Source organism: Mesoplodon densirostris, chromosome X, assembly GCF_025265405.1.
Source record: "Mesoplodon densirostris isolate mMesDen1 chromosome X, mMesDen1 primary haplotype, whole genome shotgun sequence".
In the NCBI taxonomy this organism is placed as follows: domain Eukaryota; kingdom Metazoa; phylum Chordata; class Mammalia; order Artiodactyla; family Ziphiidae; genus Mesoplodon; species Mesoplodon densirostris.
The window spans coordinates 33,206,002-33,278,090 of record NC_082681.1 but is presented as its reverse complement, the minus strand read 5'-3'; the positions used below and the strand labels follow the sequence as shown (position 1 = coordinate 33,278,090).

The following is a 72,089-nucleotide window of genomic DNA, read 5'->3' as shown; positions in this document are numbered from 1 at the left end:
CCCCAACTATTAAAAAAAATGAGTAAGCTATGAAAATTAATCATCTGAGTATAAGTGGCTGGAGACAGTTCAACTAGTTTGGAAGGAGCATCATTTGCATGCAATTATGTACTAATTACCTTACCTATTCATTAGCAAAGGTCAAGGTTAACCTCTACTTAGTTATATCCTGTTAGGCATTACTTAAGTTTACTGTTTTACTTGAAGATAACTTATTCTTAAACAGTCTATGAATTGGACTTTTTACTATTGTAGGGGGCCTTCATCTACTAATTATTCAGAAACAGTGAGACCAACTACCTTCGGGGTTCTTCAACTGATTTGTGGGGCAAAGGCCTGTGAATCAAAACAGTTATTCAGGCCATTTTGGCAGACAAGTAATTTGATAATGATAGTGATATATCTTCACCATTCAGGGCTGAGCCCCGCCTCTCAGTCCTCTCTAATCCAGGGCTTCTCAAACTGGCATTGTAGACATTTGGGGCTGGATAATTGTCTGGGGGTTGGGGAAATCTGTCCCGTGCATTATAGGATGTTTAGCAGCATCCGTGCTTTCTATCTACTAGATGTCAGTAGCACCTCCCTTCCCCACCCGGCCCTCACGTAACAATCAAAATTGTCTCCAGACTTTGGCAAATGTTCCTGGGGGGGCAAAATCATCCAGTTGAAAATCAATGTTTTCAGCCCAGAGTCTTGCTAAATGGTTTGCACTTCTAATGCTTTCACCTCCGCTCCCCACTCACTTAAAATAGACAATGGAGAGTCATCTGTAGTCTTGACCCTGGACTACTGCTGCCTGCACACAGGTGAAAGGGCTACATAAAACCAAGGCACAGTTGCAAGACTGAGGCTCAGAACAAACCCCCAATCAGCCTCCTGCAATGGAGGAGGGTTCCCAGGCCTCTCTCTGTCACCGGCCCCTTGGCCTTTGAGGGATTTTCAGAGGTGACCAGTGCTTAACTCCCTTTACCCTACAGCTGTAGGAGGGAGCCCTTGCCACCCAGCTAAGTGCTAAGTACTGGGCACCTACTATGTGTTGGCCCTGGGTTAAGGAGAGGGCTAAGGTGACAACGAACAGACAATCCCAATAGTTTGACCAGGGATCTGAGAGAGGAAAACCCAAGGCGACTGTGGGATCCCCAAGAAGGGTGCCTGGCTCAGGGAAGGGGCCCCAGAGAAGGTGATATTTATTGCTGTCATGAAAAAAGAATGGGAATTAGCCAGACAAAGGCTAGGCTAGGCTGGGCTGGGCTAAGCTAAGGCCAGAGGGGGGTCTAGAGCAGATGGTTGAGATAGCATGGTGTGTGTGTGGAGGTTAGTAGTTACCCCAGGTTGTTGAATATTTCCCCAGCTTCAGGAGGGAAGAAATAAAAGATGAGGGCAGAGTGGTAGGCAGGAGCCTGCTCACAAAGGGCCTTGTGTGCCAAGCTAGGAAGGGCATTCTTTATCCTGAAGGGCTGTAGGTCTTGAAACACCCCAAGAAACACCTGGGGGACTTGTTAAAATGCAGATGGCCTGCTCCTGCTGCCAAAGGTGCTGATTCACTTGGTCTGAACTTGAGGCCCAGGCATCTATATTTTCTTCTTTAGACTGTTAGCATGGTGGATTACATTGGTTGCTTTTCAAATTAGAATCTGCCTTACATTACATTATCAGATAACTCCACTTGGTTGTGGCATATTCTTCTTTTTCTACGTTGCTGAATTCTATTTACTAATATGTTGCTGAAAATTGTTGCATCTGTATTCATGAGGAATACTGGTCTGTAGTTTGATTGATTGATTTTTGGACCATCTTTATCTGGTTTTGTTATCAGGCCAATGCTGGCCTCATAAAATGAGTTGAGAAGTGTTCCTTTCTCTTCTGTTTTCTGAAAGAAATTAGGTAGAACTGGTGTTATTTCTCCTTTAAATGTTTGGTAGAATTCACCAAGGAAGCCATCTGGGACTGGGCTATTCTTGGTGGAATGTTTTAAATTAGTAATTTAATTTCTTTAATAATTATAGAACTATTCAGGCTATTTAATTCTTCTTGGGTGAGTTTGAGTGGTTTGTGATTTTCAAGGAACTGGAACATTTCATCTGAATTGTCAAATTTATGATAGAATTGTTGGAGGTATTCCCTTATTATTCCTATGATGTCTGCAGTGTCTGTATTGGTATCCCGTTTCATTCCTGATATTAGTAATTTGTCTTATTTCTTTTTCTTTGTCAGTCTTACTAGACGTCTGTCATTTTCATTGATCTTTTCAAAGAATCTGCTTTTGTTGTCATTGCTTTTTCTCTGTTGTTTTTTTGTTTGTTTTCAATTTCATTTTTTATTTCCTTATTTCGCTTGCTTTGGGTTATTTTGCTCTTCTTTTTGTAGTTTCTTGAGGAGGAAGATTAGATCATTGATTTTGAGACCTTTCTTCTTTTCTTATATAAGAATGTGATGTAAGTTTCCCTCTCCGCACTGCTTTAGCTGCATCCTACAATTTTTGATATGTTGTACTTTCATTTTCATTCAGTTAAAAGTATTTTCTGATTTTCCTTGAATCTTATTCTCTGACCCATGGATTACTCAGAAATCTGTTGTTTAGTTTCCAAGTATTTAGAAATTTTCCTCTTATCTTTCTGTTACTGATTTCTAGTTTGATTCCATTGTCATCAGGGAACTTACTCTATATGATTTAAATTCTTTTATATTTACTGAGGTTTATTTATAACACAAGATACAACCCATCATGGTGCATGTTCTATGTACACTAGAAAAAAATGTGTATTTGTGGGAGTGGGTGGAATGTTCTATATATGTCAACTAGATCAAGTTGGTTGATGATGCTGAATTCTTCTATACCCTTGCTGATTTTGTCTCAGGCATCAACATTTTAAACCAGATTTGGGGAAATGAAATGCAGCCCTCACTTAAGACTCACTGCTCTGGGGACTGAGTAGAGGATGTTGAAAATCTGATTTAAGGGCACCAGGAAAAGAACTCCCTGACCCCAAGTCTCTCCCACACAAGTGCAGAATGTAATGGTTTCACTGACCTAAAACTCCATGTTCCCTGGGAGGAAGCACTTGAGATTAGATACATTTAGCTGATTAAGTCTTTTCCACCCACAGAGCAGGATGTAGAGATTGTTTGGCCCCTAAGAGAGTATTGACTGGGGGAAGGGAGCACAAGCAGGGGAAGCATTACACTGGAGTTTCTATTATAATTGTTTCTGTTACAGCTTTACCTAAGGCCTGCCCCTGGCTCTGTGGGCCTGGAGGAGCCTGGTGGGAAGACCCTCAGAATGCTGGCAGCTCCTATAGTGCAGGTGGGAATGAAGGAAACCTAGATGTTCCTCAACTGGCCTGGCCTGGCCTGGGCCTCCACCCCAGGATGGTCCTGCCCAGCCCAATGCCCATGCTCATCTGAGCACAGTTCCCTGGGGTGCAGGTAGCCTGGAAAGTCAAAGCCAAAGGATCAAGGATAGCACCTTCCTTCCTTTCTTCCCTGGGGCAGCACAAGTAAGGGCCACGATTTCCTCCTAGCATGTACTGTTTGCTTGTTCCAGCCCCAAGGAGCACACTGCCCTCTACTCCTCTCTGAGCATGGGCCCCACAAGCCCCTAGCCCCACACCCCAACTGCAGCTTTCCCTGGGATCAGCAAGGTGGGGGCAACAGTGTGAGAAATTGTGAGGGGGTGCATGGAGAACCCCAACTTTTAGCCAGATCTCTCCACTCCTCTTCTCCCTTCCTCCTCCCAAAGTATGGCTGGAACAAAGATATGGGCTCCCAAGGAGCCAGGTACAGGAAGGGGAGGTGGAGACCAGAAGAGAAAGCAATCAAAGGTAGTGGTTCTTAACCATCAATGGGTCCCAGAGTCTTTTGAAAATTTGATAAAATAGTTTTGGACTTTCTTCCCAGAAAAAAAAAAATGCCCCTGGGATGGACCCACAGTTATGCCTTCAGTTTTGGGGTGTTTGCAACTAGCTAAGGAGTAATCCTTGGTCCCCACTCTAAGATCTTCTGGATTAGAGGAAGTGGCACCTGTATGTCCCTCTTCCCCTTCAAGGGGCAGAAAGCTTCCTTTCTCTCTGACCCCCAAGGCATTCTCCTCTCCACCTTCTTGAATAGCCAAGATGTTATATCCAATGACAAAAGACAATAGGCAGAGTCTTAAGGGACTCCAAATAGCTAAAACAATCTTGAAAAAGAAAAACAAAACTGGAAGACATATTTCCTGATTTCAAAACGTATTAAAAAGTTACAGTAGGGCTGCCCTGGTGGCGCAGTGGTTGAGGGTCCACCTGCCGATGCAGGGGACACGGGTTCGTGCCCCGGTCCGGGAAGATCCCACATGCCATGGAGCGGCTGGGCCCGTGAGCCATGGCCGCTGAGCCTGCGCATCCGGAGCCTGTGCTCTGCAACAGGAGAGGCCACAACAGTGAGAGGCCTGCGTACCACAAACAAACACAAAAAAGTTACAGTAATTAAAACAGTGTGGTATTTGCATAAACACTAATGGAATAAAATAGAGAGTTCAAAAATAAACGCTTGCATATAGGGTTTTTGACAAGGGTGCCAAAACCATTCAATGGGGGAAAGGACAATCTTTTCAACTAATCGTGCTGAATAGTGCTGGGAAACTGGGTATCCACCTGCAAAAGAATGAAGTTGGACCCTTACCTAGCACCATATACAAAAATTAACTCAAAACAGATCAAGGACCTAAATGTAAGACCTAAAACAATAAGACTCTTAGAAGAAAGCATAAGACAAAAGTTTCATCACATTGGATTTGGCAATGATTTCTTGGATATGATGCCAAAGGCACAGATAATAAAAGAAAAAAAAAAGACAAACTGGGTTTCATGAAATTTTAAAAATTTTGTGCATCAAAAGACACTATCAATAGAGTAAAAAGGAAACCCACAGAATGGGAGGAAATATTTGCAAATCATATATCTGATAAGGGGTTAATATCCAGAATATATAGAGAACTCCTAAAACTCAACAAAAAGAAACCCAGTTCAAAAATGGGCAGAAGATCTAAACAGACATTTTTCCAAAGAAGACATACAGGTGGCCAGCAGGCACATGAAAAGATGCTCAACATCACTAATCATCAGGGAAACGCAAACCAGAACCACAATGAGATAGCACCTTACACCTGTCAGAATGGCTATTGTCAAAAACAAAACAAAACAAAACAAGAAACACAGAAAGCAGTTTTGGTGAGGATGTGGAGAAATTGGATCCCTTGTGCACTGTTGGTGGGAATGTAAAATGGTACAGCCACTATGGAAAACAGTACGATATTTCCTCAAAAAATTAAAAATAAGAACTACCATATGATCCAGCAATTCTACTTTTGGTATATACCCAAAATAATTGAAAGCAGAATCTTGAAGAGTTACTTGTATACCCATGTTCATAGCAGCATTATTCACAATAGCTAAAATGTGGAAACAACCCATATATCCATTGATGGATGAAGGGATAAGAAAATTGTGGTATATACATATGATGGAATATCTTTCAAACTTTTTTTAAAAAAAGGAAATTCTGCAAGGTGCTACAACATGGATAAACCTTGAGAACATTATACTAAGTGAAATAAGCCAATCATAAAAAGATAAATACTGTATGATTCCACTTATATGAGGTACTTAGAGTAGTCAAATTCATAAAGAAAGAAAATAGAATGGTGGTTGTCAGGGACTTGGGGAAGGGGAGAATTGGGAGTTATTGCTTAATGGATATAGAGTTTCAGTTTTACAAGATGAAAGGAGTTCTGGGGATAAATGGTGGTGATGGTTGCACAACAGTGTGAATGTATTTAATATCACTGAACTATGCACTTAAAAATGGTCAAGATGGTCAATTTTATGTTGTGCATTTTACCACAATGTTTTTAAAGACAGTAGGCAGACAGGAAGGCCATAGCTAGCTATTCACCTAGCATTTGATCATGAAAGAACGATTCTCTCTCTCTTAGTTTCATGTCCTTCAGCCCACTTTTGATCCCGTTGACTTGTACTTCCAGTCCTTAGCCATTTGGGTTTTAGCCATTTGAGTTGTTTCCAGGATGCAAAATCCATTGATTTCCTAGGTATCACTATGTCTGGAGACAGATGATGATGCCTAGGATATCTTCCATGATTTCAGATTTGTGCAAAGTAAGATATAAGGAGTAAGTTACAAGGGTGAAAGGTTGCTACACACTTGAAGTTGGTCGCAGTACCAAAGGAACTTAGAAAACGTACTATATAGGGCTTGAGGGATGAGGGGAGGGAAAAAAAGGGTTTTGTGGGGGCTCTGAATCCCTGTTAAAGTAACTTCTATTTACCCCACAGGGGCAATGTAATAACCCCAAGATCAAAATGCATCATGCATCATTTTACGATGTCACTTACTTTAACTCTTTAACTGATGCATCTCAGGCTTTCTCAAACCAAGAACATCCTTTGTTTTATCAGGCAAGAGGAACAAAAAAATTGACGTGGCTCTCCTACTCCACCTCACCTCTAAGCCCAGTGAGCATTTTCTCGGGGAACATTCCAAGGATTGTGGCTAAGTGAGAACAAAGGCCTGGTCTGCATTTCTCTCTTCCCTTTGCCATGTTCAGATCATTCAGTAGCTATTATCCTAGACATGAGGCTCCTGCTCAGACCCAGACAAATACAAGTAGTTGTAGCCAAGGAGCTCTATCTCCTGGGGCTTGGAGGTACCTCTGAAGGCGACAAAAGAATCCATCTGCCTGAAGATTCATTGGGTATCTCATCAGATTCCTGCCTGTGTATGTATATTTCCACCACATGCTGACTTCTGTGCTCTAGTGGCCCTGAAGGATAAACAAAGACTGTGGTCAAGTTGGGGGAAGTAGTTGGATACTGTGATGCCCTGGAATGTTTGGGACATATACCTCGCACCTTAGGATACTGGCCTCAGACCCTGGAGCCAGATAAGGGCTCCGTTTCACAGAGTGCAGTAAATGAAACCATTTCAGGACAAGAGCTGAAATACCACCCTGTATCTCACTCAGCGATGCAGTTTTTCTTTTTAAAAACTTTACATTTTCATTTGCTTTTGAAATTGTGAGGGTATTTCTATGGTTGAAAACTCAAAAGGTACAAAAGAGCATCCAGGGCGAAGCCTCTCTCCCACATCTGTCCCACTCAGGGTCCCTCCCCTGAGGCAAGCACTAGGACCAGTTTCTTCTATGTCCTTCCACTGACACTTCGCTTCATTCTTTATTACCTCCTCTCCAAGTTCAGACTGGGAATTTTTTTTCAGCATTTCTAGTTTGTTCCTGCGAACACGGAAGGGCTTCCTCTTCACTCGCAATCAGAGGTCACAAAACAAGTCTTTCCTTTGCAAAGCACCGCTCTGCATGGCTTGCTATTGCTTGGACTGCATTTTAAGCACTTCGATTCTCTTCCACAAGAACTAATGCTTTGTACCCTGCTCTAGGCCCTGTGAAGGACCCCAAGATGAGTAAAGCCTTTGTCCTGACCCTAGGGAACTTCTTTGTTAGTTGGGGACACAAGACTACCCATCCAAAATAAATGGCTAGAGCAGATGGGGTGCACTGGGGATTCGTGGGACTGGTATCTGGAAAGCCTCGAATGCTAGGAAGAGAAGTTTGACCACAGTATTGTTGGTCTTTAGTAACTTGGTGATTAAATGTCTTTGGAGTCAGAAAAGATCTAGGCTCGAATGCCAGGTTTGGTGCTTGATCAATTCTCTTAACCTCTCAGAGGCCCAGTTTCTTTCTCTGTAATATAAGGATAATCATTTACTACCATGGGCTTGTTCAGAGGATTAGATGAGATGGTGAAGATGCAGCACTTGGCAGGCAATGGATACTCAAAAAGTGGATTGATTGTACTTATTTGTAGGAGTATCTACATGAAACTTGGGCCCACAAGGACTGTGTGTATATGTATGAGTGTGTGTGTGTGTGTGTGTGTGTGTGTGTGTGTGTGTGTGTAAGAAGCACTGACAGTTAAGTTCATGAGCTCTAAGGGGTGTGAGCAGGGACAGGGCAGCAGAAGAGACCAGATGGGTGCCTTGCCTCCATGTGGAAGCTGATGCTGAATCCACAGGGTTGAGCTTTCCAGTTGACCACTAGGGCAGGAAATGGGGTGGAGGATCTTTAACAGATTATGAGCATAATCATGACATGGTAAAATTAATGTTCAACGGTGGTCATTTAAGAGGAGTGTGGAGGCTGGTGTGGAAAAAGGCAGGACTAGAGGCAGAGAGTCCAGTAAAGACTGTCATCAAGGTGACAGATTCTGAGGCCTGGTGCCTTGGTGGGTATAGAGGAAAGGGATGAGTTAAGGGTGACCTAAGGGCTTCCAGCCAGGGGACCTGTGATACTGCCTTTAAGAGAAGAAGGAAGGGGGCCCAGTCTGGAGGGGAAAAATAGGGTGGTACGTGCCAGTTGTGTCCTTGGGACAGCACGACACCAAATTGAAGCAAAACCTTCTACAGAAGTAGGTACCTTGAGACTGATTCCTGTAAATGAAAGGAATACAACTGGAAAGGTTGCTGAGCCTTAGGGGATGCTGAGATAGGGCAGATCATACTGGGCCAGTTCCGCAGTTTTCTGATCCTCCAATGTATTCAGCAGAAGAAATCTGCCTAAAAGGAGAGAGGGAGAAGCAGAACATGTGTCATTAAATGGTGATTTGATATTAGGGGCTGTCTGGATTGCCATGGTGACGAAGATGAGGAACATGATGCTTTTACCATCAATCATATTTTAGGTTTGCGTTCCTTTGTGCTGCCTGGTAACAAAGGTTCTGAGCAGCTTTGTTTGCCTCATAGTCTGAACTAGGTGAGGGATAGACCTGGGGCTGCATCCTGACAGTTTGTGAAGAAGGATTTGGAAGGGCTCAGCTACACCACACTGCCCGGTGAGCACTGGCCTGGGGGCAGCCCCATGGTTCCATCATCCCTGGTCTCTCTGGATTGGGAAAGAGAGAGATGCTCTCCATGATACCAACTTTTCAAGTCCTCATTACTCTAGGTACATTCCTAACTCCCCTGTTGTGATGGGCTGAGTGGCATCTTCTCTTGGGCTTGTTGCCTAGAGGATGATGTGTATAAAAGTGCTCAGAGGCACATTACAGGGACATGACATGAGACCAGAAAGGGCACATATTCCATTTGATGGAATTGTCTGATTCCATTTGTATGAAAGGTCCAGAATAGGCAAATCCATCGAGACGGAAAGTAGATTAGTGGTTGCCAGGGGCTGGGGGAGGAGGGAATAGAGAGTGACTGCCCATGGGTACAGGATTTCCTTTTAGAGTGATAAAATGTTCTGGAATTAGATAGTGGTGATGGTTGAACAACTCTGAATATACTAAAAACCACTGAATTATATACTTTAAAGGAAGGAACATTACGAGAGGTGAATTATTTCTCAATCAAGCTGTTATTTCAAAGAAATCATTTTAACCCTGGTGGTCCAGTGGTTAAGACTCCATGCTCCCAATGCAGGGGACCCTGGTTCGATCCCTGGTCAGGGAACTAAGATCCCACGTGCCACAATGAAGATCTGGCGAGCTGCAACTAAGACCCAGGGCAGCCAAAAAAAAAAGACCAGATAGACGTCTGTATTCACGTCACATACGAAGCCCATAAATATGTATACACACTGAGGGGTAACTGGATTTTCACTGTCAAATGGCTCTTAAGAGTTGGTATACTATATTAATATTTAGCCATTGCTTTTATGTTTTCTAAATGCTCCTTTGCTAAAACTAAGAAACCCTAGGGATGGGATAAAGGTGGGTGGGTGGAGGACTGTTTTCTCTGATGATGAGGCTACTGGGAAAAAAAAAGGTTTAAACGAAACCTACCAAAACAAAACCAAAGCCCAAGGAACCCCATGAAAGTGATTAGTGTGTACATTTCAAGTAACCTAAGGTTTCATTGGCCTTGGCAATATTGCAGAGGAATCTTTCCATAAGGATGAACTGTGCTCACCCCATCTCCCCGGGATTCTAGGCATGAACATGGTTTTCCTCAACAACTGGCTGACATTTCATTCACCTCCCCATTTTGAATGTGCTATTAAGGGTGTTTTCAATGCCCTGTCAGCATACATCCTCATCCACACTGCAATGAATATTTGCCCTCCGAGCTATATGAAATTCAGCTCAGCCAATGTTTATTGAGTGCCTGCCAAGTGCAAGGCACCTAGAAGAACAAGATGGCTCCTCAGGCTATCTTCTTCCCCTGGCTGCACAATCTCTCTCCAGAGCAGTGTTTACTGGATGCCAAAATACTGCAGTGAAAAGGGAGAGGCATGATGACCACGTGCCAAAATCAGGCTTCATTCCTGTCCCAGGCTAGCTCTGCTGCTGGGTCCGGCTGAGAGTCCTTAAACAACTCTGTGGGACAATTCATAGTCATGCTTGACCACTGTCATGACGTGGTGGTTTTAATTTGTACCCAGGAGACGTGCCTGGCCAGTCATTTGGACACTGCTGTCAACTCTGGCATCTGCCTCAAGAACTTATAAAACCAATGCAAGGCTGTATTTACAAAGCTCCCAGGCCCTTGGCATGGCTTTGCCACAAACTCAATGTGTGACCTTCACTAAATCACACCACTCTACCCCTCTGGTGCATTTCCTTTGTAAAATGAGGGAGAAGAGTGTGAGTATTTGTTATCTATGGGTCTTTCTCTTTTTAAAATTAATTAATTAATTAATTCATATTTATTTTTGGCTGCCTTGGGTCTTCGTTGCTGTGCACGGGCTTTCTCTAGTTGCGGCGAGTGAGGGCTACTCTTTGTTTCGGTGCGCGGGCTTCTCATTGCTGTGGCTTCTCTTGTTAGGGAGCACGGGCTCTAGGTGCACGGGTTTCAGTAGTTGTGGCACGTGGGCTCAGTAGCTGTGGCTCGTGGGCTCCGGAGTGCAGGCTCAGTAGTTGTGGCGCACGGGCTTAGTGCTCCACGGCATGTGGGATCTTCCCAGACCAGGGGTTGAACCCGTGTCCCCTGCATTGGCAGGTGGGTTCTTAACCACTGCGCCACTAGGGAAGTCCCCTTTACGTGTTTTTCTAACGTGGCCATCTTATGGTTTATAGACCCATAGCCAATGAGGTGTATCAACCTACAAGGGCAGCCAGGAGGGGGTTAACGCTGAGACCAGGCTTGGGAGTCAGTGGGATACTTCCCAGAGACCAAGAGAAAAGGGGCAGGAGGCAACAAACAAGTTGTGACAGATTCAGTTACAGGTTGATTTCCACAGAGAAATGAGCTGATGATGTGGGGCAGAAGGCGGTATTTCTGCTTGCCCTGGATTAAGAAGCAAGCCAAGGGAAATGGTGCTTGTTTGGGTGACTGGTTAGAAACTTTTCTTAAGTTCATAATGGTCAAAATAACCCCAGGGGGGTTGACCTTAGATGTTGCCTGTGTTTAGGAGTGTCGGGAACATAAAGACTCCTTTGCCCCCATCAAATACCTCTTTTCCCAGCTTACTGTTACAAAACCAGAACAAAGCAAGATGAAAAACCCACACACAATCAACAAATCTCCAGATGATAGTAACATACATGGGGGAGGGGCTTACAGTGTGCCAGGCTCTTTGCTAAGAACTTTATTTCCATCCAATATCTCATTTAATCCTCCCACCGACTCTGTGAGGTAGGGGCTATTGCCACAGTAATAGCAGATGAGGAAATTGAGGCACCTAGTCTGTGTTCAGCACTCTTCCAGGGACTCTGGGGGGATAGCGGATAGTAGATTCCCAAAAAATCTGGAATGGTTCTGTGAACAAAAATTGTGTCGGTTGTTTAGGATAAAATCACTGAAATGATCTGCAAGAACTGAAGGAGAGCATGGATAGTTTGCGACTGGTAAGATTTCATTTTCTAGCTTGAGGATAAATTTTCGATGTTTAGACTAGACTGTCCCAGATAAAAAGAGAACCATAACTCATCTCTTGGAATTTATGTAGGAGACTGAATGTGCCTTCAGCTGTTTTATCGTGCATCCTGCAATGACCATCTTTCACTCTCTGGAAAGCAGAGGGGTAGCATGTGACCTCCTGTCTCCGTGCATCTGCAATGCCTGGCTTTGCCTCCAAAATGAAGAAATGGACACCTTCCCTGGGAAAAGAGAATATGTATTTCCAAACATGGAAGGAAGAAGACAGGACGGCACCCGCCCCCGGCTTCCTGGCCCCCCTGCCCCGGCCCTAGCCCTGACCCCTGAGCGGGGTCAAGAGCGGACTCCCCGTGCTTCAAACACTCCGTGTTCTTTCCATGTCTGTGCCTTTTTGAACAGGCTGTTGTCGAGGCCTCTCACTCTCTTCCCCTTCTCCACAGACAAGTTTGAAATTCAGCTAAGATCCCGCTCAAATACTGTCGCTGCATCTTGTAAACCCCATCACCCGTGCCCCCACATACTTCAGCAGACTGGATTTCCCTCCCGTCCCCCTGTGCACCAAGGAGAGGATGGGGCTATGGCAAGATACGGTCAATGCATGCAGCGCGGACTCCCCAGCTGGACCCATCTCTTCAACTGTGCACTTTCCCCAAACACACACACACACACACACACACACACACACACATCTTACAGAGTTCAGTATTGTGTTTACGTGGGTGAGCTCAGGATTCAGACGGCCTGAGTTTGAGTCCCAGCTTTGTCACTAACTAAGTGAATGACCTTCGGAAAATAACTGACCCACTCTGTGACTCAGTCACCTCATCTCTACAATGGGAATAATAACAGTACTTCTCTCACAGAGTCATTTTAAGGATCAAATGTGAGGATATATAGAAAGTGCACAGAGAGCACAGTGCCTGGCATATAGTAATTGCTCAGTCAGTGGTACTTGGTATTATTATTACACAGGGCTTGGCACTTAAAAGGATGCCAGATACATATCTGAGTGAGTGGTTCACTCAGTAAATCTTTCGGGGTTTAAATTAGGGATGGGTCAGGGTCAGCTGGGCTACTCAAGGAAGCTGCTTCCCCTGACCTCATTAATCTCTCACTGCACCCTGTTCTTTTCCTTCAGTGTACACATCACAGTTTGTAATTATACATATATTTGTATATTTGTTTGGTGCCAGTCTTTTCCAAGAAACTAAGCTCCATGAGGCCAGGGCCCATATGTGTTTTCACCACCATTATATCTCCTGTACCTGGAACAGTACCGGTAAGATGGCAGGTGCTCAAGAAATAGTCTTTGGATTAATGGATAAATGAAAGAAGAATTCAGGAGCAATGTGGGATGTAGGTGGCCCCGGAAGATGTTTAAGAATTGAGTAGGTGGAGAGAATGGACTTGAGGATATGGGGAGGGGGAAGGGTAAGCTATGACCAAGTGAGAGAGTGGCATGGACATATATACACTACCAAACGTAAAATAGATAGCTAGTGGGAAGCAGCCGCATAGCACAGGGAGATCAGCTGGGTGCTTTGTGACCACCTGGAGGGGTGGGATAGGGAGGGTGGGAGGGAGGGAGACACAAGAGGGAAGAGATATGGGAACATATGTATATGTATAGCTGATTCACTTTGTTATAAAGCAGAAAGGAACACACCATTGTAAAGCAATTATACTCCGATAAAGATGCAAAAAAAAACCTATCTAAGGAGACAAAAGACCTGTATGCAGAAAACTATAAGACACGGATGAAAGGAATTAAAGATGATACAAACAAACAAAAAAAAAAGAATTGAGTGGGTGGGCAAGAAGGCTTCCAAATGGAAGGAAATCCTGAGAAACCTGAGCCTGTATGAGGCACTTGGGGGGAATACAGCCAGTAGCTCCATTTGGCTGGAAGAGCAAGAGACTGTTCCCATAGCTCAGGTCATATACGGGGTAGCAAGATAGGAGATTAGTGGGAGGAGGTAGGGAATGGCATTGAATGCCTGGCCGCTTAGGGATTCATTCTGTTGGCTAAGGCTTTGGCCTCTATCAACATGCAAATATTCCTGGGAATAGTATGTATTATCAGCCAAGTACAATTGAGTATAAGTTCATTTACTTACTCTTTGCATTACAGAAAACTTTGCTTAGAGGGGAACGTGATGATACCAAGAGGCCACTGGAAAGAGAAAATAGTGCCCCTGAGATGATCCAAAAGCACATGAAGAGGGAGGTGAAGATGAAATTTATCCATCTCCAGTGTTGCCTTGGTCCAGAACCTGAACCTCAAATTGTACATAAATTATTTCATTGAAAAATGACTCTTCTTTATAAAAGGTATTGATGGGGAGTAGGAGTGGCCTCTGTGATAAGAGGAAGCTTTTGATCACTGATTCAATCTCTTTACTTGTTATAGGTCTGTTCAACTTTTCTGTTTTTTCTTGAGTCAGTTTTGGTAATATGTGTGTTTCTGAGAGTTTGTCCATTTCATCTAGATTGTCTAATTTATTATTGTACATTTTCCTATGTCATTAAAAGTCCTTTGTAAGTATCATTTTTGATAGCTGCATAGTATTCTATTGTATGGCTGTCCCATGTTTTATTTAACCATTCTCCTAATGGTTCTCCTCAGGTTATTCAGAGCTGAAATGAATGTCTTTGTACAAAATCTCTGTCTGCATTACTACTTCCTTAAGATAAATCCCTAGACAAGGAGTTTCTGGGACAAAAGCCTGAACTTTTCTTAAGGTTTTTAATGCATCTTGCCAAATTGCCATCCCCAAAGGTCAGACCAATTTGTTGTTCTCATCAGTGCATGCAAGTGCTTTATCATGTTAGGGGTTATGATTTTTAAAACATCTTTGCCGATTTGATGGGTGAGAAATGCCATCTTATTTTTAGCTGTTATTTTAAAATTTCAAGTGGGGTCAAAATTTGTTAATATTTCATTACACGTTTGTATTTCTTCATATACGATTCATCTATTCAGTTCTTTATCCATTTGTTTGTCTTTGTTCTTTTAGTGTCTTTCTTATTGATTTGTATTGTCTCTTTATCAATTATCTTCAGTATTTATTGCAAGAATTTTCAGGAGGTTTTTGCCTTTAAATTTGTATATGCTGTTTCTTGGTGTCCAGAGGCTTAATTTTTAGGTAGGCACACCAATCAATTTCTTCCTTCATGTGCTCTTCTATCCTATGTATGCCTAAAAATACCTCCCCACCCAGGAATCAGATGGGTAATCTCATTTCCTCCCTCTTAAAAATTTATCTTTTATACATGCAGAATTTATTTCAGTGTTTGATGTGATTATTTTCCCCCAAATCGAAAATCATCCCAGCACTGTTTATTGAATAATCCTTCCCTTTCCCACTGATTTGTGATCTTTCCTTTACCTTATAAATTCATATATATGTATGCATACATATGTACACACACACACATCTATTTTTGTTTCATTTTTCTGGGCTGTCTATTCTGTTTCATTGATTTGTCTCTTCATGTACTACAGTCACACTGTTTTAAATGCTGTGGGGTTCTTTTGTTTGTCTTTTTAAAAAGTATATAGCAGTTATTAGAATAGATTTCTTTTTTAGTTCAAATTTTATGATGTTTACTTACAAAAGAATTCAATGAGAATGATGATGCTACTTTGACAAACAAAATTTTATTTATTTAATTCTGTGGTTTTATAATATGTTTTTGATAGCATTACTCCTCTGACTTGAACTTTTCTTAGCTATTTATATTAGTTTTCTTTTCAGATAAATATTACATTTTGTTGGGAGGGCCGGTTCCTTCCCAGAGCCCACGTAAGTTATACGAATTGGAGGCTGCCTAATTCACCTACTTGGATCATTAAACAGCATCCTCATAATGAACAAAGCAAGAGCCCACATGAGCCAGGCTCCAATTGTGCCTTTAGCTTTCATACCTCCTTTACCTCCCAGAGGGAGAGATCTAAAGAGGGAAGAAGATTTTGGCCACAGTTGCCTGAAGAGCTGAAATGAAAAGGAATAGTTCACCATGCCCACCACTTTCAAAGTCTACTTTTCCCTCTACCCAGAGTGGAATTACTCTCTCAAGGGACAGATTATTTTTTATTTAATTTACCTTAATTTTACTATCCACATTATGGAATTACACATATAAAAGCTCTTGGATTTGTCTCTGTCTGTGGAACATGAACCAGTTACTCAGCCTCTCTGAACCTAAGGTCCCTGAACTGTAAAATGGCAGCAAGGACCTCATTATGCAAAATGCCTGGCCCAGAATCTGACTCAGAGTAGGCAATCAGTAAATGGCAGCTATAGCATAGTTATGAGAGCTAGGAGAGCATATGGGTTAAGACTGCAGGCTCTTCCTGCGCTCTAGGGCCTGCGAGCCACAACTACTGAAGCCCGCGTGCCTAGAGCCCGTGCTCCGCGACAAGAGAAGCCACTGCAATGAGAAGCCCGTGCACCGCAACGAAGAGTAGCCCCCGCTCGCCGCAACTAGAGAAAGCCCGCACGCAGCAACGAAGACCCGAAGCAGCCCAAAATAAATAAATAAATAAATAAATAAATTTATTAAAAAAAAAAAGACTACAGGGTCTAGGACCAGATTTCTTGGGTTCAAATTTTATCTTTTTAGCACTAATTAATGTTTTGATCTTGGACAGGTTACTAAACCTGAACGTGTTTTGGTTTCCTCTTCTGCAAAATGTGGGTAATAAACGTACTTGCTTTACTGGTTGTAAGGAATGAGTTCATTCTAGAAAACACTTAGAACAGTTTCTGGCACATATTAGGCACTCAATTAATGTTAGCTACTCCTGTTGGCAGTAGTAGCACTTGGTAGTGGTCTTACTGTCCTAAACCTAGTTATTTGGCCACTTACACAATCAAGATTGTATTACCTCATAGCACCATCTAGTGCTTATCTGGGGAGACTCCACATCTATCCTTTAAGCAACAGTCATTTGCTTGAGAGAATATTTTAAAGGGGAAAAAAAAAGAACCATTTTTAGGAATACAAAAAAATGTTTTTGAAATATCTTGATTTCAATATTTCTCTAGTCTATCTGGGCTTGTATTTATAACAGTCAGAATTGTTGACTGCAAACAACAGCAACAGATTGACTGAATTAAGCAAATTATTGGGCATTTCACAGAAACAACAGGAAGGCAGATGAAGCAAGCTAAGGAAATGGGCAGGAAGCCAGGGAGGCTTGGCAGTGGGGACCCCAGCTAAGGTCACGCCACAGGACCAGCTTGGCTAGCATGTCACTACTGGCAACAGCTATGTCCACTGCTTCTAGATACCATCGCCACAAATCGTTGCTGCCTCTGGACTCTGCTGATCCCACGTTGGTTGCTGGGGCCTCTGCTAGATGCAGTTTCTATGAATAAATTCAAAACTTCCACTTTTTGTATAAATCTCTCAGGATTCAAAGTCTTTGATGAGAGCCTGAGTCCCCTGTTGGTGCCCTAACTGCCCCAAGGCGTATGGATGAAGAGGCAATATGTGCTTCCCTTGGTTTCCATGGTGGGAGTTGAGGCTTTGCTTTCCAGATTCACAATGAGGGATTACCTCAAAAAAGAAGAGGGCTTGACTAACACCACATTAGAAATCAGCTATACTCCAATAAAAATTTTTAAAAAAGAAGAAGAAGAAGAGGGCTTGGATAGTGACCTCAGGGAGGGTTGCCAGATAAAATAGAGGACACCCAGTTAAATTTGAATTCAGGGGAAAAAAAGAATGCTTTTTTTATAGTATAAGTTTGCAAATATTGCATACTGAGAACAAAAACTTGAGACGACAATCATGCCTAGTTTGAGTGAAGAGGGAGACAAGTACTCTTATTGACTGCCAGTAGGCGCATGCATTAGTACACCCAAGCGTATTAGTCACGGGTCTCCAGAGAAACAGAACCAATGTGTATATAAGAGATTTATTATAGGAATTGGCTCACGTGACTATGGAGGCTGAGAAGTCCCACAATCTACTTTCTGCAAACTGGAGACCCAGGACAGCCAGTGGTGTAATTCCAGTCCGAGTCCAAAGGCCTGAGAACCAGGAGCACTGATGGTGTAAATCTCAGGTCAAGGGCAGAAGAAGACCAATGTCCCAGCTCAAGCAGGCAGGAAGGGGTGGGGGTGAGGAGCGAATCCTTCCTTCCTCTGTTTTGTTCTATTCTTCAATGGATTGGATGATGCCCACTGCCTCTGGGGAGGGCAATCTGCTTCGAAGTGTCCACCAATTCAAGTTCAATCTCATCTGGAAACACTGTCACAGATACACCCAGAAATAATGTTTAATCTGGGCACCCCTTGGCCCAGTCAAGCTGACACATAAGATCAACCATCACACCGAATGCATTAAAAATATTCACAACTTCTGACCCAATAATTCTATTTTTAGAACTCATCCTAGCCTTTGACCCAGAAGTTGAATTTTAAGGAATTTATCCTAAGGAAATGATCAGAAATAGGCAAAATAATTTGTATGCATAGTGCTCATCACGGAGTTATCAATCATAAAGAAAAGTTGGAAATAAGCCTAAATATGCAACTAGGAGAATGGTGAAATAAATTATGGTTAATACATATGATGGTATCTTATGCAGTCAGTAAAATTATGTTTATGAAGAATTTTAGCTATGTGGAAAACTCTGACAAAGGAATGTTCAGAGATAAAAGCAGGGCAGATAATTGCAGATATAACTCACTAGCTATATAATCTTCGGCAACTTAACCTCTATCTGTTTACTCATCAGTAAAATGGGGATAATATAACGACAGAACATAGAATGGTACCTTGCACACACAAAGCATTAGCTGGTGTGTGTGTGTGTGTGTGTGTGTGTGTGTGTGTGTGCGTGCGCACATGTGCATTTGAGGAGAGAGAGAGAGGAAGAGAAATGGTGGTCAAGAGAAAGTTGTAATAATGGCAACAACCCAACTCAGTATTCCTATATCTCAGCAAGTCTCTTGGATGTTGGGAAGCAGTTTATGGTGGTGATGGCAGTGGCTCAGCTTCCCTGGATTGCAGCTACGGGGCTGTGTTCTTGAGGTAAATAGTCCTGGTAGAGACTTCCTGATTGCCCACTTCCCTGACTGGGGCAGAGGCACCCCTGGTGGGCATATGTAGCTGCAGCATCCTGGAAGTCATTCCTGCCGCCCTATTCCTCCAACTCTTCTAGTGATTTTGTGAGTACTTAATTCCCTGTGTTGAATTCCTTTTTCAAAATAACTAAACTGTTTCTGTTTCTTACCACTGAACTCTGACTGATACAAGGATGAAATAGAAAGACCTGTTTGGGACATGGAAAGATTCTGATGCCTACTGATGTCAGGTATGCCTAACTGGATAGAAGAGTCTGAAGTCTGGGATAAGACCAGAGTAAATAGTTTAAGTATGTGAGTCACAAGTCTATGAATCACATTTTAAGTCGTAGGACTGGATGATGGATGAAATTATCTAGAGAGAGAGTGAGAACAGATGCTGGCCCCGGACATACCTGGTGCACTCCAACATTTTAAAAATCTGCTAGGGATTTCCCTGGTGGTCCAGTGGTTAAGACTTCGCCTTCCAATGCAGAGCTAAGATCCTACATGCCTCGCAACCATAAAAAAAAAAAAAAAAACCAAAACATAAAAACAGAAGCAATATTGTAACAAATTCAATAAAGACTTTAAAAATGGTCCACATCCACATATATACAATGGACTATTGCTCAGCCATAAAAAGAAACGAAATTGAGTTATTTGTAATGAGGTGGATGGACCTAGAGACTGTCATGCAGAGTGAAGTAAGTCGGAAAGAGAGAAACAAATACTGTATGCTAACACATATATATGGAATCTAAAGAAAAAGGTCATGAAGAACCTAGGGGCAGGACAGGAATAAAGACGCAGACGTAGAGAATGGACTTGAGGACACGGGGAGGGGGAAGGGTAAGCTGGGACGAAGTGAGAGCGTGGCATGGACATATATACACTACCAAATGTAAAATAGGTAGCTAGTGGGAAGCAGCCGCATAGCACAGGGAGATCAGCTCGGTGCTTCGTGACCACCTAGAGGGGTGGGAGGGAGGGAGACGCGAGAGGGAGGAGATATGGGGATATATGTATACGTATAGCTGATTCACTTTGTTATAAAGCAGAAACTAACACACAATTGTAAAGCAATTATACTCCAATAAAGATGTTAAAAACAATGGTTGACATCAAAAAAAATCTTTTAAAAAAATCTCGTAAGAGAGGTGGAAATCGTAAAAAGAAAAGAAAAAAAAGAGGCTGAGAAGGAGTAGCCAGTGAGAAAGGAGAAAAACCATCAGAGTATGTGTATCCCAGAAACCAAGTAAGAAAAGCATCTTGAGGGGCAGAGATCAATTCTGTCCAATGCTGTTGAGAGACTAAGTCAAGGTTACAAAAATGTCCCTGGGATTGGGAGCATAGACAAGAATGGGTTTGAAGGAGTGATGGGGGCAAAAGCCCAACGGAGTGGGTGGAAGAGAGAATGGGAGGCGAGGGTGTGGAGATGGTGTGTGTGAACAGACAACACTTGTGAGAAGTTTGGAGGTCTAGGGAGCAGATAAATGGGGCAGTAGCTGGAAGGAAGATCTGGGGTCAAGGAAAGGGGTTTTGTAAGAGAAGAAACACCAGAGCATGTTTATTTGCACAGAGGTATGATCAAGTAGAGAGGATGATATGTATATGCAGGAGAGAGGGGGTGGATAACTGCGGGAGCCAAGGTCTTGAGAGTATGTGAGGGAAATGGATTCAGAGTCCAAGGGGAAGATCCTTGATAGGAGGAAGGACACTGCGCTGCACCAAGGAGGAAAACAGAGAATGTAGATAGAGATGGGGGCGGTTGGTGGTGGGAAGATGATGGAATTTCCATCTAACTGCTTCTACTTTCTTACTGAAATACAATGCAAGGTCATCGGTGGAGAATGAGAATAGAGAGGGAAAATATGGGAGGTTTGAGGAGTGGAGGTGGTGTGAGATAGCACTCCCGGAGAATGAGAGCGGGAGAGAGTGAGAGAGTGGGAGAAGGAGAGTGCCTGTGACTGTAGAACATAACTGTTGGACTGCATTGTCCATTTGTGAATTATAGTCAAAAATTTTCAAGTGAGCCCCTCCCCATTCCCCACCCCCAGGCAGCTGCTGATCTGCTTTCTGCGATTATAGATCAGATTGCCTTTTCTGGAGATTTATACTGATGGAATCATATGTATGCCTTTTTGTCCCAAAATATTTCATGTTTTGATGCTATTACAAATGATAACTTTTTCATTTCAATTTTTGAGTGTTTGTTGCTATTATATAGAAATAAAATTTAGATTTTTTTTCATAAATTTATTTATTTTATTTATTTTTGGCTGTGTTGGGTCTTCGTTGCTGCACACGAGCTTTCTCTAGTTGCGGCGAGCGGGGGCTACTCTTCGTTGTGGTGCACGGGCTTCTCATTGCGGTGGCTTCTCTTGTTGTGGAGCACCGGCTCTAGGAGTGCAGGCTTCAGTAGTTGTGGCGCATGGGCTTAGTTGCTCCGAGGCATGTGGGATCTTCCTGGACCAGGGCTCGAACTCATGTCCCCTGCATTCAGATTCGTAACCACTGCGCCACCAGGGAAGCCCAAATTTGAGATTTATTAGTCAATTTTGTATCCTTCAACCTTGCTAAACTCACTCATAAGTTCTAGGAGCTTATTTGTAGCATCCATTGGATTTTCTATACAAATGATTGTGTCATCTGTGAATAAAAACAGTTTTACTTCTTATTTTCCAAAAAAATTTTTTTCAAGTGAGACCAGCCACTAGAGTATGATGCCTTCTGCTACAATGTCCAGTCGTTTATGTGCAATTAGGGAATAAGGGGACGATTGGGTTTAACGAGACTTGTGCTTTCAAAAAGGTCTAGTGTGTGATCAAGAGAGAGGGTGGCTGACGAGGGTGGGGGGTAGAGGAAAAGGTCGTTGGAGCTGAAGAACATCAAGGAAGTGGGAGGGGAGGTGTGGGATGGGTCAGCCATGTGGATGTTAAAGGCACCGCATAACCTTGGGCAGGACAACTGAGCCTGGAGGAAAAGTCTCCCTCAGTACAATTTACACACCTCCTGCTGCAGGCTTCTGGGAAGTGAAGGGGTCCAGGGCTTAGATCCTGGATACTCTAGGACTCTGCCTCCATGCCCAGTGTGGGGCCAGGCTGCGGGGATCTAACACTCTCCAGGGCTGGCCTGCACTCATGTCCCCCGCCCTCAGAGCCCTCCACCCTCAGACAATCCGGCTCTAAGCTCTCAATAACCTAGACTTTTTGCAAACAAATGCCTGTTCACTGTCCTCCTGAGGCAAGTAAAGTCCAGACCTCCATGTCACAGGCCTTGGCCACCCTTTGTGGCAAGATTGAGTAAGGGAGAGAAAAATAAATTTTACTTAGTGATGAAGCTACAGCAGAGAAAACAGGCAACGGTTAGATTATGCTGCCGCACAGAAAAAAAAAAATCAAAGAAGGAATAATTCCCACATTTTAACACTATATATTTCTGGTTGGTGGTATAGTGGAATCACACCTATACACATGCAGAGGTATGGAGTGTGTGTGTATGTGTGTGTGTGTCGGTAGACACACACAAGCACAAGGAAATAAAGGAAATCTGTCTTTCACACCTACTGTCTGCCACTTATTTGATGACTCCTCCCATTTTATTGGAGTCTCTTGTCCCAGGGCCACTCCTACCCCTCTACATTCCCTTAGCTACAGAGGATGCCCGCTGTGTGCTCTGTGAAGCAGAACTCTCCCTCTTTCTACCCCTACTCACCAGTTCTCTTTTAAGTGACAATGGATGCGAATGGGTTAACGAGATTATAAACAACCTACTGTTGCTTTAGCAAACCACTGAGTTTCCTAGGCAACATAATGCCTGGATGTCTCCTGTTTCTTCCTGTTTCTAAAAGCCCCTATGGAAGGAATGGTGAAAATATTAATCTTGGCTAACACTCAAGTCCCTGCTCTTCCCCCCTACTACTCCCCACTTCACTCCCCCAGCAGTTGACCTTGCCTCCTGCTTCATGGAAAACATTGAGGCTGTCAGGTGTGAATTCCCTCTGCCTTGAGGTCCCCGCATCTTTCTCCCCCTCCTCTTAAAGGATGACGTACAATCCCTGCCTCCGATCCCTACCCCTGTCCCCTTGGATTTCATCCTCTTCTGTCTCACTTCCTGCCACAGGGTTGATTAATATCCCCTCTCTTCTGTATTTTTCAACCTCTAAACACCTACTAGCTCTGTGACTACAGCCTGAGTCTATCACAGCTCTCAGAAGAACAAATCAAACCAAGAAATCCAACTGCCCTCTGTCCTCCATCCCCCTCCCTCTAGTCAAGCTCCTCAAGCTTATTGTTTGAGAGCTGGATCTCCTCAATCCTCACATTCCACTCACTCCCTAGGCCCCTGGAACCAGGCTTTGGTCTTTCTCACGCTCCCACACTCACAAGACTGTGGCATAGGTAACCTGGGACTTCCAAGTGGCCTAGTCCAGTTTACTCTTTTTTTTTTTTTTTTTTTTTTTTTTTTTTTTGCGGTACGAGGGCCTCTCACTGTTGTGGCCTGTCCCGTTGCGAAGCACAGGCTCCGGACGCGCAGGCTCAGCAGCCATGGCTGTGGCATGTGGGATCTTCCCGGACCGGGGTGCGAACCCATGTCCCCTGCATCGGCAGGCGGACTCTCAACCACTGCGTCACCAGGGAAGCCCCAGTTTACTCTTTAGTCTTCATTTTTCTTGACCCTTTTGCAGCACTGTGAACCCCTCCCTCCGGGAAACTGTCTCCCCTCCCTTTGCTTCTGTCAGACCACACTCTCCTAGTCGTCTGTCCATCACTGGGAGTTTGTTTGGTTTTTTTAAAAAAATATTTATTTATTTACCGTTGCAGCACGCAGGGTCTTTTCCTTGTGGCACGCAGGCTCTCTAGTTGTGGCACACAAGCTCTAGAGCATGCGGGGTCAGTAGTTGAAGTGCGCAGGCTTAGCTGCTCCGCGGCATGTGGGATCTTAGTTCCCCAACCAGGGATCAAACCCACGTCCCCTGCATTGGAAGGTGGATTCTTAACCACTGGACCACCAGGGAAGTCCCCCATCACTGGGAGTTTTTAATCTCAATCTCCTTGGTGGGTCCTTCTTCCTCTACCTCTCCCTAAAATGGCAGTCTTCCCCCAAGATTCTACCTTGGCCCTCATTTTCTTTCTACAACTGGCTAACAACCTATAGATACCAGGCAAGTAATTTGAATGAGTCATGCGAGGATGGTGGATACGTGACAATGTAGTACGTGATGGAATTCACAAAGAAACCTGCTCTCTCCTTTTTTTTTCTTTTTTTTTTGAAGCAATAGTAACAACCCTCTTCCCTTCTTCTCTTTCACCTTCCATTTTCAATGGAGTCATGGGTACAAAAAAACATTTGACTATCCTCTTTACTATTAAAAACAGAGCAAATATGCTAAAAGACGACTGATATTTGGTCTCGGCATTGGGGATACAATAGGGAGCAGTTGGCTTCCTGTAGGTGTGCCCTCTGAGGGAGGCAGCTGCCAATCAGCTCTGCAAACTTTTGCCACACACGGATCTAATGCCACATCGTCCAACTTTTGCTTTTTCTAACATCTTTATTGGAGTATAAGTGCTTTACAATGGTGTGTTAGTTTCTGCTGTATAACAAAGTGAATCAGCTATACATATACACATATCCCCATATCTGTTCCCTCTTGAGTCTTCCTCCCTCCCACCCTCCCTATCCCACCCCTCTAGGTGGTCACAAAGCACCGAGCTGATCTCCCTGTGCTATGCGGCTGCTTCCCACTAGCTATTTTACATTCCGTAGTGTATACATGTCCATCACTCTCTCACTTCGTCCCAGCTTACCCTTCCCCGTCCCTGTGTCCTCAAGTCCATTCTCTACGTCTACGTCTTTATTCTTGTCCTGCCCCTAGGTTCTTCATGACCTTTTTTTTTTTTTAGATTCCATATATGTGTCTTAGCATACGGTATTTGTTTTTCTCTTTCTGACTTAACTTCACTCTGTATGACAGACTCTAGGTCCATCCACCTCACTATAAATAACTCAATTTCGTTTCTCTTTATGGCTGAGTAATATTCCATTGTATATATGTGCCACATCTTCTTTATCCATTCGTCAGTCGATGGACACTTAGTTTGCTTCCATGTCCTGGCTATTGTAAATAGAGCTGCAATGAACATTGTGGTACATGACTCTTTTTGAATTATGGTTTTCTCAGGGTATATGCCCAGTAGTGGGATTGCTGGGTCGTATGGTAATTCTATTTTCAGTTTTTTAAGAAATCTCCAGATCGTCCAACTTTTTAAGAGAAGTCAGAAATATGGGTTTTATGTAAAAATCTTTTGGTTAATTGTTTGTTAAATAACATAAATGTGAGGGTCAAATAAACATTGATTGGAGCCAGTTCTTGTCACAGGGCCAACAATTTTCATCCTTGGGTTAGCACACTGTGCATTGAAACTTGGCAGCACCTCTGCCCTATGTTCTCCCTGGTGATCCGATTCAATGCCAGTGATTTATTTCAACTCCCACTCGCAGCCTGATCCCTCCTGCCTTTATCTCTCCAGTCCAGACCCCTAGCCTGAGCTCCAAGCCCCAATACTCCACTGGCTACATTACTGGATCTCTGCAGCATGTTCCTTCTGCCTGTGCTTTTCTCTTTTTTGTATTTTTAAAAATTTCAAAATTTTATATTGGAGCATAGTTGATTAACAATGTTGTGTTAGTTTCAGGTGTACAGCAAAGTGATTCACTTATACATATACACGTATCTATTCTTTTTCAAATTCTTTTCCCATTTAGGTTATTACAGAATACTGAGCAGCATTCTCTGTGCTATACAGTAGGTCCTTGTTGGTTATCTATTTTAAATATATCTGTCAGTGCTTTTCAAACATTAATGTGCAGGTGACTCATGTGGGGTCTTGTTAAAATGGAGATTCTGATTCGGTGGGTCTGGGATACTGCCCAAGATCGTGCATTTCTAACAAGCTCCCAGCCAACGCTGCTGGTCCATGAACCACACTTTAAGACACAGCCCCCATCTGAAGACAAGGTCCTTTCTGCAAGTTTGCTCTCCCCCCCCCCCCCGCATACCTCCTCTTGGTGGATGATAGAGCTTCTGTCCACACACCCAACCAAGGGTTTGGGACATAAATTGGATGTAGAGAGAGTAGGAGAAGTGGAGGAGGAGTCCTAAGCTCTGTCCCATCTAACTCCTTAACATCGATCCTATTCATCCCTGCATGTGTGTCCACACTGTCACAGCCTTGATTGACTCCCTCGTGCTCTCCTGCGGCGAGGCGCCTCACTGGTGTCCCTGCTCTAGCATTTGCCCCTCCAGTGCATCCTCAATTGTCCTACCGGTATGATATTTCTAAAAAGTGAAATGATCTCATGGAAAGCCTGGGCCAGACTTGTGGGTTTAAATCCGAGCTCTGCCTCTTAACTAACTGTGTGACTTTGGGCAGGTAACTTCACCTCTATGTGTATCGGTTTCCTCATCTATAAAAAGAGAATGATAGTAGAACTTAATTCGTTGTGAGATAAATGAGGCAATATTTGTTAAGTGTTTGTAGCACTCAATAAATGCACGTGTTAGCCATGTCACTCCTATAGCTTCAGTAACGTTGGAGTGTTGAGGGTAAGCAGGAAGTAGAAAGACATAAAGCAGGAGATAGGTAGGCTGAGGCCAGATCATGGAAGGTTAGAGTCTCAAGTTGGGGTCCCTGGGAAAACAGGCTCCGTGATGGAGGTTAGTGCAAAGGAAATTTATTGGTGAGTGTTCTTGGGTTCTGTGCCTGAATGGTCAGGCCAAGAAGCAGGATCAGGCAGAGGGAGAAGTTGAGCTGAGGTGAGGTCACGATACAGCCTCAGTCACTCCCGCAGGGAGTGACATCTGCCTCAGAGTGTTTTATGCAAAGCCCAAGAGCTATCCAACCACTAAAAAGAAATGATAATTAGGTAACGAGATAGAGGTGCCAATTATCGCTACAATGGCAAGTATATTACAATATATAAATGTATCAAATTAACGTTGCTGTATACCTTAAGTTTACACGAGGTTATAAGTCAAATATATTTCAATAAAAAAAGGAGCACAAGCGTTATTCCATACAAAGGGTTTAGAACATTGCCTGGCACATAATAAATGCTCAAATAAGTGCCCAAGTAATGTTAGCTATTACTAAAGATGCAGATTCTCAGACTTTACTTTAGACCTACTGGCTCAGAATCCTTGAGGGCTGATCCTAGGAATAGACATTTTCTAAGTACCTTCTCCCCTCTCCAGAGTCTTCTGATCCTCACCGAAGCTTGAGAAACACTGGTTTCCCTAGAAAACTCATCAATTTCCTTGTCCATCTGGCGAACATTTTCAAGACTCAGCTCAAATGTCACCTCTTGTACAAAACTTTCCTGGATCAGACCTCCCATCCCTCCTTTGCCTGCCTCCCTCTTACCGTGTGTAGACCACGATCACAGCATCTATAACACTTTGGCTGTCTGTCTCCCCTTACTAGACAGTGAGCTCCTTCCTTGGGGGCAAAGACTTTGAATCCCCAGCACCTACCACAGAGACTAGCATGAAATAGGAGTTCAAGAGAGGATGGTCAAGAGGATGTGACGGCCAGACCTATTTTGGGTCTCTTTAGAAGCTCAGCACCAAGTGCTGCCTACTCTAGTCTCTGAAATTGTAAGTGTGGCATCCATATACTCCTATTACTTAAGACATAGTTGGCAACTTTGGAATTTTTTAAAATTTTATTGACATATAGTTGATTTGGAATTTTGTATTTATCCCTTAAAAGTTTGAACTTTGTATTGCTTTTTGTGTGTGTGTGTGTGTGTGTGTGTGTGTGTGTGTGTGTGTGTGGTGCACGGGCCTCTCACTGTTGTGGCCTCTCCCGTTGCGGAGCACAGGCTCCGGACGCACAGGCTCAGCAGCCATGGCTCACGGGCCCAGCCGCTCCGCGGCATGTGGGATCTTCCCAGACCGGGGCACGAACCCGTGTCCCCTGCATCGGCAGGCGGATTCTCAACCACTGCGCCACCAGGGAAGCCCTGTATTGCTTTTTATAATAATAAAAGAAATTTATGCTCACTATATTAAAAAGTAAGCAAAAATTACCCATAATCTCACAACCCAGAGATAACTGTTATTAACTTATATGTGTATTTCCTTCATATTTTTTTCTGTACATGTATATTTAACATAATGGGTTGCCATATTCAAATCAAGTCCACAAAAGAAAAGGGAACCCTCCTATACTGTTGGTGGGAATGTAAGTTGGTGCAGCCACTATGGAAAAAAGTATGGAAGTTCCGCAGAAAACTAAAAATAAAGCTACAATATGACCCAGCAATCCCAGTCCTGGCATATACCTGGACAAAACTATAATTCAAAAAGATACATGCACCCCTATGTTCATAGCAGCACTATTCACAATAGCCAAGACATGGAAACAGCCTAAATGTCCACCGATAGATGAATGGATAAAGAAGAAGTGGTACATATATACAATGGAATACTACTCAGCCATAAAAAAGGACAAAATAATGCCATTTGCAGCAACCTGGATGCAACTAGAGATTATCATACTAAGTGAAATAAGTCAAAGAGGAAGAGAAATACCATATGATATCACTCATATGTGCAATCTAAAATATGACACAAATGAACCTATCTACAAAACAGAAACAGACTCACGGACATAGAGAACAGACTTGTAGTTGCCAAGGGGGAGGGAGGAAGGAAAGGGATGGACTGAGAGTTTGGGGTTAGTATATGCAAACTATTACATTTAAAATGGATAAGCAACAAGGTCCTACTGTATAGCACAGGGAGATATACCCAATCTCTTGGGATAAACCATAATGGAAAAAAATATTTAAAAGTAATGTATATATGTGTATAACTGAGCCACTTTGCTGTACAGCAGAAATTAGCACAACATTGTAAATCAGCTATACTTCAATGAAAAGAAATTGTAAAAAATCAAGTCCACAAATATTTATTGAGCTCCTACTATATGCCAGCCACTAGTCTAAGCACAGGGGATACAGCAGTGAAGGAAATAAACGAAATCTCTGTTCTCATATAACTCACAGTCACGTTGGAGGAGATAACCAAAAAAGTGAGTAAATGATACTGCAATGGAGAAAAATAAATTTGAGAAGGAAGGAAGGAGAGTTGGGGGAGGGTGTTTTGAGATTTGAAAGCAGTGAGGGAATGATCCATGAGGCTATCTGGGGAAGAACAGTCCAGCAAAAGGAATCATAAGTACGGAGGAATTGGAATATACCTGATTGTTCAAGGGCCAGCGAGGTGGCCACTGTGGCTGGAGCACAGTGACCAGAGAAGGAAGTGGGAATGAGGTCCTAAAGTCTTAAAGGTAAAGGCAGGGTGGAGCGGTGCAAACCCTGTAGGGCCTTTAGGCGGCTGTAAGAACTTTGGGCTTTTATTCTGAGTGAGACGGAGAGCATCTCTGGATACCTAACATGGTTTCCAGTTCTTTGCTACCATGTATCGGGCTTTGTGATTTTTCTGTACAAATCACTGCTCATATCTCTGAGTACTTCCCTAGGAAAAATTTCTAGAAGATAAATTCTTTGGTCACAGGGTACAAATACTTTGAGGCTCTTGTTTCATATTGCCAAGACTGCTTTCTAGAAAGTCTGCATCCACTTACAATGTAATTTATTTTTTTTGATCTTTAAAATCAGTTTTTTTAATTGGAGTATAGTTGCTTCATACTGCTGTGCTAGTTTCTGCTGTACAGCAAAGTGAATCAGTCATACGTATACATATATCCCCTCCTTTTTGGATTTCCTTCCCATTTAGGTCACCACAGAACACCAAGTAGAGGCCCCTGTGCTATACAGTAGGTTCTCATTAATTATCTATTTTATTACAATATAATATAATTCAACAAATATTTATTGATCACCTACTACATGGCAGACAGGAAATACACTGGTGAACAAGATGACTCTTTCATCCTAGCAATTTCACTCTGGCCAGCATTGTGTCAGAGTGCTTGCCAACACTAAGTTCTTAAAAAGCTTCAAGCAACAAAAGGTAGAAAAGAATGCTCCAATAATTTGAATGATGAAAAATATGTTGCTATTACGTTCCTTTGGATTTATTTGATTATGAGTGAGGTTGAATTCCTTCCCACACCTTTTCTAGCTAATCAGCCAATTGTCCTATTTTTCTTTAAGTTCTTTAAAACCTTTGAAAATAATTTAAAGGAGGCAAGAAGTTTGGAAACATTAAAAGACTTAACATATATCTTGGGAAATAAGTAGTCCTCAGGTCAAATACATAGGCTTTAGACACTGATTTGAAGGAAAAAATATATATAATGTGACTCTCATGTTCTGGAGAGGGCTTTTTAGTCAGGAGCACCTGGCTTATTTCCAGAGAACTTGAGTATTTTCACTCTGGGTGAGACCTTCCCACTGAGTTCTGTGACATGAGCTGGAATGGTAGGAGGCTTGCCTTCAACAACCTCAACATCCCAGTGTTTACCTAATAGCCCGCTTTATTGAACATCAAACCTGCTTTGAAAGCATTTATATTTTCAAGCTGTATCACTTCTTGAGGTTTTCAACGGCACAAATTTTCTAACCTCTGTATGAAGTAGGACTTTAATCCACTAACCCTCCGAGGGTGTACCCTGCTACAGAGGTATAGCAGGAAGGACACTGGACTGTGATAAGCGAAAATTTTTAAACCCCCTAGCCCTCCATAAAAACATTTCCCCCCGCTTTTTATTGAGATATAAGTGACATATAACATTGTGTAAGTTTAAGGTGTATGACATATTGATTTGTTACATTCATATTGTTATAGATTGCCACTGTCGTGTTAGCTAAAACCTCTGTCACCTCACATAATTATCATTTCTTCTAGTGGTGGGAACAAATAAGATCTAGTCTCTTAGCACGTTTAACGTTTATAATATGATTTTCTTGTCTACGATCGCTGTACTGCACATTAGATCTCCAGGACTTATTTATCTACTAGTTGCAAATATGTGTCCTTAAACATCTCTCCTATTCCCCCACCCCCAGCCCCTGGTAACCATCATTCCACAATCTGTTTTTTTAAGTTTAGTTTAGTTTTGTTTTGTTATTTTTTTTCAGATTCCACATATCAGTGATATCACACAGTATTTGTATTTCTCTGTCTGACATTTTCCCCACTTTTAATAGCGGTTACCTTTGAGGAGAGAGAACCAGGGGTGAGAAGAGGGGATTTAATTTACCTTTTGTATCTTTCCATAGTTTGAATTTTATTTTATTTTATTTTATTTTATTTATTTATTTATTTATTTTGCGGTACGCGGGCCTCTCACTGTTGTGGCCTCTCCCGTTGCGGAGCACAGGCTCCGGACGCGCAGGCTCAGCGGCCGTGGCTCACGGGCCCAGCCGCTCCACGGCATGTGGGATCTTCCCGGACCGGGGCACGAGCCCGTGTCCCCTACATCGGCAGGCAGACTCTCAACCACTGCACCACCAGGGAAGCCCCATAGTTTGAATTTTATAACCTTAAACAAATATGACTTTTAAAACTGTCCAACATGGTTTATCTGGGTGGGAGCTAATGGCTTGTTCTTATTTTTTACTTTGTATCTCTGTTTGTCAGGGGAAAAAAACCCTGAAGAATCATTTATTATTTTAAAAATTTCTGGGGGCTTCCCTGGTGGCGCAGTGGTTGAGAGTCCGCCTGCCGATGCAGGGGACACGGGTTCGTGCCCCGATCCCGGAAGATCCCACATGCCGCGGAGCGGCTGGGCCCGCGAGCCATGGCCGCGGAGCCTGTGTGTCCGGAGCCTGTGCTCCGCAACGGGAGAGGCCACAGCAGTGAGAGGCCCGCGTACAGCAAAAAAAAAAAAAAAAAAAAAAAAAAAAAAAAAAAAATTTCTGTAGTTTTGTAAAACAAAATCTGTGTGTGTGTCTCATATGTCTGCAGGCATATAGACAAAACTGCTAATGTGTGGGCTGGATTTAAAGATTGTTTGGGGAGCTGGGAGTGGAAGAAACGAGTTTCACTTTTTACTTTACACACTTACATACTGTTTAGGTTTGTTGTAGTGAACATGTATTATAGTACATTCTACATTTTTTCAGAGAAGAAATAATAAACCATTTTCCCCCCTGAGGCTAAAAGGGACATGTGCTCATTCTGGAAAATGTAGACTAATATAAAGAAGAAGCTAACAATCATAGCAGTTAACATTTGAGCATGTTTCCTTTCGGGCTTCCTTTTATGCATTATTTTTTTACATAGTTGAGTTCATGCTGTGTATAGTTTTGTATCCTGTTTTTCTCTCTTAAGATTGAAACACAAGCATTTTCCTGTGTCATGATAACATTTGGATGGCTGCATCACACACCATTTTATGGTTTTGTCACAATCCAAGTGGATTAGTCAGCTATTTCTTAAAGTTGAACATTTAGGTTGTTTTCAGTATTTCCATATTACAAATGATTCTTTGATGAGCATCTTAGTAATGAAATCTTCATTTGCATTTCTAAATGTTTCCTTGGAATAGATTCCTAGCGGTGGAATTACTGAACCAAAGAGTAGATTTCCAGAAGCGGGATCAGTGGATTGAAAATATTTTTATGGATAACAAAAGGTTATACCAATTTCTACTCCCCCCAACAGTGTACAAGAGTCGAGCACACAGCTCTCTGGCCAGCATTGTATATCACCCCAACCTTTTTTTTATTGTATATCACCCCAACCTTTTTTTGTGTGTGTCTTTTACCCTTTCTATAGGAAAATGGTAGATGACAGTGTCATATCCATTTTTCATTGTTATTGAGACTGAACATTTTTCATATGCTTATTCACCATTGGTATCCCTTCTTCCGTGAACTCCTATTTCGATTTTTGCCCATTCATTGACTAGACTCTTAGGTTTTTCTTGTCAATCGAAATGAGCTCTTAAAAGATATTAACCCTTTGTCATATTTGCTGCAAATGTAAATATTTTTCACAAGTTTTTTGGTTTTTTAAATGTCTTGGCCGTACACAGTTTTTTTTTTTAAGATAATTAGGTTCTAACTACAGCCGAGTGCCCCCAGTTTCAGCCTGTTTCCCCTTGATTAAATTGAAGAGGTTTGACGAAAGATCTGGAAAGCCCATTTCAGCTAATCCTAAATTTAGATCTGTGAATAAAAGTGTGTGGGACCGATTTAAAGATTGTTCAGTTCATATGCACTTTTTAGATGATTTAAGAAGATGGGGTGGGGGCAGGGATGGAAGCAGTTTGTGCCAGAAATTTTTCAGATTCTGAGGTAAGAAGCCAATTCTCTCCAGTCTCCTGCCTGTTGGGAGGGGGAGTAAATTTTGTGCAAGAACTCTTGATGGAAAAGTACTGCTCTGGGCTGCAGATGTGTACATGGCTTGGTTTTAATTATTTTTCCCCCTTCTCTCTATCCTTGCTTCCGCTCCCCTCCCCCTGCCACCATAAAGAGGGCGGCCAGATTAGGACTCTGAAGGGTATAGACTCTGCTTCCTCCGTAAGGCCGCTCCTGTGCAGCCGGTTAGCACATCAAAGGCCGGATGAAATACCGAGGAAACGAAGGGACCAAACCTAGGATCCTTCCAAACTCCCACCTTCCTCTGGGCTCCAGCACAGGGCTATTGTGACTGCCAAGGATAGCTCGACCGACTTCAAATAGAAGAACGCTGCCAAACAAAGAAACTCTGGTCATTATTCTGAGCAAAACAAACAAAAACAAACAAACAAAAAACCGCAACAGAATGTTGCTTGCTGATGCAAGAGCAAATCAGTGATTGCAAAAGGATTCAGTGTTCCAAAAACGAACCCAAAGCAAATCCGACGATCCGATCTGTTTCCCCAGATATTGGGAGAGCTGTCAGATGAGGCCTGTGCACTGACTTTAGCTATCCCGGGGGTGTCTGCCCCACAGCATCTGGTGGGGGGAGGATTGGATAAAGGTCGTCAAGGGCAGCGAATGGGGATTCCCAAGGTGAAAATGGGTCTCTAGAATAGGAAAGGAGCTCAAGGAGTGAGTTTCCCATCTCCTAAGAGAGCCTCGTGGTCCCGAGGGTTGGCCGGGGAAAGATGAGTCTTCGGATTGGAAGGCGGGGAGAAGCTTAAAGCAGGGGAAATGGAGTCGGAGTGTTGGGCTCGCATCAGGTGGCGGACGGGGCCTCACACAGAACCTGGCAAGGCCGAGCGGGTCGGTGTGCGACGAGCAACTGGGGGTGCGGAGGAGGGCAGCGTGCTGCGTCGCGGTTAGCTAGAGGATGGCGTGGGGATGGCGTGAGGCTGGGGCCAGGCCTCGCAGGTATTGCTGAGGGGTGTGTTCCGCAATCTCGGCGGCGGGGTAGGCAGGATCCGGCCGGGGGAGGGGAGCCACCGTCCCGAGGCAAGGTGGGGGGCCTGAGCTAGGCGGGGCCCGACTGAGCAGCGCCGGGAGCTTCGGAGGCCGCGGGGAGGCGGGGCTGAGAGGCTCCGCCCATCCGGCCCCGCCACCGCCTGGCTCCGCCTCCTCCGCTGGCTAGTCCTTGTCCGCCGGGCCCCGCGCGCCACTAGCTCGCGGAGAGGGAGGAGAAAGCCAGTTCCGGAGCCCTCCCTATCCCGGCCCAACCTTTGCTCTAGCGATCATGGCTGCCGAGGATGTGGCGGCGACTGGCGCCGACCCGAGCGAGCTAGAGGGCGGCGGGCTGCTGCACGAGATTTTCACGTCGCCGCTCAACCTGCTGCTGCTCGGCCTCTGCATCTTCCTGCTTTACAAGATCGTGCGCGGGGACCAGCCGACGGCCAGCGACAGCGACGACGACGAGCCACCCCCGCTGCCCCGCCTTAAGCGGCGCGACTTCACCCCTGCCGAGCTGCGGCGCTTCGACGGCGTCCAGGACCCGCGTATACTCATGGCCATCAACGGCAAGGTGTTCGACGTGACCAAAGGCCGCAAGTTCTACGGGCCTGGTACGGCGGCCGGCCTGGGGCCCCAAAGACAAAAGAAGGGGCCCCGGCACGGGGATGGGTCCCGGAGAGGCGAGGGGGAGCGGGGCGCCCCGGGGAGGTGGGGGCGGAATGGCGGCAAGCTGGGGAGGGCGGGGCAGGGCGGCTCCCCGGGCGGGCAGGGGGCAAGAGGCGTCCTAGAAGGGCTGCAGGCCGGTGGGGGACGCAGAATTCCCGGTCCGCGCCGCCAGCCCCGGCGTGGGCTGGAGGAAGACGGCTGAAGCGCTTAAGCCAGGGGCGGGTGGGTGAGGTCGTGAGGCTGGAAGGCGAAGGCTGGGGGTGGTGGCACAGCAGAGCGCAGTGTTGGGGGGTTTCGAAGGTATCGGGTTTGAGGGTTCCTGGAAGGAGGGGATGGTGTCCGGCTGGAGAAAGGAAATGAAGGTGTCTCGAGGGAAACCTGACGAGGGGGAGGGCGGGAGGAGGTAGGGAGGTCCAGCCTTGGAGGGGACGCGAAGGCCGATGACGCCAGGAGTAGCCATGGTGGAATGTGAGGTTCTGGGAGAAGGGAATCGGAGATGAGATTAGCAGCAGGTAGGAGCATTGTGCGTGGCGGTGAGTGATGTGTGTGCGTATTCAGTGTATGCGGCTTGTCAGTCGTGTGTGTGCGTGAGCGCGCGTGCGCTAGGAATGTGGCATGTGTCAGGTATGTGTGTGGCATGTGTTTGGTATGTGTGTGCGCGCGTGCTGTGTGTGGCAGACGGGGAAAGCTGGGAGGTGAACAAGGGAGGCTCCATGGGGGAAGGGAGCTGGATGAGGAAGGCTGAATGTAGCGGACGACAGGAATGTGGCAAGACGAGAAGGTAACACAGTATTATACTCCGTAGCAGGAGAGAAAAGACTAGAAGCCAAAAAAAAATAAAATAAAATGGAGGGAGGGAGAAGTGGGAGGATCCGGAGAAACAAGAGGGGTAGGGCTATGACGGCCGCTGGGTGTGGGGATTTCAGGAAAAGCCAACCAGAGGGGAAATGAGGGGTGGGTGACTGCTGAGCTGTTGGAGGGGGACAGGCTTGACGGGGCCTTGGAGATGAGGCTTTTCCAAGCTTGGTTGCGGATCAGAATCACCTGATGCGCTTGAGGTACAATACAGATTCCTGGCCTAATCTCCATAACCGCTGGAGCGGGCGGGGGGGGGGTGGGAAGATCGAGGAATCTGCATTTTAACACACCCACCCCCAGGCAAATTCGAGAAGAATCCAGGTTTGGAAAGTTCTGATTTATAGAATGTATCAGAGGAGGAAGAAGAGATTTTAGCTCCTCCAGTATGGATGCCTCTAAAAATAAGGGGGCTCAGGGAGTATGGCCACTGGTCTGGAGACGAGGAAGAGGATAGCAGGCAGTAGTGACCTGCCTTCATCCCCGCTCCTGGTCTGTTTTACTCTCCCAGTCCAGCTCATGAAAATCAGATGTGCTAAGGTTCTTAAGGAACTCTCCCACTTAGCAGTTTTTCCTCGTGGAGGATTTTAGAAGACCTACTTTCTGTACGCATGTAACGGTCGAGATAATTTGAAAACCACACCTACATTATTTGTCACTTACAGCGGCACACCTAAAGGCATTATCAATAAGCATAATCGTGTCAGTATCTGTTCTTACTGAGCTACACCATAAAGCAATTGAAACGTGTGCCTGGAGCATCATCATATGATTGTAGTTTGCAAAGTCATTGAGAGGAATGTAGGCCTGTGTACGGAGCCCAAAACTGGGAGTCAGGCAACCTGGGTTCTCCGCCTGGTTGGATCACTGACCAGCTGTGTGACCTGGAGCAAAGCATTGTTCTCTCTGGGCCTTAGTTGTCCCTCTTTAAAATGATAAGGATGGCCCATTGAGAGAACTCTCAGTCTCTACCTGCACTGTTGTCCAGTGAGGCCATGAATATGTGACAACATCATTTGGAAATTATACTTGATGTTATAAAGGATTCCTAAAAATTATTCATTATTTTTAATGATATTATTGTATGCATGGCACTTTTGTGGGTGCTGGGAATATAGCAGTGAACAAAACAGGCACAAATCTGCTCCTGGAGCTTACATTCTAGTGCCTATACGTTCTGGTGAATAATATATATATACTCCAAAGACTTTCAACGCTCCCCTCAGATTGTTTAAGTATTCTGTGACCATAATTTCTGAAATGGTGAGGTCCAAACCCGTACACTTGGCCTATTTACCTTCTCTAGTGGAAATGGTAGTATGTAATGATGATTAAAAATAACCATTTTTCTTTGGACTCGTATGTGCATTTAAAAGTTGATCATACATTTCGTCTAATTTGTAAAAATAAAAGAATCCTGGTGGATTGAGGTTTCAGGTGGCCAGGTCGTAATGAAACTTGATCTGTTCTCGTACTTGGCATGGTGGTTACCTACAAGCTTTTTCATGTCAGACTTGCTACTCAGTCCACCTTTGGGGAAACAACACATTGTTTAAAGTACACTGGCTTCTCTTCATTTACTTGTGCAATATTTAAATACGTCTAAAAATCCACTTTAAGTACCTACAGAATGATTCACTGCTCTCTTACACAAAAGTTTAGTATCATATATAAAGGCATAATATTGCGTATAATAGCATTCAGATATCTTATAGAATTTTCACGGTCTTCAAGCCCACCCAAAACAGGGTGACAGACCTGAGCCCCGTGCCATCTCTTCTTTGTTGACACTGAAGATTATGTAACCTGTGGATAGATTTCTGCCACTGATATTCATAAAATGATTTCTCCTGCAGATACCACATGTTAATTTTTAACACAGTCTAGTCTTGCAACCAAAGATCTCTATAAGACACTTTTGACTCATTAAATCGTATCAGGGTATGTTTATAAGATGTTTTCATTTACACTTTAGTGTTTCTTATCTTCAGAATCCGTAACTTTCACTGATGCAGCCCAAGTGCCTAGAACAGAGCCAGGCTCCAGGTTCAATGTCCAGAAGTTGAATTCTGACCCACGAACTCACTATTATCTTGGATCATTCCCTACTAACACCTTCCCCCCCAGGAGATAATCATTTATGGCTTTTTTATTAGCTGTTTGAAAATCACAAGAAATGAATGCTAATGTATAGAATTTTGATTGAGTTTTAGTTGTTTAAAAGTTTAATGACAACAGGTCTTTCAGTATCCACCAGGTAATGATCAAAGGATCAACATCACTTAACGGTTTCCAAATGGAATTTGATATTCAAAAAGCAGGCTCTCCATGTTAATGGGTAAGGAAGCCATTTTGTGTGTGTGAACCACAGAGAAATTGACTGCCTAATAAATAATCGACTTTGGTTTTGTCTTGTTTTGTTTTTAAAGAGGGGCCATATGGGGTCTTTGCCGGAAGAGACGCATCCAGGGGCCTTGCCACATTTTGCCTGGATAAGGAAGCACTGAAGGACGAGTACGATGACCTTTCTGACCTCACTCCTGCCCAGCAGGAGACCCTGAATGACTGGGACTCTCAGTTCACTTGTAAGCGGTTGTTTTCTTTTTTTTTTTTAATTGTGCCTGGATCAAATTTCTACCAGTAATGGGATTCACGGCAGTACAATAGTTATTACTAAGCAGGCTGCAACTGGGAAGCGTTTTGATAGGCTCCTGAATCTTGGACGGATCAAGTTCATGGTTTGAAGTAATTGCAGCAGTGCTGAGTCACTTGCCGTGATTGCATACCAATTTCTAGCTAGTTCACTGTGGAAACCTGGGTTTCTGGTTTTCAAATTTTTGAGAGGTTTGCATAGATTTCACAATAGGATTTGGTGCTTGGTGTGCAGGGGAAAGGAGAGTGGCCATCTTGGCTACAGAAAGAGGGATTTTAATAAGCCCTCACTTGTAGAACTTGCTGTTTAAAAGCAGCCCACATTTCTGTTAAAGAATGAGAGACTTGTATTCTACCAAACAGCTTCTCTTTGAATCTAACTGAGCCTAACTATAGGCCTCATCTACAAATGATGCTTATAATCTGCCCAGCAACAATGGTGTCTGCGTTTTTAAGAAGAAAGCAAAAAGGAGACACGTTTCCTGGATTACGGTATGGGCTGAGGTCTTTGGGGGGGGGAAGTAAGGACGGGGGTTAAGTTCATATTTTGTGAATTGGGGAAGTGGCTTTTGTCCAACCCAAGTGTTTGATGATCACTTTAGCAATATTTCACTGCTAAGAATTTGAATAATAATTTTCCCAGCTTTGAAACAGTATATAAAGACAGTGACCATTTCCTTGAGGGGGATTTTTCATTGTAAATGTCATTTTCTATTTGCCATTCTCTGTAATCTGTTAAATATTATTGGCTTTTTTGGCTAAATCCAACCATTTTCTTTGAGAACCGTGCTGACTTCAGAGAGTTCTGGATTAATACTTAGCCAGGTATGGCTCTACCTTTAGAGTTTGGATCCCAAGCAGACTAATAGCTTTCACGTCCAGAGGCAAGTCTTTTTACTCTGAGAACATAATTCAGCTATCTAACAGTCCCTCCTTTTTTGCATCTTCAGGATGCCTTTGTAACAACAGATTCTTCTATAGGAAACCAATGAGTCGTAATTCATAATTTACAAAGCTCTATTTTCTAGGGCTTGCCTTCATCAGTGGGGTAAAAAGTGTGGTTCCCCCAACCCCTTAAACTAAGGCTAGCCCCGAATACCGTTGTGACACTTCAGCTACACTCAGAGCTGGCGTGGATTCCCCTTAAGGCAGGTTTCTGAGGTGCCGCCCAGCTTTTATTTGTCTTGCACAGTCCCAAGCATCCTAGGGACTTTTATAAAATGTTCAAATAGGGAAGTTCCAGTTGCTCCTGGCGATTATTTCACACCAGAGTAGCTCCGGTTGCCTGGTTAAACAGACTGGTTACTCCTCTAATTCCTACCGATACTCAGAAAGAGCAGTTCTTTTGGCCTCTGACATTGAGATGATGAACCCCTACGTTAGCTTGCCCCTAATAATACAGGCAATATGGTGGTTGTCTGCTGACTCCATCCCTTCTCAGGTCCCTTACGTTCTGGCTGCCCTCTTAAATCTATCTTCTCCAACGTCTCCAGTGCTCTCTGGCCTCTGTTACCACTTCCCTTTAACCACGTATAGCTGTTGCCCCGTGTTGGGGGAGAATTCCGTCTCCTGCTCTCCCCTTCACCCACTAGACTATTATCACTCCTTCCCTTCACTGTCAGACAGCCATCTAGTAATCCGTGGTTGTCCCTAACCATTGCTCCATCCCTCCCTGCTCCCTGCAGTATGGTTTCTACCCCCACGATTCCATTGAACCTTCTTTCTCAAACGTTTCCAGGGACCTGCTTCTTGCCAATACTAATTTCACCTCTCCAGTCCCTGTTGTCAGTGTCCAGTCACGTGCCCCTCCAGAGTGGCTCCCTCTCCAGAGTCCCCATTTCGGTCCACGGAATCTCCAGTTTTCACTTCATTAACTCATGTTTCCAGCTTCCTTTACGTGTCTCATATCCTTCCCTTCCCATCCCCATGGACACCCCCTCCTCCTGGCTCTTGTTCCTCCGCATGTGGATCCACCCGCTGGCCTCCTGGTCACCCTGCTCCTGGGCTCTCCTAACCGTAATCTGCCCTGCCCTCTAAACACAGTGATACCGTTGTGGCCACAGCACTGTTTTACCCTGTCATTCCTTTGTCGTAAACTTTCAACGCCCTTTGCCACCCATGGGATAAGTCCGGACTCCTCAGGCTGGCTTTCCACATCTGTCTTAGGATTTCCCCACCCTGTTTGGCTAGCGCTACTCCCGGTCTCCTCCTGCCAACTTGGTCTCTTTATTGCTTCCCCAGGTACATTCGGTCGCACCTGCGTGCCTTTGTGTGTGGTATTTGCATTTTCTGGAAACCCCTCCCTCCCCAAGTCCTTCTACACATTTTCCAAAGCATATCCTCCCACAAAGTGTTCTGCAACCCTTCCACCTAACTCATAACAAGCCCTTGCTCTGCTAAACCTCCTATGCACAAACACAACTCATTCTGACATTACCTTGCACACTCGTCAGGCATCGCTACCTGTTCTATATTTCTGTCTGGTGCACAAAACTCTAACTCCCTGGGACTTGGCTGGGACTGTGGTATAAACCACCTTCAGGAAGCCCAACATGCTATTGTGTCGTTCGTAGGCCTCTCACAAGTACTTTCAAATGAAATGTCATGATTTTCTCGAAAGCGTGAGAGTGACCATTGTGTCTTCCTCTCTCCTTCCAGTCAAGTATCATCACGTGGGCAAACTGCTGAAGGAGGGGGAGGAGCCCGCTGTGTACTCAGATGAGGAGGAGCCAAAGGATGAGAGTGCTCGGAAAAGTGATTAAAGCCTGCAGTGGATGCATATCTATTTTTGTATTTTGCAGAATCATTTGTAACATTCCAGTCTGTCTTTAAAACACGGTGATTTCAATATTTAGAAAAGTTTTGAACTTGCTGTACATTTTTTTAATTAACATCACTAGTGACACTGATAAAGCTAACTTCTGTCTTAGAATGCATGATATGTTCGTGTGTCACAAATCCAGAAAGTGAACTGCAGTGCTGTAATACAAATGTTATTACTGTTTTCTCTTCTATCTGTAGTCAGTACAGGCTGCATTTGAATTTGTTTTTCCCGAGAGACAGGTAAGAAAGACGTGGGTATTTGCCCCAAACAGGTAAAAATGTTAAACGTGCGAAGTCCTTCAAGCATCAAGGAACAAAGGATCAACTTTTAGTCATGATGTTCTCTGAAGACAGCAAATCCCTTATTTCTCAATTGACTTAACTGCATGATTTCTGTTTTATCTACCTCTAAAGCAAATCTGCAGTGTTCCACAGGCTTTGGTATTGATTAAAGAGAGGTGTCCAGTAACAAAACGAAATCTCAAGAGCTGGGCTCAATTGCAAGAAATCTACTTTCTTTGTTTCCAGTCTGCATCATTGTCCTTGTCCTCCTTGGGACCCTCAGATGCCCTCACTAACATAGTAATCTACAGTGAGGATTAAAACAGGATGTGAACATTCAAAAGCAAGCTTTGGAAAAAATCAGCTGGCTTGCCTAAAAACCTAAAATACATGAATATGATTGTAGGACTATCTTCCCAATCCCCACGTTCATGGTTATTTTACGTGGTTGGACGTGAGAGATGGGCATGCAGAACAGGAACAGGTGATTGCTCTCCTAAGAGCCTTTACACCCCTGAAGTATGGGGAAACCGAATACATCACTAGCCAAGCGGTTTTTAAAGTGCATTCATAAAGTAACAGTTATTCTTCTGTTGTTACAAAACTATAGCCACTGCAAGAGTAGTAGTCAAGTGTCTTGGTCTTTGATATTGGTCTTTTGGTTAACAATAAACTTAGCTTAAGTAGACTGTACAGTTGTATGAATTTGTAAAAGTATTATATGAACAATTAGTGAGGTTTCTTGTAGTTGAATAGTCATTGTATTTTCTCGTGAACTGTGTTTAATTGTTTTACCTCAAATCAGAAAACAAAATGAAGTGCTTTGGTCAGTTAATAAAATGGTTTTACCCAGTATAGTGTGGTGGGTTGCCCTGTTTTTTTTTTTAAACCTTAATCTGAGTAACCAGCTTCAAGAGTTTCACTTTTGAGTGACTTTTTTTGTATTCCAAGTAAAGGGGCAGAACTTCACAGAGGCCTCACACCACAAACCAAATACCAGCTTGTCCTGTTAAAAAAATAGTAAATTTAATTTATTTTTTGTGACTTGTCAAATTCTGCCTCTTTAAGTCAGAACTTAATAAACTCAAAGGCAGACTTCCACCTTGAGGTCTACAGCAAGGTCACTAAGGAGTAACTCTAGTGAAGATTGTTACCGAGTGCCAAGGCAGGATTTGTTTTTGCTGTAATGTGTCATCGGATTAGTAAAGTGTTCAGGAGTCCTTATAGTAGCAAAGTTGATTCACTTTGTGCCGAAAGAAGGATGTCAGATTTGCACGTGCAGTTGGTTGTATAAACACAGACAACCTATTACCCTGAATATTAGTGTTCTGCCATTTTAGTGTTAAAATTGGCAGACTTTTCTTACAAAGGAGGTACTCCCTGAATCAAAGAGGGCTCGAAAGCTTTCCAGCTTTTACGTTCTCAAACCATATTGCCTGTTTTTGTTGTTTTTAAATGTGTCCTTTTCCCCCACTAGTTTTCATTCAACAAATATTCGAGTTGCCGGTTTTGTGCCAAGCAACCTGTTAGGCCATATGCTATGGGGGAAGGGGAGGGAGAGAGAAATTGGGCCACCTTTGCAGCCTGAAATCTCATTTAGATGCGAAGATTAGGCTATTCCCTTTACTAAGTTTAAACAGTTGTCTGATGCCCCGAGGAAAACGTCCAGAGCCTGGTTAAAAGCTTCAAATCCCAAATAGCCGGATTCCCCTCCATTCAGAACTAAATCAGCATTGTACTGATTACAGGTAAAGTGATGTTACTATCAGGCGGGACTTTGATCTAAAAACTTCTCAAACCCAGTTCGCATAGTCTAAGCCATACTATGTAAAAGGCGCCATTTAAGAAGATGAGGGAGTGGTGGTTACAGCGGCGGGAGGGTCAGCTGTTTGCTCCCCACCTGCTTGCTTCTGGCCCCTGCCCAGATACATTGTTCTCAGTCCCAGCATCTATGGGTCAGACGCAGCATTCACTACGCGTTTGTGGTATCTCTGTGGCTTCTCTACACAATGTCCTGTTCACCTTACCTCAGAGGGCCAAACTTCATGCAAATCCTCAATCCAGAACAAGCAAGAACAGCCCTTGCTGTCTCAGAAAGAGCTCTTTGAACCCAACAAGAACCCTTTCAGCTCTAAAGTGCCCAGTTGTTCTCTAAGGTACAGTCCGCCTTTGTTAGGGATGCTTAGAGGCGGTTTGCTGTACATTTCATGTGGAAATACAGCTAAAGCTTGCAGCGTCAAAGACTGATCACTGAAGCCCCTCGTGTCTCTGACTTGTTTCTGGATGTTGAGTAACTTCAACACTTCTACCAAGGCCTGAAGGGATGAGATGAAATTCTGTGGAGTCCGTTTTGCTACCTTTAAAGAACTGATAAAACCTTTGCTGAAGGGAGAATAGTCTTAAGTCCAAATACCATGATTTTAATTTATCCAAGATGAAAACACAACTGTGGTTTCGTGAGCTCTGACAGGCAATTACCATAAACTGGGGAAGTTGCCTCAAAACTATTGAAACCAGACATATATTTTCATAGAGAATGTTACTGCAGGTGTGCAACCTTCTAGCCAGTACATGCAGTCAATGAACAAAGACTACTCTATGACAACTTTATTTTTAATACATCTGAAAATCAAATATGTATTATTTCTCTACCAACGCAAATGACAAAAAGGATCAGCAACGTTAGTGCAAAGCAGCATACTATGGGTAGAAATCCCAACCCCCCCAAAGTGGAATTATCAGCATTTAAAAGTTAACATTTTGAACAGTCTTGCAACAGATGAAAATACATTTATTTGGTTCTTATTTTCCAAATTACCAGGTTACATGGCTTTCTACCTGAGAAATTCAAACAAATTGAACAAAAACACACTGACAGATTTTTAGCTTTCTTGAAGCACTATTAGCAGCACGTACAGGGAAAAACATAAAAACACCTACTTTAAAAGACACAGCTTAAAGTTCAGGCCCTCACTTAATTGGACATAGGTAAAAGATGAGAAAATACTTCTGCACCACTTAAACAACAGCACAACAAAGAATAACAATGTGAACAGAAAGTGATAACAACATTTTCGGCTCTGTTTCATTCCTTACTAAGCCACTGATTTGAAAAGTTCAGGATAAATTGTTCTCTTCCTTGTTTAAGGCCTGCACACACCAAAAAAAAAGACGTTTACTCAAATCTAGAAGGCATTACCACGAGACATAAAAATCCAAGGTTGTGGGCTTCCCTGGTGGCGCAGTGGTTGAGAGTCCGCCTGCCGATGCAGGGGACGCGGGTTCGTGCCCCGATCCCGGAGGATCCCACATGCCGCGGAGCGGCTGGGCCCGCGAGCCATGGCCGCGGAGCCTGTGTGTCCGGAGCCTGTGCTCCGCAACGGGAGAGGCCGCGGCAGTGAGAGGCCCGCGTACAGAAAAAAAAAAAAAAATCCAAGGTTGTACAGAAAGTAAACATAAAACCAGTATTTTTACTTTCTTCTAGGTCCCAGGATGGTACTTAGCAAACAAAACAAGACCAAAATATTATATAGAAGTGACTTAGCACCAGTTCTATTATACAAAAAAAAGTTTTTAATTGCACATGCTGTATTCTGCAATTCACTTTTTTATGTCTGGTTACTGAGCAGCAAATTGTTTCCACGCCTAAAATCTCTGCGAAGAAAAATTATCAAATGACAGAAGAGACTGAGTTGGGTTTTTTTCTTTTTCAAAACAAGCATAGCTGCTTTCCATTACAAACCCATAATGCTCTTTCAAGGGCAGGAAACATGAAAAAATAAGGAGGTGGGGTCTCATTGGAGGAGAATAATACCTGGTCACCAAAAGTTGTCTGACAAAATACAAGCTGTTAGTAGTTTAAAAGGCTACTCCAGACAACAGTCCTCTGAACGTTAATAATCACTGCTAGTCCTCAGAGGAGAAAAGGCACTCGCCCTAGGAGCAATGTTTCAGATTGGACAAGCCAAGCCTGGTTTTGATGGCAGAGTCACTGGCTTGCAAGTGGAATTGAATATAAGGGAGCCAACAAATCATTCATTGATAATAAATATAATCAATCTGCTATGTTACATTCATGTCTGAACTTTTGCTTGTACTGGCATACCTCTATTAAATGCAATTAGAGGAGATCAACAAAACAACTTGTGGCTCTTACTTTAGATCAATTCGAAGATTTTATAGCCATTTCAGATATCAGGTTGCTCAAGAGGGTGGTTATGAGCACACATCGTGCCTCGTCATTCTGGGCAACCACAATGACTGGCATCCTACCTTGGCTTTACCAGCTAGTACTTTTCTACGGACTATCAGGTTAGGACTGTTTGAAGTGAATCACGTCGTAAGAAAATGTTGCCTTCCACTACTTCAGTGGATTAAAATCACCTTTTCCCCACTGCAGGCAATCTAATCTCATTGAGGTCTTCAATTGCCATGTCAGCTATAGCTTCATTGGAAGAAGAAAAGTCATCTACTGCCCCCTGAGGTCCTAAATCCAATATAAGGCAGAATGAATCAGCCGAGCTTTCAATAGAACATGTACTGCATTAAGATGTATGTCTTTATGAATCTATAAAATATCTCAATTTAAAAACATATTCAAGGAGTCCAAAACCAGTAGGTAAAAAGATAAATTGCTTATGTTAAGAGTTTACAAATCCGGCACACATACAATTTTTCCCCCGCTAGAAAACTATGGGCTTTACCCATGACTCTTCCTAACTCCATGGCATTATTGAGGATTGAGGAGGCACTTGTTACTGTATTATAAAAGTCAGTTTGGGGATATTCAGTGGCTTTTTACAAACTGATGTCACCCAACCCTGAGTGAAAGGATTACATAACCTGAAATGGAATACTGTCACGTCCTCTCTTCCCAAGTGCCATTACTGGTGCCCCAGGATCGTTCAGTATTTCCTTTGGCAAGTCCTATGTTATATCGCTTCAATCCTGTTGCTTTTCTAGGATGGAATGACATGGGGTTCTTCCAAAAAAACAACTCTGCTAATGGTCCACTATCTGTGTAAACCTCAAAGGACAATCTGAGCCCCTTTTAGATTCTTCTTCCAAGGCTTCGTTTCTAAAAGGACAACTCTGAGTCCTCTGAACATATTAATAAGATTAATTTCTTTCTAGTGGATGCTCACGGAACTGTCCAATGTCATGAAGAAGTCTATTTATTATATGTTCTAGGTGTCATCTCTCCTCTTTTATCTATAGGTATTTCTAGATAAAAGTCAGGAAAGTTTGTTGCTGCACATGGTGTTCTGACCAAATTAAAGAACAAGTAAAAAGATCATTATTCATTCTCTGTCATTCCCTCTGAAGATAAATGATGCTAAATGATAACGTTATGATGGCTGTAGAGCCATAGAGGGCTATCTTAACTCATCTCGATGTTAATTTGCTCCTTTGATGGCACCAAATTCAAGTTGCAATCGAACTGTAGAAATGTCTGTCCTTGGATAAGGAAGTTTTGCAAGCACATTGTTTTACCAACCTTCAGAATCTGGATGTTTTGTGTTTCCAAAGTTTGCCAACACACCTGCAACACACACACACACTTAGATCTATGCTTTATTCTTTGGCAAGAGAAACAAGGTTTTGCACTTGACTTTGCTCATGCTCCTAAGTGTTGCTCTCTTGCTCTGTAGTTGCTAACTACAGAGCTACATTTGGTCTGAAATTTTCTTCTTGCACATTTTTATTGTGAGTAAGAGTTTCCTGATCTAAGAGACCTTCAGAACATTCGAAAATATAAAGAACCAGCGTGGTTGTTTCCTAAATAGCTTCTGTAGTCAGTGTGCTCCTGACTGTTATGTCTGCTATACTAATTATCAGAATTCAGCACGAAATCTTCAGAATGCTCATATCTTTTAAACCTCCTTCCTTCCTGGTTATATTCTGACTTCTGTGGAGCCTCTCTTCTTTTGCGAAAATCCCCCCAATAGGAAGCATTAGCGCTTCTTGATGATGTTATTGGCACATGAAAGGGCCTATATTTCACTTTCTGGTTAAATGTGTTATCACTAAACCGCCTCCTCTTTCTTGTGACAGTGTCTAATTGATCACTGGCACTGGATTCGTGGTGGTAGCTTTTATCAAATAAGTATTTGGGGGCCAATATTTCCCTCTTTTTGCTGTTGCTCTTCTTATCTCGAATAGAATTGTTTTCACCTTCAAGCCATGAACATCTCAGTTCATAATTGGACCTCTTGCCTGGTTTCCTAAGCTCGTATTTAGAGTATTTTTCCTCCTCATGTTTCCACTCTGAATACAAGGTTTGCTGACTTGACCTAATTTCTGGATCGCAAATGATGATTTCATCAGTGTCAAGAGATCCCTTTTCAGCCACAGATTTCTCTTTCTCCTCTTTGTTTATGCTAAGGATTTCACTGAAACATTCAGAATTACTGCTAATATCCTCTAAGAAATCTGTCAACTCCAAATCAAAGTCTGCTGACCTGTTGGGCAAGGAAACTTGGCTTTGACTTGTGGATATGGAATCTTGGACCTGGTAAGCATGAGTCTGTTCCAACAGATGGCTCTTTCCAAAAGCTGAGGATGGCCAATCACCAGCTTCACATACTGTGTCCTTGCAATGATGTTTAAACCCCTTAAACATTCTACATTCTTTGGCATAATCCACTTTCCCCCTCTTTTGTGGTTTATGCTCAGGATCCTGAGTACAAATCTTTGTGCAGGAATCATCTTCTTGCACCTTTTCTCTCCTGTCTAGGTTTTGCATTTGGCTCAAACTGGTTAAACGATGCTTATGTTTTCTCAAATTGATTTGAAATCCACTTCCTTTCGCATGGACGGCCCTCTGCCACTGACATGTGCTTGTTACGTGACTTGGTTCTAGGTAGGTACAGGCATATTCTGGAGTTTGATAATAGTTTAGAAGATAGTCAATAAATTCATCTGTTTCATAGATCTTCTGTTTCCTGCCATGGTCTTTCTCAACTAATCTGGAAGAATAGGATTTATTAGAACCATGGTAGTCTTCTTTCTCAAGAGATTGACCTTGAATCATTGCAATTTGCAAAGAATTCCGATCAGGGAGCAAACTGTGATTGTATTCACTGGTTAATAATTTTCCAGTTCTCTCTTTTCTAGCTGAATATCTTAATTTTTTTTCCTCAAGGTGATGGGAAGATTTACGTAAGTGATCCGTAGCTCTTTTCTTCATTTTTTGTTTTCGCTTGTTATCTGACTTGTAAACCTTATATCTTGGCATTTCCTCCTGATTTTGAAGATACTGAGTGTTTAACTCTTCTTTCTTCAGAGCTCCCAGTGTGGTCCCCGGAGCACGCTTAGCTTTGGAGCCTGCAACATCTACTTCACGTGGGTTAAATTGTATAGAGCCCTTCAAAGAAAAAGGTTAAAAATCTCACATGAAAAACTAAACAGACTAAAATTTTCAAAGAAAATTGGGCTTTCTAGCATTGTTCTGAAGAGGTTTCTAACTACACCTAGGATAGATTGAAATTAGGAACAATATCACAGTGAAGAAACAGGAGGTACTAAATTAAATGTCTCGGTCTAACAGGAGCTGCTTTTACTAGGTCTGTGCCCGTCTTTACGTTAGAAGGCACCCCGGTTTACATACCTTCAAAAGCACAAGACTCTTCGTATACTCAGACAAAACTATAATTCAAAAAGATACATGCACCCCTATGTTCATAGCAGCACTATTTACAAAGCCAAATCATAGAAACAACCTAAATGTCCATCGACAGATGAATGGATAAAGAAGATGTGGTACATATATACAATGGAATACTACTCAGCCACAAAAAACCCAAAATAATGCCATTTGCAGCAACCTGGATGCAACTAGAGATTTTCATACCAAGTGAAGTCAGTCAGAAAGAGAAAGACAAATACCATATGATATCACTCGTATGTGGAATCTAAAATACAGTGCAAACAAACCATCTGCAAAACAGAGAGAGACTCACAGACATAGAGGACAGACTTGTGGTTGCCAAAGGGGTGGAGGAGGAAAGGACTGGGAATGTGGGCTTAGCAGATATGAAATATTATATATAGGATGGATAAACAACAAGGTCCCACTGTATAGCACAGGGAACTAGATTCAATATCATGTGATAAACCATAATGGAAAAGAATATTTTAAAAAAAGAATGTCTGTATGTATATAACTGAGTCCCTTTGCTGCACTGCAGAGATTACAACACTGTAAATCAGCTATACTTCAATTTAAAAAAAAATTTTTAAAAAGCACATGACCCTTTTTCCTTTGTTCACAAATGGATGAGTCTACTTACTGTTCCAGGTATTGTGCTAGGGGCTGGGGACATGAAGAGGAATAAGAAATGCTCTCGAGCCCTCCCTGGGGCTACAATCCTAGAACAAGAAAAGACTGATGGGTGAAATGTGTGTCTAAAAGGGTCAGCTGCCTTTGTAAAAGATAAACAAAGGGCTTTCTGGGTTATAGTCCAGCCTCTTCCCATGGATTGCAGAGGGGCGTGACCCTGAGCTGCCCACCTCACCCACCCCAGTTGGAAACCAGACAGCAAGTAGAAAATATGGCTGTGCCAGTGGTTCTCTCTGTGGTGCTCTCTGCTCTGCACGACTGCAGGGCAGGTGAAAGGTCCTGTGCATGGGCCCTACCTCGCTGGGAGAGTTTGTACGGAGCTCCCACTGACACCTGGCACAAATCAGGGCACAGAGCTTACCCAGGACTCAGGATTAGAACCTGCGGACTGCATAATCAGTGTAAGGTATTGATGAGGCCAAGAATTAGGCACCACACATATTTAAAGAGAGAAATTCTTCAAGAGGAGTCACCCTTGGCAGTCATTAAGGTAAACTAAAAAAGATCCAGCTCACCTTATTGTAAAGGTAAATGTGAGGTTTTTCTGATCCTGATTTCATGCCGTTTGATTGGCCACACCAATGAGAACAAAAAGCTGAGATGGCAAATACACATAAAACTAACTCTATCTAAAATGAATGCCACGGGACCTCCCTGGTGGCGCAGTGGTTATGAATTGGCCTGCCAATGCAGGGGACACGGGTTCGAGTCCTGGTCTGGGAAGATCCCACATGCCACGGAGCAACTAAGCCCATGCGCCACAACTACTGAGCCTGTGCTCTAGAGCCCAAGAGCCACAACTACTGAGCCTGCGTGCCACAACTACTGAAGCCCACACGCCTAGAGCCCGTGCTCCGCAACAAGAGAAGCCACTGCAATGAGAAGCCTGCACACTGCAACAAAGAGTAGCCCCCACTCGCCGCAACTAGAGAAAGCCAGTGTGCAGCAACAAAGACCCAACTCAGCCAAAAATAAATAAATAAAATAATTTTTTAAAAAATAAAAAATAAAACGAATGCCATTCACTTTTCATATTTAAGAACACTGAATATGGCTTTTTAAATTAACACTTTGGGAGGCCTTTCTGGCCTTTACTCTGGGACATCTGCTGAGTCTGGTTATCTTTAGGAGGCCAGTAAGTGGGAGAACAAAAAACTTCCGAAACTGAAACTCTCCAAACAAAACAATTGGCCTGTGATGTGAGACATCCCTTAGCAAATAGTTTAAGACTAGACTAAGGGACTTCCTTGGTGGTACAGTGGTTAAGAATACACCTGCCAATGCAGGAGACACGGGTTCAAGCCCTGGTCTGGGAAGATCCCACATGCCGCGGAGCAACTAAGCCCACGTGCCACAACTACTGAGCCTGCACTCTAGAGACCACGAGCCACAACTACTGAGCCTACGCACCACAACTACTGAGCCTGCACTCTAGAGCCCACAAGCCACAACTACTGAGTCTGCGTGCCACAACTACTGAAGCCCACAGGCATGGAGCCCGTGCTCTGCAACAAGAGAAGCCACCGCGATGAGAAGCTCGCATACCACAACACAGAGTCGCCCCCGCTCGTGACAACTAGAGAAAGCCCGCGCGCAGCAACGAAGACCCAACACAGCCAAAAATAAATATTTTAAAAAAGGACTAGACTAACCAGGCACTTGCTCCACAAAGGTCTCTGTTCAAGGTTCTCCCTTTCCATCCAAACCTGTCACAGATGAATGGCCAATGAAAATTAATGGAGGACTACAAACCCAACACCCCCACCATCCATTTCTTCCTCCGTGCATTTTTTGTTACCTCAATTAGGAACTTAGAAAAGTAGATGCACGAGCTATATTGCCCCGGGTGAAACCATCCTAAAGTTTAGAAACACAAAGTGTGTGTGTGCCAGATGGTTGTGGGGGGAGGTGGGGAAGTGGGGGTGAGACCCAACGCCTTCAGAAAATCTGGGTATCCCTTTGGTAAATGCACAATTGGGGTTATTAGAGATCAGCCTATTGAAAATAAACCCTAGTGAATACAGTGAGTCTTCCACGTGTGCTGTTTAAAGGGTAGGCCATTGTTTAAAAGTAAAGGTCATGTCTCAGAAAGGTCACTACCTACCCAAAGCGAAGAACAATGGGGCAAGAGCCTTACTGTGATTTTCCTCAGGAGCGCCCGCAGCAGGTGGAGGGCCTCCAGCTGCCGCCGGGCCAGCAGGCCCTTCCCCTCCTCCCAGTCCTTGGAAGAGCTGGGCCCCTGATGGACCTCTGCTTCGGCACTGTCCTTCTGTCTCCTTTGCCGGTGGCTGTCCCTTTCCTTCAGGGCGTGCCTCCTGACTCTGGCCTTTCTCCTCTTTTCCGGGGCTTTCCTCTCCTCCTCTTTTCTCTTTCTGGATAATGATTAACAGAGTCAACCCTTCAGAAGGTATTTATCAGTCATTTGCTCCCCTTCCCACTCCCGTCCCCCTGCCAGGGCCCTACAATGCATAACTAAATTGATGAGTTAGAAACATGTACAGGAGACCTCATGCAGAGAGTATTAAAAAAAAAAAAGAAGGCAACTGAATTCAAAGGAGGGGCCTCTAGCCTCCACCTTCTCAAACCATCAGCAGGGGCTACTGGATCCAGCTTTCACAGAGAAGATTCCTTTTCTCTTGAGATCAAAACCTTCCGTGAGTTGGTGGCACAGGGGCAAATGACAGTAAGTCAAGGCACTCAGAAAATAAAGGTGAGAACTGGTCTTTGGTGCATACTACTTAACAGAGTACACCACCATAAAAACAGACTGGCTTAGAAGAATACGGCCTTATTTTTCTGCCATTTTCTGAAAATTTCAGCTGGGTAGGCCATGGGTAGGCCCTCATGGAAACATAGAAAAGGGGGGAAAAAGGACAGTGGCCTGAGGGAGGGCTTAGCCAAAAACTAGAGGATTAGCTAAACTGCATGGTCAATCTGGAAATTTGGGGGGAATCGTTACCTTGACTGGGCTCAGTTTCTGGCCAAGTTTCACAGATGTGACCTCAAGTAACTCCTGGCACTCCTCCAGCCAAATAAAGTGAGAGGCAGGTGGAATGGTACTCTTAGACTCCTCTTTTGAATGGCTATAATTTGCATAAAAGACTGGAAGAATAAACATTCAAGGGGAGGAGCCGGGAGGTAAAACTGGTTTTGGGAGCCCTGTGGTTCTGGACCATTTGTCCCTTCTTAGCAAACCTTTGGCGATCCAATAGCCCTTTCTAGTCTCAAGCTCCTAAACTGGGAAACAATGATAAACTCAAAGAAGTAAATATAGGGCTTCCCTGGTGGCACAGTGGTTGAGAGTCCGCCTGCCGATGCAGGGGACACGGGTTCGTGCCCCAGTCCAGGAAGATCCCACATGCCGTGGAGCGGCTGGGTCCGTGAGCCGCGGCCGCTGAGCCTGCGCGTCCGGAGCCTGTGCTCCGCAACGGGAAAGGCCACAACAGTGAGAGGCCCGCGTACCGCAAAAAAAAAAAAAAAAAAAAAAAAAAAAAGAAGTAAATATAGAGGCTCCTCAAATTCACAGAAAGAACTTAGGCCAACGAGAAAATTAGTCTCAACAAATCCATGCCTTCTGGCCTATGGGTTAGATTGGTTATTGATCATTTTATGGAAGAAAATCTTTTCCAGGCCTAAAAAGAACTTTTCCCCCAAATTTCAATTGATAGGCAAGGTAAAATTAGGTAAATTTAGGTAAACTGCTAGAATTTTCACTCTAAAAGTTCCTGGTCTTTTTTTTTTTTTAATAACCATTTCCTCCCAGACATTTTAATCTGGCTGGTCCCACTACTCTTCATTACTTGTTCTTCCTGACAAGCATACTTTTTAAGTCTCTTGCTTTCAACTGCTTTCTCTTTTGGTTTTGTGACAGCACAGTGGAAAGACTGTACCAATTTCTGCTCCCCGCAGCCATTCACCTGAAGGGATAAATCCATAAATCAAAAGTTTAAAAAAACCCTCGTCGTTGAAGTTGGTCTCCTCACCTTTCAGCCTCTTCCTCTTCTCTCTTCTTTGTTTTTTTCCTTTTTTCCTCCAGCTCTTGTAATTGCAGCCTTTCTTGATTTCTCCTCCTTATAGCTCCTTCACTGAAGTGTTTGGTTGTATCAAACATAACCTGCCCCCAAACAATTCAAAGTTTCATTAGAAAAGTTTGCCCGCTGGCTGGGTGTGTCGAAGGCCAGAGAGATAAAACTAATTTGTACATGGCAGTGCCAAACCAAATGAATTAAAAATGCCTTCTCTGCATCCCAGCACCCAGACTGTTCCACTGCTTCTCAGTCACCCGCCAAACAGTCCTTGTGGGGCTCTAGAATTTTCTTTGGCAGAACCCTGGGGAGCTCACTTGACAGCCATAGGCGGCATCACAGTGCCATGATGGATACAAGTTCTAAGGGATGTGAGTATATTGCCTCTGGTTCGTTATAGTGATTAACTGAGTTAACATATTTTTTTAATCACCAGAGACAAAAAGAGTCCAAAAATGGGTGGGAGGAGGGTGGGAGAGCAAAGATGTAAGAAAACTGACCAAATGAGATACAAGATCTGACTACAGTGATTATTAAACAACTTTGCAAATCTCTAAATAAAGTGGAAGTCAGATTGAGGTGCTACAAATAAATTTGCCTAAAAAATAAAAGGAGGCAGAAGTAGCTATTTAAATATGCATGAGTGATAAACACCAAATTCACCATCATGGTTACCTTTGAGGGGAGGGAGGGGCCTGCGACTGAGGATGGTACACAGAGGGGAGCATGTTCTCGTATCACTGGTAATGCTTTATTTTTTAAGCTGGGCAGTGGTACATGGGCGGTCATTATAGTATTTGCTATATCTTTTGTCAGACTGAATAGCTCATAATTTTCAAATATATATTTTAACCCCCCCCACACACACATACGAAGCTACTGAAGCTGAAAGTCCAAATTCACACTAAAGACTGATTTAGAGAAAAAGGAGGGTTTAGCTGCGTCTTTTCTTCTGCTGGATTAAGGCTTCAAGAAGGAGGTGACCAGGCATTCAGACAGTGATGAACTGACATGCCTGGATAGACAGGCTGACTTAGAAAGGAAAGGATCCAGGTTTGTTGGGATTCTGTTTTAGCAATTTACCTGACAGACAACATGAAAGTATAATAAATTGTGACCCCGGTAGCAAAGAGGGAGCAAACTGCTCTCCTCGTGGTTTCAAGCTGCATGTTGCCCTCTCTCCCAGCAACTTGTCAAATAAGTATATGAGATACTTCCATAAGGACCATGAAGAATCCTTTGATGCCCCCAAGAAGCTGGGGCAGAGCCCCAGACTATAACAACCATCGTTTTCAAACCACAGCTGGCAGCATGGCTGATAGCAGAAGAATGTTCAAATCAGGATGATATTTTTTCCCCTAATCATCCACTGATTAACGACAACACAAATCTTTACATTAGCTATTGATCAGAGCCTACTGGGGTCTAAGGAAATTTGTCGCAGATGCTTCCTCCTAGCTTTTACTCAGGACCACCTGAACAGTGGGAGATTTTGTTTAAAACCCCCTGGCTGCTCCTTACCTTAATGTTACATGCCAGAGATTTCCCACCATCTCCTTTAAGCATCAGCTTCATCCCCCGGAGGGACTCCATGGCCTTTACAAAGTCAGTTGACTTCTGGTACTGTATAAAGGCCTCGAACGTCTGCAAGCCAAAGCTGAACCCCCCAAAGCTCCCACCAGTCATGACTTCTCGGTAGGGGTCGAGCATCGGAATATCCACATTCTTGATCTTCCCAAAACTTTCAAAGACCACCCGAAGGATCTCTTCACACGGCTTCTCCCCTCTGGAACCTTTAGGTGCAAACCACTTGCAGGGCAGGCCTTCGAAGTATATGGAATCTGGGCTCTTATCATGGTCCTGCTCTTCGGACCCATCACCCAACGGCGCCCCCTTTTCTTTGGGGAAATGTTCCCACTCCCCCTGGGCATCTGTGGCCACTACTCTTAAGTCTGTTTTCAAGCCGCTTAGCTTGATGATCTTCCCGTGTAACTTGGCCTTCAGGATCTGAACCAAACTGCGAGTTTCAGCCTCCCCCTCAAATCGGATGAAGTCCTTAGTACTCTTGGAGAGCCGCACTGTGGTGAACTGGTCAGGACAAATCAGGCTCTTCAGCTGGTTAAGAACTTCCCAGTTAGAGAAGGGCCTCGTGGGCCCCGTGCTCTCAGGGAGCAATACATTGATCATCAACTTTGCTATGGGCTTGAGGTAGAGGTGCTGAGCCGCACAGAGCTCCGTTGCCTCTGAATTATCATACACCACGGTGATCGTCATGGTGTCCACGGGAAACCTTAGAGGGCGAAAGGGAACATTTTGATACAAATGGAGCAAAACGCAGATTTAGATTTTGAATGCTACCATTTTCTGGACTTAGGTCACATTGATAGGGGAACGTATACTATCAGGAGAATTAAGACAATAGCTTACATTTGTTTAATGTGTTTTAGAGGTTTCAAAGAGTTTCCAAAGACTGTGTCTCAGTTCCCCTAACTGTAAAATAGAAATAATAGGATTTCAGGAAGGAGTAAATGAGTGAGTACAGGTGAAATCCTTAGAATAGTGCCCAGCACACAGGAAGTTCTCAATCAACATAAGTTATGGCTACTATTATTATTTTTTGATTACTGTTTTTTTTGCGGTATGCGGGCCTCTCACTGTTGCGGCCTCTCCCGTTGTGGAGCGCAGGCTCCGGACGTGCAGGCTCAGCGGCCATGGCTCATGGGCCCAGCCGCTCCGTGGCATGTGGGATCTTCCCGGACCGGGGCACGAACCCGTGTCCCCTGCATTGGCAGGCGGACTCTCAACCACTGCGCCACCAGGGAAGCCCTATGGCTATTATTTATACTACTTTGTCTCATTTGGTTCCTGAAGCAACCTGTGAGTAGGTATTTTCATGCCTGTTTTAGAGATGGGGAAATTCAGATGGATTCAGGAAAATTAAATGACTTGCCCATATATTGACACTCCAAGATTCCAAATCTCCAGTCTATTGTACAATCGATTGAGCTCAAATGTAAAGTCCCAGAAAAACCTGCTGGGGATGGCACAGAAACAGGGCCGGGGTAAAATACATGTAGCACATTCATGAATACACACCCAGCCGACATTTCTAACCCAGGTACCTGATCTAGCATCCTTCGTCCAGGTTGCTTTCCAAGTCTCACATGGACGTATCTACTCTCATTCCTCCAGTCTGTCGATTTTCACTAAATTGAACTCTAAGATCAAGGGAAGAGAAGATAGCCTCTCCTAGTGAGTGACAAAGAGAATCTGCCCTCTACTTTGACACTGGAAAACCCTCCAAACATGAGTGCTTGCCAGCATTTTTCACATGAACAAGCTCTCTTAAGCTGTCCCAAGGTGAGTAATATCACTGATACTGGGAATTAGGGATTTCTGATCCTATTTGCTGACTTCAAATAGCACTTCCCAACTTTATTTTCTTTTCTAAAAGTGGATGTATTCAGAGTCTGTATCACCTGAGTTTCTCATTAATGTCAAATTCAAGGAGATTCAGACTCAAGCATATATGGCCAGATGATGGAAAGTCTAACGCAAGATTTACTACTAAATCTTGGTTAACCTTATAGGTATGTACTTCTTTTATAACTTTCCCTGAAGGACAACCCAAATGAACTCCCTTTAGGAGAAAAAGTTTGTATAAACTGTTTTTTAAAAGGCCACCAAAAGCAGTATCTTATATTAGGTTCTAGAAATCCTTATGTTAGCAACACTGAACTGGGATGATATGAGAATAAACATGTGCTCCTTCTCCAAAAACATTATCTGAAGAGCATAATGAAGACAAAATCCAGTCCGTTTGCTGCAATTTTCAACATAAATAAGAGTCAACACTAAACTCCTTTAGGAGAAAAATTAATTTGATATTCAATTAAGATATACTGAACCCCCAAATTTATCTGTAATCAAGAGGTATTTATTTATACAACCTAATTTAAAGCAAGGCTTTAAAAAATATTCACAAAATAGTTAATCACTTCAAAGTAACCGGTTTGTCATGCTCTCCATTTATTCCAGTGATACTGCTTTTGTTTTAAACACTTTGGAATGCTTCGCTTGGATTGATTTCAAAGTCTGAGCTACATTCTTTTAAATAGCCTTGATGGAGGTCAATTTTGAAATTCTTTTATCGTGTATTTGATATTTCAAAATCATCAAAAATTATCTAGAATCAAGAATGCTGGATAAAATGAATGACTATAAAGAACAAACTGACTTTCTTAATTGGTTTATAAGTCCCCTTACAAGGAGATTCTGAGAAAGCCTCTAATTATTTTTTTTTTAATTAGTGCGTACATTGCTGGAACAGGTATAAAGCTTTGAAAGATAGCAAGTTTGAAGGACAATATTGACTGTTGTAGTATAACAGTTGCAAAAATGATCCTAATATTCCACCCCTCCCTGTATCCACACCCTTTGTAATGTGACTTTGAGTTGTTGCTATCAAGAGATAGGGCTTCCCTGGTGGCTCAGTGGTTGAGAGTCAGCTGCCGGTGCAGGGGACACGGGTTCGGGCCCTGGTCCGGGAGGATCCCACATGCCGTGGAGCAACTAGGCCTATGCGTCATAACTACTGAGCCTGTGCTCAGTCATAACTACTGAGCCTGTGCTCACTCTAGAGCCCGTGAGCCACAACTGCTGAAGCCCGTGAGCCACGACTACTGAGCCCATGTGCTGCAACTACTGAAGCCCATGTGCCTGGAGTCTGTGCTCTGCAGCAGGAGAGGCCACTGCAGTGAGAGGCCTGCACACCACAACAAAGAGTGGCCACCACTGCAACTAGAGAAAGCCCACACAAAGCAACGAAGACCCAACACAGCCAAAAATAAATAAATAAAATTAAAAAAAAAAAGAGATAGAGTCTATTTTTCCCCAGCCCTTGAATTTGAGACGGCCTTTTTTTTCCCTAACAGAATGTGGCAGAAGTGTCCAAGTGCCAGTTCTAAAACAAGGTGTCAGGTGGCCCTCACTCTCCTGGAATCCTACCATACCATGAGGACAATCCTGGGCTAGCCTGCTTGAGGATGAAAGGCCACATGAAAAAGCCCTCTTGTGACAGATGAGCTATCCTAGACCAGCCAGCCCCCAGCCAACCCACCAATTGATGGCTGACACATGAGCAAACCCTGTCAAGATCAGATGCAGCCGTCACAGAACAGCAGAACAGTCCTGAGAACCTATAGACTTGTGAGAAATAATAAATGATTTTTGTTTAAGCCACTAGGTTTGGTGATGGTTTATTATACGACAACAGCTAACTGATACAAACATCTAAATTTTAATTAGTTTCAAGATACACAATCCCATTTAATAGTTTTTACACAACTAAATAAGAATTACAAAAACCCATTCCTGTGAGTTTTGGGAAGAAAGAAAAACTAGGCACCTTCATATCTTGCTAGAGATAGTGAAAATTAATTACATCTTTTTTTTAGAATAACTTGGCAAAACAAACCAGGAACCAAAAAAATATGCTCATCCCCTTTGGTCTAGTAACCTGCTCTAGAAACTCATGCTAAGGAAAGAATTAAAAATAAGAAAAGAACATGTTCAAAGCTGCTTATTGCAGTGTCATTTTAGACACAATTTTGTCACAACTATGTATACACAGGAATGAAGTTCAGAATTGCATTATGACTTTTTGCAAAGTGGTTTTAATAAAACTTTTTGCTGACTTACAGTATTAACAGATGCATTTGTAGTCATTCATTTAAAATTATGGTCAATATAAATGGATTTTATTAAAAACTTCAATTTTTCCTTCTACTTCAGATTAACCTCACAAAGCCCACTAAAAATCATCAAATTCTTGAGGTTAAATATATGCCTCATATCCTTCATAAGGGTGATTTCCACACAGTGAAACAGTTTCTATATTTTAGCCAGATCTCTCCACTTTCCTGAAGTATAATAAAGGTTCTCCTCAAATTTGGAGGGAAAACAGTCAGATGGTATTTTATAGTGCTTGATGTGCTGTATTTTTCACATTAAAAAAAAAACAAAACTGGCTATCACTTCCATCTCACACCAAAGCAAAAATAAGCAGTAAATTCTACAGCAGAGGTTACAACTCAGATGATCACAGTGGACAGCAAGATGGTCTCAGCGAGCAAAAAACACTGAACAGAGGCGGAGGCCAGCACCTCATCTGAACCCCCCGTGAGGGAAGGAGGGCCTGGGGTGGCCGCATCCTCCTATTCATCCAGAGAGGCCAGAAACTGAGGTCCTTATGCGAAATCTGCTTTTTCAGACGCTGGCAATCAAGGAAAACAATTTACAAGCACTGCAAAGTGCAAATAAACAGACCTGCAGGCCTTGCTGCCTTGCCTGCCCACAGCCTCTGCTCTAGGGTCGATGTTTGCTCACCGGGCCCTCCAGTGACAGGACTCTACACCTCGATTCGGAAGCATTTAAGTTATTTTCTGACTTTCTCAAGAGGACCCAATTGGTTTTCAAAAGAAAAAAAAAACTGGCCTCCTTTAAAAACCTCAGTTCCCAATTCCTCTTTCCCAACTTCAGCAACAGCAGCAAATTAGACATTGCTTCTCCTCTCTTCCCCTGCTGGTCACAGGCTTTAAAATGAAATGTTTGTGAATATTTCATCTTTGAATACTCTCCCAGAATAGGGAGCTAACCTTCCAATCTTTTTTTTTTTTTAAATATTGAGGACCTACTGTGTACCAAGAAGTAAGCTTTTTACATATGCCATGGCTTTAATGCTACAGCAATGTCATTGGCAATTTCTGCCAGATCACTGAAAATTAACCAAATGGTGCCTGGCACATAGGTGCACGATAATTATGAATTCCTATTGCGATGCTTTTTCCTTAAAGAGGCCTCAAGCCAAAACTAACAAAAAATGAAGGAGGAAGAGGAGGGGGAGGGGGAGGAGACTTCCTACCAGGAAGACAGGTAGGAGGGGGAGAGGGAGGAGGGGGAGGGGGAGAGAAAGAAGGAAGAAAGGGAGGGAGGGAGGTGTAGGTGTGTACTTATTGACATGGAAGGACGCCCATGATACTTTTTAGAGGAAAAAATAAAAAGCAAGTTGCAGGATAATAACGTGCAATGTGATCTTGTTTTTGTAAACGTAATATAAAGTAATAAAAGTAATATAAACACACATGCATGGTGGACACACGTGCACGCGCACACATACACACCTCTCTATAAAGTCTGGAAGGATGTACATCAAATTGTCAACATTTCATCTGGGAAATGGATTAGGAGTATTCTTATTTCAATTTTTGAATGTTTACAATAAATGTCCTAATTTTGTATTAAAATTTTTTATTAAAAAGTGGAAACTCACATGATAATAACAAACTATTGAAAGGAAGCAGTTCACAGTTGCTGATACAAACTGGCCCAGAAAAGAATCAAAACAGAGTAATACAGAAGCAACTCCCTTTTCCCATCAAAGACACCCCTCTGCCTGCCATCACTGTAAATGCCCACAGGCATCTGGACCCATGGCCCAAGTTTGTGTGAGTCCTGACTGAAGCCTGGGAGATCAGACTAGGACTTTGGGTGATGAAGGAGCACTTGGCCACTTCAATACTAGCTGTACCATAGGCTGCAGAAGTTATTTTTAAAAACTGCCTTATTGAAGTATAATTGATATATGATAAACCACATTTTGTATCAAAAGTGTACATCTTGATGAGTTTTGACATATCTTTACACACTTATGAACCCAACACCACAATCAAGAGAGTGAAAATGCCCATCACCCCCTTCAGTTTCCTCGTGTCCCTTTGTAATCCTCCCCCCACCTCCACTGACCACTGATTTGGCTGCAGAATGTTTAAGTCTTAACTGATTTATTTTATAGCAAAAGCAGACAGGTGTTTCTGGAAAATACTCATAGTTACAATCCAATATTCAACTTTCACAGGTGCTTTCTTCTAAATCAGGATAGTTTCTCAACTCCAAGCTTAAATGTGCCAATCCTTGAATCTAGTTAAAGCTGTATGAGGCCCTACCTTGCTCTTGAAAAATAGGTTTAAAAAGGTGTGTGCTTTTCTCCCCATACAATCCCTGTTTTTAACCCTATTTAAACATGTTCAAAAAGTAATCTGTTGCTCACCATTGCTAATTATTAGAGAAATGCACATCAAAACTACAATGAAGTATCACCTCAAACCAGTCAGAATGGCCATCATCAAAAAATCTACAAACAATAAATGCTGGAGAGGGTGTGGAGAAAAGGGAACCCTCCTGCACTGTTGGTGGGAATGTAAATTGATACAGCCACTATGGAGAACAGTATGGAGGTTCCTTAAAAAACTAAAAATAGAACTACCATATGACCCAGCAATCCCACTACTGGGCATATATCCAGAAAAGACAAAAACTCTAATTCGAAAAGACACATGCACCCCAATGTTCACAGCAGCACCATTTATAATAGCCAAGACATGGAAGCAACCTAAGTGTCCATCGACAGCTGAATGCATAAAGGAGCTGTGGTATATATTTATATGTATATATACTATATGTATATATTATATATATATATTACTCAGCCATAAAAAAGAATGAAGTAATGTCATCTGCAGCAACATGGATGGACCCAGAGATTATCATACAAAGTGAAGTCAGACAAAAATATTATATATCACTTATATGTGGAATCTAAGAAAAAATGATACAAGTGAACTTATTTACAAGACAGAAACAGACTCAGGGACATATAGAAAACAAACTTATGGTTACCAAAGGGGAAAGGGGGGTGATAAATTAGGAGTTTGGGATTAACAGATACATACTACTATATATAAAATAGATAAACAATAAGGACCTACTGTATAGCACAGGGAACTATACTCATTATCTTATAATAACCTATAATGGAAAAGAATCAGATATATATATATATGTGTATATATATATATATATATATATATATATATATATATATATATATATAACTGAATCACTTTGCTGTACACCTGAAACTAGTACAACATTGTAAACCAACTATACTTCAATTTAAAAAGGTAATCTAGAAGCTGAGGCTCGGGCTTCGGTCAGAGCGCAGCGAGAGGACTGGGGCTGGCGGCGAGAACTCAGCCTGAAGGGGGCTAATGTGCCACAGCTAGCCGGGAGGGAGTCCGGGAAAATTCTGGAGCTGCCGAAGAGGCAAGAGACTATTTATTCCCTCTTGGTTTCCTGGTGCGCGAGGACAGGGGATTAAGAGCGCTGCTTAAAGGAGCCCCACAGACGGGCGCGAGCTGCAGGTGAAAGCGCGGAACCCAGAGACGGGCGTGGGACGCTGGGGCTGCTGCTGCCGCCGCCGCCAAGAGGCCTGTGTGCGAGCGCAGGTCACTGTCCACACCGCCCTTCCGGGAGCCTGTACAGCCCGTCACTGCCGGGGTCCCGGGATCCAGAGACAGCTTCCCTGGGAGAATGCACGGCGCGCCTCGGGCTGGTGCAACATCACGCCGGCCTCTGCCGCTGCAGGCTCCACCCGCACCCCGTGCCCCTCCCTCCCCCCCGCCCCGGCCTGAGTGAGCCAGAGTCCCCGAAGCGGCTGCTCCTTTAACCCTGTCCTGTCTGAGGGAAGAACAGACGCCCTCTGGCGACCTACACGCAGAGGCGGGGCCAAGTCCAAAGCTGAGACCCAGGAGCTGTGGGAACAAAGAAGAGAAAGGGAAATCTCTCCCAGCAGCCTCAGAAACAGCGGATTAAATCTCCACAATCAACTTGATGTACCATGCATCTGTGGAATACATGAATAGACAACAAATCATCCCAAATTGAGGAGCCAGGAGTCAGTGCTGTGCCTCTGAGGTGGGAGAGCCAACTTCAGGACACTGGTCCACAAGAGACCTCCCAGCTCCACATAATATCAAATGGCGAAAATCTTCCAGAGATCTCCATCTCAACACCAGCACCCAGCTTCACTCAACGACCAGCAAGCTACAGTGCTGGACAACCCTATGTCAAACAAGTAGCAAGACAGGAACACAGCGCCACCCATTAGCAGAGAGGCTGCCTAAAATCATAAAAAGTCCGCAGACACCCCAAAACACACCACCAGACGTGGACCTGCCCACCAGAAAGACAAGATCCAGCCTCATCCACCAGAACACAGGCACTAGTCCCCTCCACCAGGAAGCCTACACAACCCACTGAACCAACCTTAGCCACTGGGGACAGACAACAAAAACAACGGGAACTATGAACCTGCAGCCTGCAAAAAGGAGACCCCAAACACAGTAAGATAAGCAAGATGAGAAGACAGAAAAACACACAGCAGGAGAAGGAGCAAGATAAAAACCCACCAGACCTAACAAATGAAGAGGTAATAGGCAGTCTACCTGAAAAAGAATTCAGAATAATGATAGTAAAGATGATCCAAGATTCTATTTCCAAGATCCAAAATCTTGGAAATAGAATAGACAAAATGCAAGAAACAGTTAACAATGACCTAGAAGAACTAAAGATCAATCAAGCATCGATTAAAAACACAATAAATGAAATGAAAAATACTCTAGATGGGATCAATAGCAGAATAACAGAGGCAGAAGAACGGATAAGTGAGGTGGAAGATAAAATAGTGGAAATAACTGATGCAGAGCAAAATAAAGAAAAAAGAATGAAAAGAACAGAGGACAGTCTCAGAGACCTCTGGGACAACATTAAATGCACCAACATTTGAATTATAGGGGTTCCAGAAGAAGAAGAGAAAAAGAAAGGGACTGAGAAAATATCTGAAGAGATTATAGTTGAAAAGTTCCCTAATATGGGAAAGGAAATAGTTAATCAAGTCAAAAAGGAAATTAAAAAATACCTAGAAACAAATGACAATGGAGACACAACGACCCAAAACCTATGGGATGCAGCAAAAGCAGTTCTAAGAGGGAAGTTTATAGCAATACAATCCTACCTTAAGAAACAGGAAACATCTCGAATAAACAACCTAACCTTGCACCTAAAGCAATTAGAGAAAGAAGAACAAAAACATCCCAAAGTTAGCAGAAGGAAAGAAATCATAAAAATCAGATCAGAAATAAATGAAAAAGAAATGAAGGAAACAATAGCAAAGATCAATAAAACTAAAAGCTGGTTCTTTGAGAAGATAAACAAAATTGATAAACCATTAGCCAGACTCATCAAGAAAAAAAGGGAGAAGACTCAAATCAATAGAATTAGAAATGAAAAAGGAGAAGTAACAACTGACACTGCAGAAACACAAAAGATCATGAGAGATTACTACAAGCAACTCTATGCCAATAAAATGGACAACCTGGAAGAAATGGACAAATTCTTAGAAATGCACAACCTGCCAAGACTGAATCAGGAAGAAAGAGAAAATATGAACAGACCAATCACAAGCACTGAAATTGAAACTGTGATAAAAAATCTTCCAACAAACAAAAGCCCAGGACCAGATGGCTTCACAGGCGAATTCTATCAAGCATTTAGAGAAGAGCTAACACCTATCCTTCTCAAACTCTTCCAAAATATAGCAGAGGCAGGAACACTCCCAAACTCATTCTGCGAGGCCACCATCACCTTGATACCAAAACCAGACAAGGATGTCACAAAGAAAGAAAACCACAGGCCAATATCACTGATGAACATAGATGCAAAAATCCTCAACAAAATACTAGCAAACAGAATCCAACAGCACATTAAAAGGATCATACACCATGATCAAGTGGAGTTTATTCCAGGAATGCAAGGATTCTTCAATATATGCAAATCAATCAACGTGATACACCATATTAACAAATTGAAGGAGAAAAACCATATGATCATCTCAATAGATGCAGAGAAAGCTTTTGACAAAATTCAACACCCATGTATGATAAAAACCCTGCAGAAAGTAGGCATAGAGGGAACTTTCCTCAACATAATAAAGGCCATATATGACAAACCCACAGCCAGCATCGTCCTCAATGGTGAAAAACTGAAACCATTTCCACTAAGATCAGGAACAAGACAAGGTTGCCCACTCTCACCACTCTTATTCAACCTAGTTTTGGAAGTTTTAGCCACAGCAATCAGAGAAGAAAAGGAAATAAAAGGAATCCAAATTGGAAAAGAAAAAGTAAAGCTGTTACTGTTTGCAGATGACATGATACTATACATAGAGAATCCTAAAGATGCTACCAGAAAACTACTAGAGCTAATCAATGAATTTGGTAAAGTAGCAGGATACAAAATTAATGCACAGAAATCTCTGGCATTCCTATATAGTAATGATGAAAAATCTGAAAGTGAAATCAAGGAAACACTCCCATTTACCATTGCAACAAAAAGAATAAAATATCTAGGAATAAACCTACCTAAGGAGACAAAAGACCTGTATGCAGAAAATTATAAGACACTGATGAAAGAAATTAAAGATGATACAAATAGATGGAGAGATGTACCATGTTCCTGGATTGGAAGAATCAACATCGTGAAAATGACTCTACTACCCAAAGCAATCTACAGATTCAATGCAATCCCTATCAAACTACCACTGGCATTTTTCACCGAACTAGAACCAAAAATTTCACAATTTGTATGGAAACACAAAAAACCCCGAATAGCCAAAGCAATCTTGAGAACGAAAAATTGAGCTGGAGAAATCAGGCTCCCTGACTTCAGACTATACTACAAAGCTACAGTAATCAAGACAGTGTGGTACTGGCACAAAAACAGAAAGATAGATCAATGGAACAGGATAGAAAGCCCAGAGATAAACCCAAGCACATATGGTCACCTTATCTTTGATAAAGGAGGCAGGAATGTACAGTGGAGAAAGGACAGTCTCTTCAATAAGTGGTGCTGGGAAAACTGGACAGGGACATGTAAAAGTATGAGATTAGATCACTCCCTAACACCATACACAAAAATAAGCTCAAAATGGATTAAAGACCTAAATGTAAGGCCAGACACTATCAAACTCTTAGAGGAAAACATAGGCAGAACACTCTATGACATAAATCACAGCAAGATCCTTTTTGACCCACCTCCTAGAGAAATGGAAATAAAGACAAAAATAAACACATGGGACCTAATGAAACTTCAAAGCTTTTGCACAGCAAAGGAAACCATAAACAAGACCAAAAGACAACCCTCAGAATGGGAGAAAATATTTGCAAATGAAGCAACTGACAAAGGATTAATCTCCAAAATTTATAAGCAGCTCATGCAGCTCAATAACAAAAAAACAAACAACCCAATCCAAAAATGGACAGAAGACCTAAATAGACATTTCTCCACAGAAGATATACAGACTGCCAACAAACACATGAAAGGATGCTCAACATCTTTACTCATTAGAGAAATGCAAATCAAAACTACAATGAGATATCATCTCACACCAGTCAGAATGGCCATCATCAAAAAATCTAGAAACAATAAATGCTGGAGAGGGTGTGGAAAAAAGGGAACACTCTTGCACTGCTGGTGGGAATGTGAATTGGTACAGCCACTATGGAGAACGGTATGGAGGTTCCTTAAAAAACTACAAATAGAATTACCATATGACCCAGCAATCCCACTACTGGGCATATACCCTGAGAAAACCATAATTCAGAAAGAGTCATGTACCAAAATGTTCATAGCAGCCCTATTTACAATAGCCCGGAGATGGAAACAACCTAAGTGTCCATCATCGGATGAATGGATAAAGAAGATGTGGCACATATATACAATGGAATATTACTCAGCCATAAAAAGAAATGAAATTGAGCTATTTGTAATGAGGTGGATTGACCTAGAGTCTGTCATACAGAGTGAAGTAAGTCAGAAAGAAAAAGACAAATACTGTATGCTGACACATATATATGGAATTTAAGGGAAAAAAAGGTCATGAAGAACATAGGGGTAAGACAGGAATAAAGACACAGATCTACTAGAGAATGGACTTGAGGATATGGGGAGGGGGAAGGGTAAGCTGTGACAAAGCGAAAGAGCGGCATGGACATATATACACTACCAAACGTAAGGTAGATAGCTAATGGGAAGCAGCCGCATAGCACAGGGAGATCAGCTCGGTGCTTTGTGACCGCCTGGAGGGGTGGGATAGGGAGGGTGGGAGGGAGACGCAAAAGGGAGGGGATATGGGAACATATGTATATGTATAACTGATTAAATTTGTAAAAATAAATAAATAAATAAATAAATAAAAAGGTAATCTACTTAAATTAAATATATTATTTAGTAGCTATAGCTATACATTTTATGTATATTTATATATATTAATAAAAATATATCTACTCAAATAGGTGGAATCACTGAGATCAAGTTATTAGGATATGATTTAAAATTGATTCTTTTTTTAAAAAAAGTTATTTATTGGGGCTTCCCTCGTGGTGCAGTGGTTGAGAATCTGCCTGCTAATGCAGGGGACACGGGTTCGAGCCCTGGTCTGGGAGGATCCCACATGCTGCGGAGCAACTAGGCCCATGAGCCACAACTACTGAGCCTGCGCGTCTGGAGCCTGTGCTCTGCAACAAGAGAGGCCGCGATAGTGAGAGGCCCGAGCACCGCGATGAAGAATGGCCCCCACTTGCCACAACTAGAGAAAGCCCTCACACAGAAACGAAGACCCAACACAGCAAAATTAATTAATTAATTAATTAACTCCTACCCCCAACATCTAAAAAAAAATTTATTTATTTTTGGCTGTGTTGGGTCTTCGTTGCTGTGCGCGGGCTTTCTCTAGTTGTGGCTCGCGGGCTCTAGAGCGCAGGCTCAGTAGTTGTGGCGCGTGGGCTTAGTTGCTCCGCGGCATGTGGGATCTTCCCGGACCAGGGCTTGAATCCGTGTCCCCTTCATTGGCAGGAGGATTCTTAACCACTGCACCATCAGGGAAGCCCTAAAATTGATTCTTTAGAATGACCTTATTTGCCCTCTAAATACCCTTTATAAAAAATTGAGGTAAATTGGTTTATAACATTATATAAATTCCATGCGTATAACATCATATTTCTACTTTTTTTTTTTTTTTGGCTGCAGCATGCACCTTGCAGGATCTTAGTTCCCCAACCAGGGATTGAACCCCAGCCCTGAAAGTGCTGCATCCTAACCACTGGACCACCGGGGAACTCCCTTATAGTCCCACTTCTGTATACACTACAGTGTGCTCACCACCAAAAATTTAGTTTCTATCTATCACCATACAGTTGGCCCCCTTTACCCATCTCACCCTCCTGGCTGCACCTTCCCCTCTGGTAACCACTACTCTCTTCTCTGTATCTACATGTTTGTTTGGTTTAGTTTGCTAATTTATTTGGGGGTTTTCTGTTTGCTTGTTTTTTATATTCCACGTGTGAGTGAAATCATATAGTATCTATCTTTCTCTGTATGACTTATTTTATATAGCATAACACCTTATTAAAAAAAAGATGAAATCTTGCCATTTGTGACAACACGGATGGACCTTGAGAGTATTATGCTAAATTCCCTTTTAATATGTCTGTGGTTCAACTGACAGTAATGGTAGAATTCATTAACAATTTTCCCATCATTTTTACCAATCACTATCATATGCAAAGGTTTAAGAGCCTAATATAAACTGAGCCCTGATGGCAAGGAGTGTCATAAGTACAGCCTCCATAAATTATCAAAAAGTTGAATTTTAATAAAGATTTTCAACTAGTCCCATGTTCTAGTATGTTCCACCATGACCTCTCCAGCCCCCTCACACATACACACATCTTTCTTCTAGTCTTGTGATTAAAAGCAACACCACTGAGATCACTTATTCTTTAACGCCTTTGCAGAGGCAAATGAGAGCTCCTCTAACCTTCAAAAATTAGAGTTATTCAATAATGTTTACACAGTGTGCATTCCAGCAGTATCTTGTGTACATAGCTCTACCAAAGCATTTCACTCAACCAGCTCTCAATGCCAGAACATTTCTAGCAGCTTCTCAGAGAAACGTGGCTGCTTTCTCTAGTCATGGGTCCGCCTCATCTTCCTGTCTCTATACCTAATAGCAAAGCTGACTGAATAGCAGTAGAATAAGAGATTAGAGAAAAGGAAACAGTTTTGAGATATTTCCACAGGCCTAAAACAGTTGTTTGAACCTGCAGTGAAAATTCAATAAATTCTTCGGGCTCTGCATCCAAAGTTCCTCCAATACCTTCTCTCATTTCAGAAGATACTAGAGAGATTCCTCTGCTACACCTCAGGTGTTTTAGATCAGAACTATGACTTTAAAACTTTAAAAGCACTTGAGTCATGAGCAAAGTATCCCTCATCCATTTTCTTTCCCTTTTTCTCACTCATAAATATTTGCTGTCAGAGTGCTAGCAAGGGCATTTGAGTCATGTTTTTTAAAAACATTGAAAAAAAAACAGGACCATCTGCACAACTCAGTATCCTCTTTCGAAGTAGTTCCTTTGCTGCCTTTCTTTTTTCTTCAGGCTTTTGAACCTTAAAGTTAAGTCATTTTGAAAGCATTTAATATGTATAAAGTTATATTGACATATTTATTGTCAGCAGGACAGCCAAAATGTATTTGGGTCAAATCAACATAGCCAGTTTCCAAACTTCCCAACTAGTACAGAATCCCCATAAGTCTTGACCAAACAGAAGTCTTCCCTGCATTTTCAGTCAAGAGGTCATGGATGAACTTTCATGTGTTTTGATACATCATTAGCCCAAACAACAATTTTAAAACTGAGGCTGACCATATGCTCTGATCTTGAAAAATCTTTAAATCACATCATTAAAATGAGCAGCACACAGTGTTGCAACAAGTGGAATACAACCCATATAGGACCCCCTAAATGATGAAATTCCCAAATTAAGATGGTCCTAAAGGGCTTATTGTGGCACTGGGGGCTTTCAGGGCAGAAAGGAAGTGACTTTTGGAGACCTGCAGCAATGATAAATTTGTGACCATGAAATACTGGAGTCCTACTGAGAGAGAATCTCTTCTACCAGCACTCAAAAAAAATCTGTTCTAAGGTAGAGTTTAGTATGGGGAATTTTGATCTTGAAATGAAGAAAGCTGGATTTGTGTTAATTCACCTCTTTGGGCAACTTAATTTCCTGTTTTTGTTTCCCTATTTTAAAAGATCATATGAATGTTTCCTTTATGCGATAATGTTGGTCAAAGCAAAGTGTTTCTGAGACTAATAAAAATAAATTAACCCAATTAGCCATAAAAAAGAATGAAATGTTGATATTTGCAGCAATGTGGATAGACCTAGAGAATATTATGCTTAGTGAAATAAGTCAGACAGAGAAATACTAATACTATATGATATCACTTATATGTGGAATCTAAAAAATAATACAAATGAATATATACTCAAAACAGACAGCCTCACAGACATAGAAAATAAACTTAGGGTTACCAAAAGGGAGAGGGAGGTGGGGAGGGACAAATTAGAGGCATGGGATTAACAGATACAAACTACTATACATAAAATAGATAAGCAACAAGGATATACTGTGTAGCACAGGGAATTATACCCAGTATCTTGTAATAACCTATAATGGAATCTAATCTGCAAAAATACTGAATCGCTATGCTGTACACGTGAAACTAACACAATATTAGAACTCAACTATACTTCAATTAAAAAATAAATTAGGATTTCCCTAGTGGCGCAGTGGTTGAGAGTCCGCCTGCTGATGCAGGGGACACAGGTTTGTGCCCCGGTCCGGGAAGATCCCACATGCCGCAGAGTGGCTAGGCCTGTGAGCCATGGCCGCTGAGCCTGCGCGTCCGGAGCCTGTGCTCCGCAACGGGAGAGGCCACAACAGTGAGAGGCCTAAGTACCGCAAAAAAAAAAAAAATTAATTAATTAACCTAAAGAAAGGTTTGTGTTAGGTCTTTATGTGCATATTGCATTTACATAACTCTGTTAGTGAGTACAGGGGTTACTCCATGGCTGCAAGAGAGGGAGCTATTTTTTAAAATACGCACAGGGGAGTCGGCAGACCCATCTCACCAATCTTTTGGTCTTTTGCCCCCTTTTTTTAGCACCAGGAATATTTTTGTTATAGAACACCTCTCTCTAGACACTTCCAGCTAGGAATACCACTTTAAACCTTGGATTGATTTACTTTGATGCTACTAAAGTAGACTCATTGCTTTCTCTTTTTCACATTAAAAAAAAGCTATCAGGGATTTAAGGGAATGTGACTATCTTCTGTACTTTTGCCCCA

General features: G+C 42.8%; 2 protein-coding genes across 2 annotated transcripts; one reads left to right on the top strand and one right to left on the bottom strand.

Moving 5' to 3' along the window:
• Positions 1–34,497: 34,497 nt before the first annotated feature.
• PGRMC1 (progesterone receptor membrane component 1) lies at positions 34,498–42,428 on the top strand. The gene is made up of 3 exons (XM_060087842.1): positions 34,498–34,906; positions 38,246–38,401; positions 41,127–42,428. The coding sequence occupies exons 1-3, from the start codon at positions 34,582–34,584 to the stop codon at positions 41,228–41,230; spliced, it is 585 nt and encodes a 194-aa protein (XP_059943825.1). The 5' UTR covers positions 34,498–34,581; the 3' UTR covers positions 41,231–42,428.
• Positions 42,429–47,400: 4,972 nt separating this feature from the next.
• On the bottom strand, positions 47,401–56,213 carry LOC132482691 (A-kinase anchor protein 17B-like). The gene is made up of 4 exons (XM_060088010.1): positions 55,461–56,213; positions 53,898–54,028; positions 52,052–52,286; positions 47,401–48,939 (listed from the first exon to the last, which is right to left on the bottom strand). The coding sequence occupies exons 1-4, from the start codon at positions 56,211–56,213 to the stop codon at positions 47,401–47,403; spliced, it is 2,658 nt and encodes an 885-aa protein (XP_059943993.1).
• Between the last annotated feature and the right edge of the window lie 15,876 nt (positions 56,214–72,089).

Excerpts from the sequence above, each read along its gene's own strand:
- LOC132482691 (XM_060088010.1), bottom strand. The coding sequence starts at position 56,213 with ATGACGATCACCGTGGTGTATGATAATTCAGAGGCAACGGAGCTCTGT. Across the intron at positions 54,029-55,460 it reads CTCTGGCATGTAACATTAAG|GTTATGTTTGATACAACCAA; the intron begins GTAAGGAGCAGC and ends GTTTGGGGGCAG. Across the intron at positions 48,940-52,051 it reads CGCTCCTGAGGAAAATCACA|GGCTCTATACAATTTAACCC; the intron begins GTAAGGCTCTTG and ends TTTTCTTTGAAG.
- PGRMC1 (XM_060087842.1), top strand. The coding sequence starts at position 34,582 with ATGGCTGCCGAGGATGTGGCGGCGACTGGCGCCGACCCGAGCGAGCTA. Across the intron at positions 34,907-38,245 it reads CCGCAAGTTCTACGGGCCTG|AGGGGCCATATGGGGTCTTT; the intron begins GTACGGCGGCCG and ends TTGTTTTTAAAG. Across the intron at positions 38,402-41,126 it reads CTGGGACTCTCAGTTCACTT|TCAAGTATCATCACGTGGGC; the intron begins GTAAGCGGTTGT and ends CTCTCCTTCCAG.